Source organism: Pleurodeles waltl, chromosome 10 (assembly GCF_031143425.1).
Source record: "Pleurodeles waltl isolate 20211129_DDA chromosome 10, aPleWal1.hap1.20221129, whole genome shotgun sequence".
NCBI lineage: Eukaryota > Metazoa > Chordata > Amphibia > Caudata > Salamandridae > Pleurodeles > Pleurodeles waltl.
In genome coordinates, this window is record NC_090449.1 from 373796209 (window position 1) to 373868297 (window position 72089).

The following is a 72089-nucleotide window of genomic DNA, read 5'->3' on the forward strand; positions in this document are numbered from 1 at the left end:
GGCACCTAGGGAAACCTACCAAACCTGTGCATTTTTGAAAACTAGAGACCTAGGGGAATCCACGACGGGGTGACTTGTGGGGCTCTGACCAGGTTATGTTACCCAGAATCCTTTGCAAACCACAAAATGTGGCTAAAAAAACACATTTTCCTCACATTTCGGTGACAGAAAGTTCTGGAATCTGAGAGGAGCCACAAATTTCCTTTCATCCAGCATTCCCCCAAGTCTCCCGATAAAAATGATACCTCACTTGGGTGGGTAGGCCTAGCGCCTGCGATAGGCAATGCCCCAAAACACAACGTGGACACATCCCATTTTTTGACAGAAAACAGAGCTGTTTTTTGCAAAGTGCCTACCTGTAGATTTTGGCCTCTAGCTCAGCCGACACCTAGGGAAACATACCAAACCTGTGCATTTTTTAAAACTAGAGACCTAGGGGAATCCAAGATGGGGTGACTTGTGGGGCTCTGACCAGGTTCTGTTGCCCAGAATCCTTTGCAAACCTCAAAATGTGTCTAAAAAAACACGTTTTCCTCACATTTCGGTGACAGAAAGTTCTGGAATCTGAGAGGAGCCACAAATTTCCTTCCACCCAGCGTTCCCCCAAGTCTCCCGATAAAAATTATACCTCACCTGTGTGGGTAGGCCTAGCGCCCGTGACAGGAAATGCCCCAAAACACAACATGGACACATCCCATTTTTTGACAGAAAACAGAGCTGTTTTATGTAAAGTGCCTACCTGTAGATTTTGGCCTCTAGCTCAGCAGGCACCTAGGGAAACCTACCAAACCTGTGCATTTTTGAAAACTAGAGACCTAGGGGAATCCAAGATGGCCTGACTTGTGGGACTCTGACCAGGTTCTGTTACCCAGAATCCTTTGCAAACCTCAAAATTTGGTTAAAAAAACACATTTTCCTCACATTTCGGTGACAGAAAGATCTGGAATCTGAGAGGAGCAGCAAATTATCTTCCACTCAGTGTTCCCCCCAGTCTCCAGATAAAAATGATACCTCACTTGTGTGGGTAGGCCTAGCGCCTGCGACAGGAAGTGCCCCAAAACATAACCTGGACACATCCCATTTTTTGACAGAAAACACCGCTGTTTTTAGCAAAGTGCCTACCTCTGGATTTTGGCCTCTAGCTCAGCCGACACCTAGGGAAACCTACCAAACCTTTGCATTTTTTAAACCTAGAGACCTAGGGGAATCCAAGATGGGGTGACTTGTGGGGATCTGACCAGGTTCTGTTACCCAGAATCCTTTGCAAACCTCAAAATGTGGCAAAAAAAAAACGTTTTCCTCACATTTTGGTGACAGAAAGTTGTGGAATCTGAGAGGAGCCACAAATCTCCTTCCACCCAGCGTTCCCCCAAGTCTCCCGATAAAAATTATACCTCACTTGTGTGGGTAGGCCTAGCGCCCGTGACAGGAAATGCCCCAAAACACAACATGGACACATCCCATTTTTTGACAGAAAACAGAGCTGTTTTTTGCAAAGTGCCTACCTGTAGATTTTGGACTCTAGCTCAGCCGGCACCTAGGGAAACCTACAAAACCTGTGCATTTTCTGAAACCTAGAGACCTAGGGGAATCCAAGATGGGGTGACTTGTGGGGCTCTTACCAGGTTCTGTTACCCAGAATCCTTTGCAAACCTCAAAATGTGGCTAAAAAAACACGTTTTCCTCACATTTCGGTGACAGAAAGTTCTGGAATCTGAGAGGAGCCACAAATTTCCTTCCACCCAGCGTTCCCCCAAGTCTCCCGATAAAAATTATACCTCACTTGTGTGGGTAGGCCTAGCGCCCGTGACAGGAAATGCCCCAAAACACAACATGGACACATCCCATTTTTTGACCGAAAACAGAGCTGTTTTTTGCAAAGTGCCTACCTGTAGATTTTGGCCTCTAGCTCAGCCGGCACCTAGGGAAACCTACCAAACCTGTGCATTTTTGAAAACTAGAGACCTAGGGGAATCCACGACGGGGTGACTTGTGGGGCTCTGACCAGGTTATGTTACCCAGAATCCTTTGCAAACCACAAAATGTGGCTAAAAAAACACATTTTCCTCAAATTTCGGTGACAGAAAGTTCTGGAATCTGAGAGGAGCCACAAATTTCCTTCCACCCAGCGTTCCCCCAAGTCTCCCGATAAAAATGATACCTCACTTGTGTGGGTAGGCCTAGCGCCCGTGACAGGAAATGCCCCAAAACACAACATGGACACATCCCATTTTTTGACAGAAAACAGAGCTGTTTTTTGCAAAGTGCCTACCTGTAGATTTTGGCCTCTAGCTTATCCGGCACCTAGGGAAACCTACCAAACCTGTGCATTTTTGAAAACTAGAGACCTAGGGGAATCCACGACGGGGTGACTTGTGGGGCTCTGACCAGGTTATGTTACCCAGAATCCTTTGCAAACCACAAAATGTGGCTAAAAAAACAAATTTTCCTCACATTTCGGTGACAGAAAGTTCTGGAATCTGAGAGGAGCCACAAATTTCCTTTCATCCAGCATTCCCCCAAGTCTCCCGATAAAAATGATACCTCACTTGGGTGGGTAGGCCTAGCGCCTGCAACAGGCAATGCCCCAAAACACAACGTGGACACATCCCATTTTTTGACAGAAAACAGAGCTGTTTTTTGCAAAGTGCCTACCTGTAGATTTTGGCCTCTAGCTCAGCCGACACCTAGGGAAACATACCAAACCTGTGCATTTTTTAAAACTAGAGACCTAGGGGAATCCAAGATTGGGTGACTTGTGGGGCTCTGACCAGGTTCTGTTGCCCAGAATCCTTTGCAAACCTGAAAATGTGTCTAAAAAAACAAGTTTTCCTCACATTTCGGTGACAGAAAGTTCTGGAATCTGAGAGGAGCCACAAATTTCCTTCCACCCAGCGTTCCCCCAGTCTCCCGATAAAAATTATACCTCACCTGTGTGGGTAGGCCTAGCGCCCGTGACAGGAAATGCCCCAAAACACAACATGGACACATCCCATTTTTTGACAGAAAACAGAGCTGTTTTATGTAAAGTGCCTACCTGTAGATTTTGGCCTCTAGCTCAGCAGGCACCTAGGGAAACCTACCAAACCTGTGCATTTTTGAAAACTAGAGACCTAGGGGAATCCAAGATGGCCTGACTTGTGGGACTCTGACCAGGTTCTGTTACCCAGAATCCTTTGCAAACCTCAAAATTTGGTTAAAAAAACACATTTTCCTCACATTTCGGTGACAGAAAGATCTGGAATCTGAGAGGAGCCGCAAATTCTCTTCCACTCAGTGTTCCCCCCAGTCTCCAGATAAAAATGATACCTCACTTGTGTGGGTAGGCCTAGCGCCTGCGACAGGAAGTGCCCCAAAACATAACCTGGACACATCCCATTTTTTGACAGAAAACACCGCTGTTTTTAGCAAAGTGCCTACCTCTGGATTTTGGCCTCTAGCTCAGCCGACACCTAGGGAAACCTACCAAACCTTTGCATTTTTTAAACCTAGAGACCTAGGGGAATCCAAGATGGGGTGACTTGTGGGGATCTGACCAGGTTCTGTTACCCAGAATCCTTTGCAAACCTCAAAATGTGGCTAAAAAAAAACGTTTTCCTCACATTTTGGTGACAGAAAGTTGTGGAATCTGAGAGGAGCCACAAATCTCCTTCCACCCAGCATTCCCCCAAGTCTCCCGATAAAAATTATACCTCACTTGTGTGGGTAGGCCTAGCGCCCGTGACAGGAAATGCCCCAAAACACAACATGGACACATCCCATTTTTTGACAGAAAACAGAGCTGTTTTTTGCAAAGTGCCTACCTGTAGATTTTGGCCTCTAGCTCAGCCGGCACCTAGGGAAACCTACCAAACCTGTGCATTTTTGAAAACTAGAGACCTAGGGGAATCCAAGACGGGGTGACTTGTGGGGCTCTGACCAGGTTATGTTACCCAGAATCCTTTGCAAACCACAAAATGTGGCTAAAAAAACACATTTTCCTCACATTTCGGTGACAGAAAGTTCTGGAATCTGAGAGAAGCCACAAATTTCCTTTCATCCAGCATTCCCCCAAGTCTCCCGATAAAAATGATACCTCACTTGTGTGGGTAGGCCTAGCGCCTGCGACAGGCAATGCCCCAAAACACAAGGTGGACACATCCCATTTTTTGACAGAAAACAGAGCTGTTTTTTGCAAAGTGCCTACCTGTAGATTTTGGCCTCTAGCTCAGCCGACACCTAGGGAAACATACCAAACCTGTGCATTTTTTAAAACTAGAGACCTAGGGGAATCCAAGATGGGGTGACTTGTGGGGCTCTGACCAGGTTCTGTTGCCCAGAATCCTTTGCAAACCTCAAAATGTGGCTAAAAAAACACGTTTTCCTCACATTTCGGTGACAGAAAGTTCTGGAATCTGAGAGGAGCCACAAATTTCCTTCCACCCAGCGTTCCCCCAAGTCTCCCGATAAAAATTATACCTCACCTGTGTGGGTAGGCCTAGCGCCCGTGACAGGAAATGCCCCAAAACACAACATGGACACATCCCATTTTTTGACAGAAAACAGATCTGTTTTATGTAAAGTGCCTACCTGTAGATTTTGGCCTCTAGCTCAGCAGGCACCTAGGGAAACCTACCAAACCTGTGCATTTTTGAAAACTAGAGACCTAGGGGAATCCAAGATGGCCTGACTTGTGGGACTCTGACCAGGTTCTGTTACCCAGAATCCTTTGCAAACCTCAAAATTTGGTTAAAAAAACACATTTTCCTCACATTTCGGTGACAGAAAGATCTGGAATCTGAGAGGAGCCGCAAATTCTCTTCCACTCAGTGTTCCCCCCAGTCTCCAGATAAAAATGATACCTCACTTGTGTGGGTAGGCCTAGCGCCTGCGACAGGAAGTGCCCCAAAACATAACCTGGACACATCCCATTTTTTGACAGAAAACACCGCTGTTTTTAGCAAAGTGCCTACCTCTGGATTTTGGCCTCTAGCTCAGCCGACACCTAGGGAAACCTACCAAACCTTTGCATTTTTTAAACCTAGAGACCTAGGGGAATCCAAGACGGGGTGACTTGTGGGGCTCTGACCAGGTTATGTTACCCAGAATCCTTTGCAAACCACAAAATGTGGCTAAAAAAACACATTTTCCTCACATTTCGGTGACAGAAAGTTCTGGAATCTGAGAGGAGCCACAAATTTCCTTTCATCCAGCATTCCCCCAAGTCTCCCGATAAAAATGATACCTCACTTGTGTGGGTAGGCCTAGCGCCTGCGACAGGCAATGCCCCAAAACACAACGTGGACACATCCCATTTTTTGACAGAAAATAGAGCTGTTTTTTGCAAAGTGCCTACCTGTAGATTTTGGCCTCTAGCTCAGCCGACACCTAGGGAAACATACCAAACCTGTGCATTTTTGAAAACTAGAGACCTAGGGGAATCCAAGATGGGGTGACTTGTGGGGCTCTGACCAGGTTCTGTTGCCCAGAATTCTTTGCAAACCTCAAAATGTGGCTAAAAAAACACGTTTTCCTCACATTTCGGTGACAGAAAGTTCTGGAATCTGAGAGGAGCCTCAAATTTCCTTCCACCCAGCGTTCCCCCAAGTCTCCCGATAAAAATTATACCTCACCTGTGTGGGTAGGCCTAGCGCCCGTGACAGGAAATGCCCCAAAACACAACATGGACACATCCCATTTTTTGACAGAAAACAGAGCTGTTTTATGTAAAGTGCCTACCTGTAGATTTTGGCCTCTAGCTCAGCCGGCACCTAGGGAAACCTACCAAACCTGTGCATTTTTGAAAACTAGAGACCTAGGGGAATCCAAGACGGGGTGACTTGTGGGGCTCTGACCAGGTTATGTTACCCAGAATCCTTTGCAAACCACAAAATGTGGCTAAAAAAACACATTTTCCTCACATTTCGGTGACAGAAAGTTCTGGAATCTGAGAGGAGCCACAAATTTCCTTTCATCCAGCATTCCCCCAAGTCTCCCGATAAAAATGATACCTCACTTGTGTGGGTAGGCCTAGCGCCTGCGACAGGCAATGCCCCAAAACACAACGTGGACACATCCCATTTTTTGACAGAAAACAGAGCTGTTTTTTGCAAAGTGCCTACCTGTAGATTTTGGCCTCTAGCTCAGCCGACACCTAGGGAAACATACCAAACCTGTGCATTTTTTAAAACTAGAGACCTAGGGGAATCCAAGATGGGGTGACTTGTGGGGCTCTGACCAGGTTCTGTTGCCCAGAATCCTTTGCAAACCTCAAAATGTGGCTAAAAAAACAAGTTTTCCTCACATTTCGGTGACAGAAAGTTCTGGAATCTGAGAGGAGCCACAAATTTCCTTCCACCCAGCGTTCCCCCAAGTCTCCCGATAAAAATGATACCTCACTTGTGTGGGTAGGCCTAGCGCCCGTGACAGGAAATGCCCCAAAACACAACATGGACACATCCCATTTTTTGACAGAAAACAGAACTGTTTTATGTAAAGTGCCTACCTGTAGATTTTGGCCTCTAGCTCAGCAGGCACCTAGGGAAACCTACCAAACCTGTGCATTTTTGAAAACTAGAGACCTAGGGGAATCCAAGACGGGGTGACTTGTGGGGCTCTGACCAGGTTATGTTACCCAGAATCCTTTGCAAACCACAAAATGTGGCTAAAAAAACACATTTTCCTTACATTTCGGTGACAGAAAGTTCTGGAATCTGAGAGGAGCCACAAATTTCCTTTCATCCAGCATTCCCGCAAGTCTCCTGATAAAAATGATACCTCACGTGCGTGGGTAGGCCTAGCACCCGTGACAGGAAATGCCCCAAAACATAACGTGGACACATCTCATTTTTTGACAGAAAACAGAGCTGTTTTTTGCAAAGTGCCTACCCGTAGATTTTGGCCTCTAGCTCAGCCGGCACCTAGGGAAACATACCAAACCTGTGCATTTTTTAAAACTAGAGACCTAGGGGAATCCAAGATGGGGTGACTTGTGGGGCTCTCACCAGGTTCTGTTACCCAGAATCCTTTGCAAACCTCAAAATGTGGCTAAGAAAACACATTTTCCTCACATTTCGGTAACAGAAAGTTCTGGAATCTGAGAGGAGCCACAAATTTCCTTCCACCCAGCGTTCCCCCAAGTCTCCCGATAAAAATGATACCTCACTTGCGTGGGTAGGCCTAGCGCCCGCAACATGAAATGTCCCAAAACATAATGTGGACACATCCCATTTTTTGACAGAAAACAGAGCTGTTTTTTGCAAAGTGCCTACCTGTAGATTTTGGCCTCTATCTCAGCCGGCACCTAGGGAAACCTACCTAACCTGTGCATTTTCTGAAACCTAGAGACCTAGGGGAATCCAAGACGGGGTGACTTGTGGGGCTCTGACCAGGTTCTGTTACCCAGAATCCTTTGCAAACCTCAAAATGTGGCTAAAAAAAACGTTTTCCTCACATTTCGGTGACAGAAAGTTGTGGAATCTGAGAGGAGCCACAAATCTCCTTCCACCCAGCGTTCCCCCAAGTCTCCCGATAAAAATTATACCTCACTTGTGTGGGTAGGCCTAGCGCCCGTGACAGGAAATGCCCCAACACGCAACATGGACACATCCCATTTTTTGACAGAAAACAGAGCTGTTTTTTGCAAAGTGCCTACCTCTGGATTTTGGCCTCTAGCTCAGCCGGCACCTAGGAAAACCTACCAAACCTTTGCATTTTTTAAACCTAGAGACCTAGGGAAATCCAAGATGGGGTGACTTGTGGGGCTCTGACCAGGTTCTGTTACCCAGAATCCTTTGCAAACCTCAAAATGTGGCTAAAAAAAAAGTTTTCCTCACATTTCGGTGACAGAAAGTTGCGGAATCTGAGAGGAGCCACAAATCTCCTACCACCCAGGGTTCCCCCAAGTCTCCAGATAAAAATTATACCTCACTTGTGTGGGTAGGCCTAGCGCCCGTGACAGGAAATGCCCCAAAACACAACATGGACACATCCAATTTTTTGACAGAAAACAAAGCTGTTTTTTGCAAAGTGCCTACCTGTAGATTTTGGCCTCTAGCTCAGCCGGCACGTAGGGAAACCTACCAAACCTTTGCATTTTTTAAACCTAGAGACCTAGGGGAATCCAAGATGGGGTGACTTGTGGGGCTCTGGCCAGGATCTGTTACCCAGAATGCTTTGCAAACCTCAAAATGTGGTTAAAAAAACACGTTTTCCTCACATTTCGGTGACAGAAAGTTCTGGAATCTGAGAGGAGCCACACATTTCCTCCCACCCAGCGTTCCCCCAAGTCTCCCGATAAAAATGATACCTCACGTGCGTGGGTAGGCCTAGCACCCGCGACAGGAAATGCCCCAAAACATAACGTGGACACATCCCATTTTTTGACAGAAAACAGAGCTGTTTTTTGCAAAGTGCCTACCTGTAGATTTTGACCTCTAGCTCTGCCGGCACCTAGGGAAACCTACCAAACCTGTGCATTTCTGAAAACTAGAGACCTAGGGGAATCCAAGACGGGGTGACTTGTGGGGATCTGACCAGGTTATGTTACCCAGAATCCTTTGCAAACCACAAAATGTGGCTAAAAAAACACATTTTCCTCACATTTCAGTGACAGAAAGTTCTGGAATCTGAGAGGAGCCACAAATTTCCTCCCACCCAGCGTTCCCCCAAGTCTCCTGATAAAAATGATACCTCACGTGCGTGGGTAGGCCTAGCACCCGCGACAGGAAATGCCCCAAAACATAACGTGGACACATCCCATTTTTTGACAGAAAACAGAGCTGTTATTTGCAAAGTGCCTACCCGTAGATTTTGGCCTCTAGCTCAGCCGGCACCTAGGGAAACATACCAAACCTGTGCATTTTTTAAAACTAGAGACCTAGGGGAATCCAAGATGGGGTGACTTGTGGGGCTCTCACCAGGTTCTGTTACCCAGAATCCTTTGCAAACCTCAAAATGTGGCTAAGAAAACACATTTTCCTCACATTTCGGTAACAGAAAGTTCTGGAATCTGAGAGGAGCCACAAATTTCCTTCCACCCAGCGTTCCCCCAAGTCTCCCGATAAAAATGATACCTCACTTGCGTGGGTAGGCCTAGCGCCCGCGACATGAAATGTCCCAAAACATAATGTGGACACATCCCATTTTTTGACAGAAAACAGAGCTGTTTTTTGCAAAGTGCCTACCTGTAGATTTTGGCCTCTATCTCAGCCGGCACCTAGGGAAACCTACCAAACCTGTGCATTTTATGAAACCTAGAGACCTAGGGGAATCCAAGACGGGGTGACTTGTGGGGCTCTGACCAGGTTCTGTTACCCAGAATCCTTTGCAAACCTCAAAATGTGGCTAAAAAAAACGTTTTCCTCACATTTCGGTGACAGAAAGTTGTGGAATCTGAGAGGAGCCACAAATCTCCTTCCACCCAGCGTTCCCCCAAGTCTCCCGATAAAAATTATACCTCACTTGTGTGGGTAGGCCTAGCGCCCGTGACAGGAAATGCCCCAACACGCAACATGGACACATCCCATTTTTTGACAGAAAACAGAGCTGTTTTTTGCAAAGTGCCTACCTCTGGATTTTGGCCTCTAGCTCAGCCGGCAACTAGGAAAACCTACCAAACCTTTGCATTTTTTAAACCTAGAGACCTAGGGAAATCCAAGATGGGGTGACTTGTGGGGCTCTGACCAGGTTCTGTTACCCAGAATCCTTTGCAAACCTCAAAATGTGGCTAAAAAAAAGTTTTCCTCACATTTCGGTGACAGAAAGTTGCGGAATCTGAGAGGAGCCACAAATCTCCTACCACCCAGGGTTCCCCCAAGTCTCCAGATAAAAATTATACCTCACTTGTGTGGGTAGGCCTAGCGCCCGTGACAGGAAATGCCCCAAAACACAACATGGACACATCCAATTTTTTGACAGAAAACAAAGCTGCTTTTTGCAAAGTGCCTACCTGTAGATTTTGGCCTCTAGCTCAGCCGGCACGTAGGGAAACCTACCAAACCTTTGCATTTTTTAAACCTAGAGACCTATGGGAATCCAAGATGGGGTGACTTGTGGGGCTCTGGCCAGGATCTGTTACCCAGAATGCTTTGCAAACCTCAAAATGTGGCTAAAAAAACACATTTTCCTCACATTTCGGTGACAGAAAGTTCTGGAATCTGAGAGGAGCCACAAATTTCCTCCCACCCAGCGTTCCCCCAAGTCTCCCGATAAAAATTATACCTCACTTGTGTGGGTAGGCCTAGCGCCCGTGACAGGAAATGCCCCAAAACACAACATGGACACATCCCATTTTTTTACAGAAAACAGAGCTGTTTTTTGCAAAGTGCCTACCTGTAGATTTTGGCCTCTAGCTCAGCCGGCACCTAGGGAAACCTACCAAACCTGTGCATTTTTGAAAACTAGAGACCTAGGGGAATCCAAGACGGGGTGACTTGTGGGGCTCTGACCAGGTTATGTTACCCAGAATCCTTTGCAAACCACAAAATGTGGCTAAAAAAACACATTTTCCTCACATTTCGGTGACAGAAAGTTCTGGAATCTGAGAGAAGCCACAAATTTCCTTTCATCCAGCATTCCCCCAAGTCTCCCGATAAAAATGATACCTCACTTGTGTGGGTAGGCCTAGCGCCTGCGACAGGCAATGCCCCAAAACACAACGTGGACACATCCCATTTTTTGACAGAAAACAGAGCTGTTTTTTGCAAAGTGCCTACCTGTAGATTTTGGCCTCTAGCTCAGCCGACACCTAGGGAAACATACCAAACCTGTGCATTTTTTTAAACTAGAGACCTAGGGAAATCCAAGATGGGGTGACTTGTGGGGCTCTGACCAGGTTCTGTTGCCCAGAATCCTTTGCAAACCTCAAAATGTGGCTAAAAAAACACGTTTTCCTCACATTTCGGTGACAGAAAGTTCTGGAATCTGAGAGGAGCCACAAATTTCCTTCCACCCAGCGTTCCCCCAAGTCTCCCGATAAAAATTATACCTCACCTGTGTGGGTAGGCCTAGCGCCCGTGACAGGAAATGCCCCAAAACACAACATGGACACATCCCATTTTTTGACAGAAAACAGAGCTGTTTTATGTAAAGTGCCTACCTGTAGATTTTGGCCTCTAGCTCAGCAGGCACCTAGGGAAACCTACCAAACCTGTGCATTTTTGAAAACTAGAGACCTAGGGGAATCCAAGATGGCCTGACTTGTGGGACTCTGACCAGGTTCTGTTACCCAGAATCCTTTGCAAACCTCAAAATGTGGCAAAAAAAAAACGTTTTCCTCACATTTTGGTGACAGAAAGTTGTGGAATCTGAGAGGAGCCACAAATCTCCTTCCACCCAGCGTTCCCCCAAGTCTCCCGATAAAAATTATACCTCACTTGTGTGGGTAGGCCTAGCGCCCGTGACAGGAAATGCCCCAAAACACAACATGGACACATCCCATTTTTTGACAGAAAACAGAGCTGTTTTTTGCAAAGTGCCTACCTGTAGATTTTGGCCTCTAGCTCAGCCGGCACCTAGGGAAACCTACAAAACCTGTGCATTTTCTGAAACCTAGAGACCTAGGGGAATCCAAGATGGGGTGACTTGTGGGGCTCTTACCAGGTTCTGTTACCCAGAATCCTTTGCAAACCTCAAAATGTGGCTAAAAAAACACGATTTCCTCACATTTCGGTGACAGAAAGTTCTGGAATCTGAGAGGAGCCACAAATTTCCTTCCACCCAGCGTTCCCCCAAGTCTCCCGATTAAAATTATACCTCACTTGTGTGGGTAGGCCTAGCGCCCGTGACAGGAAATGCCCCAAAACACAACATGGACACATCCCATTTTTTGACAGAAAACAGAGCTGTTTTTTGCAAAGTGCCTACCTGTAGATTTTGGCCTCTAGCTCAGCCGGCACCTAGGGAAACCTACAAAACCTGTGCATTTTTGAAAACTAGAGACCTAGGGGAATCCACGACGGGGTGACTTGTGGGGTTCTGACCAGGTTATGTTACCCAGAATCCTTTGCAAACCACAAAATGTGGCTAAAAAAACACATTTTCCTCAAATTTCGGTGACAGAAAGTTCTGGAATCTGAGAGGAGCCACAAATTTCCTTCCACCCAGCGTTCCCCCAAGTCTCCCGATAAAAATGATACCTCACTTGTGTGGGTAGGCCTAGCGCCCGTGACAGGAAATGCCCCAAAACACAACATGGACACATCCCATTTTTTGACAGAAAACAGAGCTGTTTTTTGCAAAGTGCCTACCTGTAGATTTTGGCCTCTAGCTCAGCCGGCACCTAGGGAAACCTACCAAACCTGTGCATTTTTGAAAACTAGAGACCTAGGGGAATCCACGACGGGGTGACTTGTGGGGCTCTGACCAGATTATGTTACCCAGAATCCTTTGCAAACCACAAAATGTGGCTAAAAAAACACATTTTCCTCACATTTCGGTGACAGAAAGTTCTGGAATCTGAGAGGAGCCACAAATTTCCTTTCATCCAGCATTCCCCCAAGTCTCCCGATAAAAATGATACCTCACTTGGGTGGGTAGGCCTAGCGCCTGCAACAGGCAATGCCCCAAAACACAACGTGGACACATCCCATTTTTTGACAGAAAACAGAGCTGTTTTTTGCAAAGTGCCTACCTGTAGATTTTGGCCTCTAGCTCAGCCGACACCTAGGGAAACATACCAAACCTGTGCATTTTTTAAAACTAGAGACCTAGGGGAATCCAAGATGGGGTGACTTGTGGGGCTCTGACCAGGTTCTGTTGCCCAGAATCCTTTGCAAACCTCAAAATGTGTCTAAAAAAACAAGTTTTCCTCACATTTCGGTGACAGAAAGTTCTGGAATCTGAGAGGAGCCACAAATTTCCTTCCACCCAGCGTTCCCCCAGTCTCCCGATAAAAATTATACCTCACCTGTGTGGGTAGGCCTAGCGCCCGTGACAGGAAATGCCCCAAAACACAACATGGACACATCCCATTTTTTGACAGAAAACAGAGCTGTTTTATGTAAAGTGCCTACCTGTAGATTTTGGCCTCTAGCTCAGCAGGCACCTAGGGAAACCTACCAAACCTGTGCATTTTTGAAAACTAGAGACCTAGGGGAATCAAAGATGGCCTGACTTGTGGGACTCTGACCAGGTTCTGTTACCCAGAATCCTTTGCAAACCTCAAAATGTGGCTAAAAAAACACATGTTCCTCACATTTCGGTGACAGAAAGTTCTGGAATCTGAGAGGAACCACAAATTTCCTTCCACCCAGCGTTCCCCCAAGTCTCCCGATAAAAATTATACCTCACTTGTGTGGGTAGGCCTAGCGCCCGTGACAGGAAATGCCCCAAAACACAACATGGACACATCCCATTTTTTTACAGAAAACAGAGCTGTTTTTTGCAAAGTGCCTACCTGTAGATTTTGGCCTCTAGCTCAGCCGGCACCTAGGGAAACCTACCAAACCTGTGCATTTTTGAAAACTAGAGACCTAGGGGAATCCAAGACGGGGTGACTTGTGGGGCTCTGACCAGGTTATGTTACCCAGAATCCTTTGCAAACCACAAAATGTGGCTAAAAAAACACATTTTCCTCACATTTCGGTGACAGAAAGTTCTGGAATCTGAGAGAAGCCACAAATTTCCTTTCATCCAGCATTCCCCCAAGTCTCCCGATAAAAATGATACCTCACTTGTGTGGGTAGGCCTAGCGCCTGCGACAGGCAATGCCCCAAAACACAACGTGGACACATCCCATTTTTTGACTGAAAACAGAGCTGTTTTTTGCAAAGTGCCTACCTGTAGATTTTGGCCTCTAGCTCAGCCGACACCTAGGGAAACATACCAAACCTGTGCATTTTTTAAAACTAGAGACCTAGGGGAATCCAAGATGGGGTGACTTGTGGGGCTCTGACCAGGTTCTGTTGCCCAGAATCCTTTGCAAACCTCAAAATGTGGCTAAAAAAACACGTTTTCCTCACATTTCGGTGACAGAAAGTTCTGGAATCTGAGAGGAGCCACAAATTTCCTTCCACCCAGCGTTCCCCCAAGTCTCCCGATAAAAATTATACCTCACCTGTGTGGGTAGGCCTAGCGCCCGTGACAGGAAATGCCCCAAAACACAACATGGACACATCCCATTTTTTGACAGAAAACAGAGCTGTTTTATGTAAAGTGCCTACCTGTAGATTTTGGCCTCTAGCTCAGCAGGCACCTAGGGAAACATACCAAACCTGTGCATTTTTGAAAACTAGAGACCTAGGGGAATCCAAGATGGCCTGACTTGTGGGACTCTGACCAGGTTCTGTTACCCAGAATCCTTTGCAAACCTCAAAATGTGGCAAAAAAAAAACGTTTTCCTCACATTTTGGTGACAGAAAGTTGTGGAATCTGAGAGGAGCCACAAATCTCCTTCCACCCAGCGTTCCCCCAAGTCTCCCGATAAAAATTATACCTCACTTGTGTGGGTAGGCCTAGCGCCCGTGACAGGAAATGCCCCAAAACACAACATGGACACATCCCATTTTTTGACAGAAAACAGAGCTGTTTTTTGCAAAGTGCCTACCTGTAGATTTTGGCCTCTAGCTCAGCCGGCACCTAGGGAAACCTACCAAACCTGTGCATTTTCTGAAACCTAGAGACCTAGGGGAATCCAAGATGGGGTGACTTGTGGGGCTCTGACCAGGTTCTGTTACCCAGAATCCTTTGCAAACCTCAAAATGTGGCTAAAAAAACACATGTTCCTCACATTTCGGTGACAGAAAGTTCTGGAATCTGAGAGGAACCACAAATTTCCTTCCACCCAGCGTTCCCCCAAGTCTCCCGATAAAAATCATACCTCACTTGCGTGGGTAGGCCTAGCGCCCGCAACAGGAAATTCCCCAAAACATAACGTAGACACATCCCATTTTTTGACAGAAAACAGAGCTTTTTTTTTGCAAAGTGCCTACCTGTAGATTTTGGCCTCTAGCTCAGCCGGCACCTAGGAAAACCTACCAAACCTTTGCATTTTTTAAACCTAGAGACCTAGGGGAATCCAAGATGGGGTGACTTGTGGGGCTCTGACCAGGTTCTGTTATCTAGAATCCTTTGCAAACCTCAAAATGTGGCTAAAAAAACACGTTTTCCTCAAATTTCGGTGACAGAAAGTTCTGGAATCTGAAAGGAGCCAAGAATTTCCTTCCACCCAGCGTTCCCCCAAGTCTCCCGATAAAAATGATTCCTCACTTGTGCGGGTAGGCCTAGCGCCCGCGGCAGCAAATGCCCCAAAACACAACGTGGACACATCCCATTTTTTTACAGAAAACAGAGCTGTTTTTTGCAAAGTGCTTACCTTTAGATTTTGGCCTTTAGCTCAGCCGGCACCTAGGGAAACCTACCAAACCTTTGCATTTTTTAAAACTAGAGACCTAGGGGAATCCAAGATGGGGTGACTTGTGGGGCTCTGACCAGGTTCTGTTATCCAGAATCCTTTGCAAACCTCAAAATGTGGCAAAAAAAACACATTTTCCTCACATTTCGGTGACAGAAAGTTCTGGAATCTGAAAGGAGCCACGAATTTCCTTCCACCCAGCGTTCCGCCAAGTCTCCCGATAAAAATGATACCTCACTTGTGTGGGTAGGCCTAGCGCCCGCAGCAGGAAATGCCCCAAAACACAACGTGGACACATCCCATTTTTTGACAGAAAACAGAGCTGTTTTTTGCAAAGTGCCTACCTGTAGATTTTGACCTCTAGCTCAGCCGGCACCCAGGGAAACATACCAAACCTGTGCATTTTTGAAAACTAGAGACCTAGGGGAATCCAAGATGGCCTGACTTGTGGGACTCTGACCAGGTTCTGTTACCCAGAATCCTTTGCAAACCTCAAAATGGTGCTAAAACAACACGTTTTCCTCACATTTCGGTGACAGAAAGTTCTGGAATCTGAGAGGAGCCGCAAATTCTCTTCCACACAGTGTTCCCCCCAGTCTCCCGATAAAAATGATACCTCACTTGTGTGGGTAGGCCTAGCGCCTGCGACAGGAAGTGCCCCAAAACATAACCTGGACACATCCCATTTTTTGACAGAAAACACCGCTGTTTTTAGCAAAGTGCCTACCTCTGGATTTTGGCCTCTAGCTCAGCCGACACCTAGGGAAACCTACCAAACCTTTGCATTTTTTAAACCTAGAGACCTAGGGGAATCCAAGATGGGGTGACTTGTGGGGATCTGACCAGGTTCTGTTACCCAGAATCCTTTGCAAACCTCAAAATGTGGCTAAAAAAACAAGTTTTCCTCACATTTCGGTGACAAAAAGTTCTGGAATCTGAAAGGAGCCACGAATTTCCTTCCACCCAGCGTTCCCCCAAGTCTCCCGATAAAAATGATACCTCACTTGCCTGGGTAGGCCTATCGCCCGTGACAGGAAATGCCCCAAAACATAACGTGGACACATCCCATTTTTTGACAGAAAACAGAGCTGTTTTTTGCAAAGTGCCTACCTGTAGATTTTGGCCTCTAGCTCAGCCGGCACCTAGGGAAACATACCAAACCTTTGCATTTTTTAAAACTAGAGACCTAGGGGAATCCAAGATGGCCTGACTTGTGGGGCTCTGACCAGGTTCTGTTACCCAGAATCCTTTGGAAACCTCAAAATGTGGCTAAGAAAACACACTTTCCTCACATTTCGGTGACAGAAAGTTCTGGAATCAAAGAGGAGCCACAAATGTCCTTCCACCCAGCGTTCCCCCAAGTCTCCCGATAAAAATGATACCTCACTTGCATTGGTAGGCCTAGCGCCCGCGACAGGAAATGCCCCAAAACATGACTTGGACACATCCCATTCTTTTTTTACAGAAAACAACGCTTATTTTGGCAAAGTGCCTACCTGTAGATTTTGGACTCTAGCTCAGCCGGCACCTAGGAAAACCTACCAAACCTTTGCATTTTTAAAACCTAGAGACCTATGGGAATCCAAGATGGGGTAACTTGTGGGGCTCTGACCAGGTTCTGTTATCCAGAATCCTTTGCAAACCTCAAAATGTGGCTAAAAAAACACATTTTCCTCACATTTCGGTAACAGAAAGTTCTGGAATCTGAGAGGAGCCACAAATTTCCTTCCACCCAGCGTTCCCCCAAGTCTCCCGATAAAAATGATACCTCACTTGCGTGGGTAGGCCTAGCGCCCGCGACATGAAATGTCCAAAAACATAACGTGGACACATCCCATTTTTTGACAGAAAACAGAGCTGTTTTTTGCAAAGTGCCTACCTGTAGATTTTGGCCTCTAGCTCAGCCGGCACCTAGGGAAACCTACCAAACCTGTGCATTTTCTGAAACCTAGAGACCTAGGGGAATCCAAGATGGGGTGACTTGTGGGGCTCTGACCAGGTTCTGTTATCCAGAATCCTTTGCAAACCTCAAAATGTGGCAAAAAAAACACATTTTTCTCATATTTCGGTAAAAGAAAGTTCTGGAATCTGAGAGGAGCCACAAATTTCCTTCCACCCAGCGTTCCCCCAAGTCTCCCGATAAAAATGATACCTCACTTGCGTGGGTAGGCCTAGCGCCCGTGACATGAAATGTCCCAAAACATAACATAGACACATCCCATTTTTTGACAGAAAACAGAGCTTTTTTTTTGCAAAGTGCCTACCTGTAGATTTTGGCCTCTAGCTCAGCCGGCACCTAGGGAAACCTACCAAACCTTTGCATTTTTTAAGCCTAGAGGCCTAGGGGAATCCAAGATGTGGTGACTTGTGGGGCTCTGACCAGGTTCTGTTATCTAGAATCCCTTGCAAACTTCAAAATGTGGCTAAAAAAACACGTTTTCCTCACATTTCGGTGACAGAAAGTTCTGGAATCTGAGAGGAGCCACAAATTTCCTTCCACCCAGCGTTCCCCCAAGTCTCCCGATAAAAATGATACCTCACTTGTGCGGGTAGGCCTAGCGCACGCGCCAGGAAATGCCCCAAAACACAACGTGGACACATCCCATTTTTTGACAGAAAACAGAGCTGTTTTTTGCAAAGTGCATACCTGTAGATTTTGCCCTCTAGCTCAGCCGGCACCTAGGGAAACCTACAAAACCTGTGCATTTTCTGAAACCTAGAGACCTAGGGGAATCCAAGATGGGGTGACTTGTGGGGCTCTTACCAGGTTCTGTTACCCAGAATACTTTGCAAACCTCAAAATGTGGCTAAAAAAACACGTTTTCCTCACATTTCGGTGACAGAAAGTTCTGGAATCTGAGAGGAGCCACAAATTTCCTTCCACCCAGCGTTCCCCCAAGTCTCCCGATAAAAATTATACCTCACTTGTGTGGGTAGGCCTAGCGGCCGTGACAGGAAATGCCCCAAAACACAACATGGACACATCCCATTTTTTGACAGAAAACAGAGCTGTTTTTTGCAAAGTGCCTACCTGTAGATTTTGGCCTCTAGCTCAGCCGGCACCTAGGGAAACCTACCAAACCTGTGCATTTTTGAAAACTAGAGACCTAGGGGAATCCACGACGGGGTGACTTGTGGGGCTCTGACCAGGTTATGTTACCCAGAATCCTTTGCAAACCACAAAATGTGGCTAAAAAAACAAATTTTCCTCACATTTCGGTGACAGAAAGTTCTGGAATCTGAGAGGAGCCACAAATTTCCTTTCATCCAGCATTCCCCCAAGTCTCCCGATAAAAATGATACCTCACTTGGGTGGGTAGGCCTAGCGCCTGCGACAGGCAATGCCCCAAAACACAACGTGGACACATCCCATTTTTTGACAGAAAACAGAGCTGTTTTTTGCAAAGTGCCTTCCTGTAGATTTTGGCCTCTAGCTCAGCCGACACCTAGGGAAACATACCAAACCTGTGCATTTTTTAAAACTAGAGACCTAGGGGAATCCAAGATGGGGTGACTTGTGGGGCTCTGACCAGGTTCTGTTGCCCAGAATCCTTTGCAAACCTCAAAATGTGGCTAAAAAAACACGTTTTCCTCACATTTCGGTGACAGAAAGTTCTGGAATCTGAGAGGAGCCACAAATTTCCTTCCACCCAGCGTTCCCCCAAGTCTCCCGATAAAAATTATACCTCACCTGTGTGGGTAGGCCTAGCGCCCGTGACAGGAAATGCCCCAAAACACAACATGGACACATCCCATTTTTTGACAGAAAACAGAGCTGTTTTATGTAAAGTGCCTACCTGTAGATTTTGGCCTCTAGCTCAGCAGGCACCTAGGGAAACCTACCAAACCTGTGCATTTTTGAAAACTAGAGACCTAGGGGAATCCAAGATGGCCTGACTTGAGGGACTCTGACCAGGTTCTGTTACCCAGAATCCTTTGCAAACCTCAAAATGTGGCAAAAAAAAAACGTTTTCCTCACATTTTGGTGACAGAAAGTTGTGGAATCTGAGAGGAGCCACAAATCTCCTTCCACCCAGCGTTCCCCCAAGTCTCCCGATAAAAATTATACCTCACTTGTGTGGGTAGGCCTAGCGCCCGTGACAGGAAATGCCCCAAAACACAACATGGACACATCCCATTTTTTGACAGAAAACAGAGCTGTTTTTTGCAAAGTGCCTACCTGTAGATTTTGGCCTCTAGCTCAGCCGGCACCTAGGGAAACCTACCAAACCTGTGCATTTTCTGAAACCTAGAGACCTAGGGGAATCCAAGATGGGGTGACTTGTGGGGCTCTGACCAGGTTCTGTTACCCAGAATCCTTTGCAAACCTCAAAATGTGGCTAAAAAAACACATGTTCCTCACATTTCGGTGACAGAAAGTTCTGGAATCTGAGAGGAACCACAAATTTCCTTCCACCCAGCGTTCCCCCAAGTCTCCCGATAAAAATTATACCTCACTTGTGTGGGTAGGCCTAGCGCCCGTGACAGGAAATGCCCCAAAACACAACATGGACACATCCCATTTTTTTACAGAAAACAGAGCTGTTTTTTGCAAAGTGCCTACCTGTAGATTTTGGCCTCTAGCTCAGCCGGCACCTAGGGAAACCTACCAAACCTGTGCATTTTTGAAAACTAGAGACCTAGGGGAATCCAAGACGGGGTGACTTGTGGGGCTCTGACCAGGTTATGTTACCCAGAATCCTTTGCAAACCACAAAATGTGGCTAAAAAAACACATTTTCCTCACATTTCGGTGACAGAAAGTTCTGGAATCTGAGAGAAGCCACAAATTTCCTTTCATCCAGCATTCCCCCAAGTCTCCCGATAAAAATGATACCTCACTTGTGTGGGTAGGCCTAGCGCCTGCGACAGGCAATGCCCCAAAACACAACGTGGACACATCCCATTTTTTGACAGAAAACAGAGCTGTTTTTTGCAAAGTGCCTACCTGTAGATTTTGGCCTCTAGCTCAGCCGACACCTAGGGAAACATACCAAACCTGTGCATTTTTTAAAACTAGAGACCTAGGGGAATCCAAGATGGGGTGACTTGTGGGGCTCTGACCAGGTTCTGTTGCCCAGAATCCTTTGCAAACCTCAAAATGTGGCTAAAAAAACACGTTTTCCTCACATTTCGGTGACAGAAAGTTCTGGAATCTGAGAGGAGCCACAAATTTCCTTCCACCCAGCGTTCCCCCAAGTCTCCCGATAAAAATTATACCTCACCTGTGTGGGTAGGCCTAGCGCCCGTGACAGGAAATGCCCCAAAACACAACATGGACACATCCCATTTTTTGACAGAAAACAGAGCTGTTTTATGTAAAGTGCCTACCTGTAGATTTTGGCCTCTAGCTCAGCAGGCACCTAGGGAAACCTACCAAACCTGTGCATTTTTGAAAACTAGAGACCTAGGGGAATCCAAGATGGCCTGACTTGTGGGACTCTGACCAGGTTCTGTTACCCAGAATCCTTTGCAAACCTCAAAATGTGGCAAAAAAAAAAACGTTTTCCTCACATTTTGGTGACAGAAAGTTGTGGAATCTGAGAGGAGCCACAAATCTCCTTCCACCCAGCGTTCCCCCAAGTCTCCCGATAAAAATTATACCTCACTTGTGTGGGTAGGCCTAGCGCCCGTGACAGGAAATGCCCCAAAACACAACATGGACACATCCCATTTTTTGACAGAAAACAGAGCTGTTTTTTGCAAAGTGCCTACCTGTAGATTTTGGCCTCTAGCTCAGCCGGCACCTAGGGAAACCTACCAAACCTGTGCATTTTCTGAAACCTAGAGACCTAGGGGAATCCAAGATGGGGTGACTTGTGGGGCTCTGACCAGGTTCTGTTACCCAGAATCCTTTGCAAACCTCAAAATGTGGCTAAAAAAACACATGTTCCTCACATTTCGGTGACAGAAAGTTCTGGAATCTGAGAGGAACCACAAATTTCCTTCCACCCAGCGTTCCCCCAAGTCTCCCGATAAAAATCATACCTCACTTGCGTGGGTAGGCCTAGCGCCCGCAACAGGAAATTCCCCAAAACATAACGTAGACACATCCCATTTTTTGACAGAAAACAGAGCTTTTTTTTTGCAAAGTGCCTACCTGTAGATTTTGGCCTCTAGCTCAGCCGGCACCTAGGAAAACCTACCAAACCTTTGCATTTTTTAAACCTAGAGACCTAGGGGAATCCAAGATGGGGTGACTTGTGGGGCTCTGACCAGGTTCTGTTATCTAGAATCCTTTGCAAACCTCAAAATGTGGCTAAAAAAACACGTTTTCCTCAAATTTCGGTGACAGAAAGTTCTGGAATCTGAAAGGAGCCAAGAATTTCCTTCCACCCAGCGTTCCCCCAAGTCTCCCGATAAAAATGATTCCTCACTTGTGCGGGTAGGCCTAGCGCCCGCGGCAGCAAATGCCCCAAAACACAACGTGGACACATCCCATTTTTTTACAGAAAACAGAGCTGTTTTTTGCAAAGTGCTTACCTTTAGATTTTGGCCTTTAGCTCAGCCGGCACCTAGGGAAACCTACCAAACCTTTGCATTTTTTAAAACTAGAGACCTAGGGGAATCCAAGATGGGGTGACTTGTGGGGCTCTGACCAGGTTCTGTTATCCAGAATCCTTTGCAAACCTCAAAATGTGGCAAAAAAAACACATTTTCCTCACATTTCGGTGACAGAAAGTTCTGGAATCTGAAAGGAGCCACGAATTTCCTTCCACCCAGCGTTCCGCCAAGTCTCCCGATAAAAATGATACCTCACTTGTGTGGGTAGGCCTAGCGCCCGCAGCAGGAAATGCCCCAAAACACAACGTGGACACATCCCATTTTTTGACAGAAAACAGAGCTGTTTTTTGCAAAGTGCCTACCTGTAGATTTTGACCTCTAGCTCAGCCGGCACCCAGGGAAACATACCAAACCTGTGCATTTTTGAAAACTAGAGACCTAGGGGAATCCAAGATGGCCTGACTTGTGGGACTCTGACCAGGTTCTGTTACCCAGAATCCTTTGCAAACCTCAAAATGGTGCTAAAACAACACGTTTTCCTCACATTTCGGTGACAGAAAGTTCTGGAATCTGAGAGGAGCCGCAAATTCTCTTCCACACAGTGTTCCCCCCAGTCTCCCGATAAAAATGATACCTCACTTGTGTGGGTAGGCCTAGCGCCTGCGACAGGAAGTGCCCCAAAACATAACCTGGACACATCCCATTTTTTGACAGAAAACACCGCTGTTTTTAGCAAAGTGCCTACCTCTGGATTTTGGCCTCTAGCTCAGCCGACACCTAGGGAAACCTACCAAACCTTTGCATTTTTTAAACCTAGAGACCTAGGGGAATCCAAGATGGGGTGACTTGTGGGGATCTGACCAGGTTCTGTTACCCAGAATCCTTTGCAAACCTCAAAATGTGGCTAAAAAAAACAAGTTTTCCTCACATTTCGGTGACAAAAAGTTCTGGAATCTGAAAGGAGCCACGAATTTCCTTCCACCCAGCGTTCCCCCAAGTCTCCCGATAAAAATGATACCTCACTTGCCTGGGTAGGCCTATCGCCCGTGACAGGAAATGCCCCAAAACATAACGTGGACACATCCCATTTTTTGACAGAAAACAGAGCTGTTTTTTGCAAAGTGCCTACCTGTAGATTTTGGCCTCTAGCTCAGCCGGCACCTAGGGAAACATACCAAACCTTTGCATTTTTTAAAACTAGAGACCTAGGGGAATCCAAGATGGCCTGACTTGTGGGGCTCTGACCAGGTTCTGTTACCCAGAATCCTTTGGAAACCTCAAAATGTGGCTAAGAAAACACACTTTCCTCACATTTCGGTGACAGAAAGTTCTGGAATCAAAGAGGAGCCACAAATGTCCTTCCACCCAGCGTTCCCCCAAGTCTCCCGATAAAAATGATACCTCACTTGCATTGGTAGGCCTAGCGCCCGCGACAGGAAATGCCCCAAAACATGACTTGGACACATCCCATTCTTTTTTTACAGAAAACAACGCTTATTTTGGCAAAGTGCCTACCTGTAGATTTTGGACTCTAGCTCAGCCGGCACCTAGGAAAACCTACCAAACCTTTGCATTTTTAAAACCTAGAGACCTATGGGAATCCAAGATGGGGTAACTTGTGGGGCTCTGACCAGGTTCTGTTATCCAGAATCCTTTGCAAACCTCAAAATGTGGCTAAAAAAACACATTTTCCTCACATTTCGGTAACAGAAAGTTCTGGAATCTGAGAGGAGCCACAAATTTCCTTCCACCCAGCGTTCCCCCAAGTCTCCCGATAAAAATGATACCTCACTTGCGTGGGTAGGCCTAGCGCCCGCGACATGAAATGTCCAAAAACATAACGTGGACACATCCCATTTTTTGACAGAAAACAGAGCTGTTTTTTGCAAAGTGCCTACCTGTAGATTTTGGCCTCTAGCTCAGCCGGCACCTAGGGAAACCTACCAAACCTGTGCATTTTCTGAAACCTAGAGACCTAGGGGAATCCAAGATGGGGTGACTTGTGGGGCTCTGACCAGGTTCTGTTATCCAGAATCCTTTGCAAACCTCAAAATGTGGCAAAAAAAACACATTTTTCTCATATTTCGGTAAAAGAAAGTTCTGGAATCTGAGAGGAGCCACAAATTTCCTTCCACCCAGCGTTCCCCCAAGTCTCCCGATAAAAATGATACCTCACTTGCGTGGGTAGGCCTAGCGCCCGTGACATGAAATGTCCCAAAACATAACATAGACACATCCCATTTTTTGACAGAAAACAGAGCTTTTTTTTTGCAAAGTGCCTACCTGTAGATTTTGGCCTCTAGCTCAGCCGGCACCTAGGGAAACCTACCAAACCTTTGCATTTTTTAAGCCTAGAGGCCTAGGGGAATCCAAGATGTGGTGACTTGTGGGGCTCTGACCAGGTTCTGTTATCTAGAATCCCTTGCAAACTTCAAAATGTGGCTAAAAAAACACGTTTTCCTCACATTTCGGTGACAGAAAGTTCTGGAATCTGAGAGGAGCCACAAATTTCCTTCCACCCAGCGTTCCCCCAAGTCTCCCGATAAAAATGATACCTCACTTGTGCGGGTAGGCCTAGCGCACGCGCCAGGAAATGCCCCAAAACACAACGTGGACACATCCCATTTTTTGACAGAAAACAGAGCTGTTTTTTGCAAAGTGCATACCTGTAGATTTTGCCCTCTAGCTCAGCCGGCACCTAGGGAAACCTACAAAACCTGTGCATTTTCTGAAACCTAGAGACCTAGGGGAATCCAAGATGGGGTGACTTGTGGGGCTCTTACCAGGTTCTGTTACCCAGAATACTTTGCAAACCTCAAAATGTGGCTAAAAAAACACGTTTTCCTCACATTTCGGTGACAGAAAGTTCTGGAATCTGAGAGGAGCCACAAATTTCCTTCCACCCAGCGTTCCCCCAAGTCTCCCGATAAAAATTATACCTCACTTGTGTGGGTAGGCCTAGCGGCCGTGACAGGAAATGCCCCAAAACACAACATGGACACATCCCATTTTTTGACAGAAAACAGAGCTGTTTTTTGCAAAGTGCCTACCTGTAGATTTTGGCCTCTAGCTCAGCCGGCACCTAGGGAAACCTACCAAACCTGTGCATTTTTGAAAACTAGAGACCTAGGGGAATCCACGACGGGGTGACTTGTGGGGCTCTGACCAGGTTATGTTACCCAGAATCCTTTGCAAACCACAAAATGTGGCTAAAAAAACAAATTTTCCTCACATTTCGGTGACAGAAAGTTCTGGAATCTGAGAGGAGCCACAAATTTCCTTTCATCCAGCATTCCCCCAAGTCTCCCGATAAAAATGATACCTCACTTGGGTGGGTAGGCCTAGCGCCTGCGACAGGCAATGCCCCAAAACACAACGTGGACACATCCCATTTTTTGACAGAAAACAGAGCTGTTTTTTGCAAAGTGCCTTCCTGTAGATTTTGGCCTCTAGCTCAGCCGACACCTAGGGAAACATACCAAACCTGTGCATTTTTTAAAACTAGAGACCTAGGGGAATCCAAGATGGGGTGACTTGTGGGGCTCTGACCAGGTTCTGTTGCCCAGAATCCTTTGCAAACCTCAAAATGTGGCTAAAAAAACACGTTTTCCTCACATTTCGGTGACAGAAAGTTCTGGAATCTGAGAGGAGCCACAAATTTCCTTCCACCCAGCGTTCCCCCAAGTCTCCCGATAAAAATTATACCTCACCTGTGTGGGTAGGCCTAGCGCCCGTGACAGGAAATGCCCCAAAACACAACATGGACACATCCCATTTTTTGACAGAAAACAGAGCTGTTTTATGTAAAGTGCCTACCTGTAGATTTTGGCCTCTAGCTCAGCAGGCACCTAGGGAAACCTACCAAACCTGTGCATTTTTGAAAACTAGAGACCTAGGGGAATCCAAGATGGCCTGACTTGAGGGACTCTGACCAGGTTCTGTTACCCAGAATCCTTTGCAAACCTCAAAATGTGGCAAAAAAAAAACGTTTTCCTCACATTTTGGTGACAGAAAGTTGTGGAATCTGAGAGGAGCCACAAATCTCCTTCCACCCAGCGTTCCCCCAAGTCTCCCGATAAAAATTATACCTCACTTGTGTGGGTAGGCCTAGCGCCCGTGACAGGAAATGCCCCAAAACACAACATGGACACATCCCATTTTTTGACAGAAAACAGAGCTGTTTTTTGCAAAGTGCCTACCTGTAGATTTTGGCCTCTAGCTCAGCCGGCACCTAGGGAAACCTACAAAACCTGTGCATTTTCTGAAACCTAGAGACCTAGGGGAATCCAAGATGGGGTGACTTGTGGGGCTCTTACCAGGTTCTGTTACCCAGAATCCTTTGCAAACCTCAAAATGTGGCTAAAAAAACACGATTTCCTCACATTTCGGTGACAGAAAGTTCTGGAATCTGAGAGGAGCCACAAATTTCCTTCCACCCAGCGTTCCCCCAAGTCTCCCGATAAAAATTATACCTCACTTGTGTGGGTAGGCCTAGCGCCCGTGACAGGAAATGCCCCAAAACACAACATGGACACATCCCATTTTTTGACAGAAAACAGAGCTGTTTTTTGCAAAGTGCCTACCTGTAGATTTTGGCCTCTAGCTCAGCCGGCACCTAGGGAAACCTACAAAACCTGTGCATTTTTGAAAACTAGAGACCTAGGGGAATCCACGACGGGGTGACTTGTGGGGCTCTGACCAGGTTATGTTACCCAGAATCCTTTGCAAACCACAAAATGTGGCTAAAAAAACACATTTTCCTCAAATTTCGGTGACAGAAATTTCTGGAATCTGAGAGGAGCCACAAATTTCCTTCCACCCAGCGTTCCCCCAAGTCTCCCGATAAAAATGATACCTCACTTGTGTGGGTAGGCCTAGCGCCCGTGACAGGAAATGCCCCAAAACACAACATGGACACATCCCATTTTTTGACAGAAAACAGAGCTGTTTTTTGCAAAGTGCCTACCTGTAGATTTTGGCCTCTAGCTCAGCCGGCACCTAGGGAAACCTACCAAACCTGTGCATTTTTGAAAACTAGAGACCTAGGGGAATCCACGACGGGGTGACTTGTGGGGCTCTGACCAGGTTATGTTACCCAGAATCCTTTGCAAACCACAAAATGTGGCTAAAAAAACACATTTTCCTCACATTTCGGTGACAGAAAGTTCTGGAATCTGAGAGGAGCCACAAATTTCCTTTCATCCAGCATTCCCCCAAGTCTCCCGATAAAAATGATACCTCACTTGGGTGGGTAGGCCTAGCGCCTGCAACAGGCAATGCCCCAAAACACAACGTGGACACATCCCATTTTTTGACAGAAAACAGAGCTGTTTTTTGCAAAGTGCCTACCTGTAGATTTTGGCCTCTAGCTCAGCCGACACCTAGGGAAACATACCAAACCTGTGCATTTTTTAAAACTAGAGACCTAGGGGAATCCAAGATGGGGTGACTTGTGGGGCTCTGACCAGGTTCTGTTGCCCAGAATCCTTTGCAAACCTCAAAATGTGTCTAAAAAAACAAGTTTTCCTCACATTTCGGTGACAGAAAGTTCTGGAATCTGAGAGGAGCCACAAATTTCCTTCCACCCAGCGTTCCCCCAGTCTCCCGATAAAAATTATACCTCACCTGTGTGGGTAGGCCTAGCGCCCGTGACAGGAAATGCCCCAAAACACAACATGGACACATCCCATTTTTTGACAGAAAACAGAGCTGTTTTATGTAAAGTGCCTACCTGTAGATTTTGGCCTCTAGCTCAGCAGGCACCTAGGGAAACCTACCAAACCTGTGCATTTTTGAAAACTAGAGACCTAGGGGAATCCAAGATGGCCTGACTTGTGGGACTCTGACCAGGTTCTGTTACCCAGAATCCTTTGCAAACCTCAAAATTTGGTTAAAAAAACACATTTTCCTCACATTTCGGTGACAGAAAGATCTGGAATCTGAGAGGAGCCGCAAATTCTCTTCCACTCAGTGTTCCCCCCAGTCTCCAGATAAAAATGATACCTCACTTGTGTGGGTAGGCCTAGCGCCTGCGACAGGAAGTGCCCCAAAACATAACCTGGACACATCCCATTTTTTGACAGAAAACACCGCTGTTTTTAGCAAAGTGCCTACCTCTGGATTTTGGCCTCTAGCTCAGCCGACACCTAGGGAAACCTACCAAACCTTTGCATTTTTTAAACCTAGAGACCTAGGGGAATCCAAGATGGGGTGACTTGTGGGGATCTGACCAGGTTCTGTTACCCAGAATCCTTTGCAAACCTCAAAATGTGGCAAAAAAAAAAGTTTTCCTCACATTTTGGTGACAGAAAGTTGTGGAATCTGAGAGGAGCCACAAATCTCCTTCCACCCAGCGTTCCCCCAAGTCTCCCGATAAAAATTATACCTCACTTGTGTGGGTAGGCCTAGCGCCCGTGACAGAAAATGCCCCAAAACACAACATGGACACATCCCATTTTTTGACAGAAAACAGAGCTGTTTTTTGCAAAGTGCTACCTGTAGATTTTGGCCTCTAGCTCAGCCGGCACCTAGGGAAACCTACCAAACCTGTGCATTTTTGAAAACTAGAGACCTAGGGGAATCCAAGACGGGGTGACTTGTGGGGCTCTGACCAGGTTATGTTACCCAGAATCCTTTGCAAACCACAAAATGTGGCTAAAAAAACACATTTTCCTCACATTTCGGTGACAGAAAGTTCTGGAATCTGAGAGAAGCCACAAATTTCCTTTCATCCAGCATTCCCCCAAGTCTCCCGATAAAAATGATACCTCACTTGTGTGGGTAGGCCTAGCGCCTGCGACAGGCAATGCCCCAAAACACAACGTGGACACATCCCATTTTTTGACAGAAAACAGAGCTGTTTTTTGCAAAGTGCCTACCTGTAGATTTTGGCCTCTAGCTCAGCCGACACCTAGGGAAACATACCAAACCTGTGCATTTTTTAAAACTAGAGACCTAGGGGAATCCAAGATGGGGTGACTTGTGGGGCTCTGACCAGGTTCTGTTGCCCAGAATCCTTTGCAAACCTCAAAATGTGGCTAAAAAAACACGTTTTCCTCACATTTCGGTGACAGAAAGTTCTGGAATCTGAGAGGAGCCACAAATTTCCTTCCACCCAGCGTTCCCCCAAGTCTCCCGATAAAAATTATACCTCACCTGTGTGGGTAGGCCTAGCGCCCGTGACAGGAAATGCCCCAAAACACAACATGGACACATCCCATTTTTTGACAGAAAACAGAGCTGTTTTATGTAAAGTGCCTACCTGTAGATTTTGGCCTCTAGCTCAGCAGGCACCTAGGGAAACCTACCAAACCTGTGCATTTTTGAAAACTAGAGACCTAGGGGAATCCAAGATGGCCTGACTTGTGGGACTCTGACCAGGTTCTGTTACCCAGAATCCTTTGCAAACCTCAAAATTTGGTTAAAAAAACACATTTTCCTCACATTTCGATGACAGAAAGATCTGGAATCTGAGAGGAGCCGCAAATTCTCTTCCACTCAGTGTTCCCCACAGTCTCCAGATAAAAATGATACCTCACTTGTGTGGGTAGGCCTAGCGCCTGCGACAGGAAGTGCCCCAAAACATAACCTGGACACATCCCATTTTTTGACAGAAAACACCGCTGTTTTTAGCAAAGTGCCTACCTCTGGATTTTGGCCTCTAGCTCAGCCGACACCTAGGGAAACCTACCAAACCTTTGCATTTTTTAAACCTAGAGACCTAGGGGAATCCAAGACGGGGTGACTTGTGGGGCTCTGACCAGGTTATGTTACCCAGAATCCTTTGCAAACCACAAAATGTGGCTAAAAAAACACATTTTCCTCACATTTCGGTGACAGAAAGTTCTGGAATCTGAGAGCAGCCACAAATTTCCTTTCATCCAGCATTCCCCCAAGTCTCCCGATAAAAATGATACCTCACTTGTGTGGGTAGGCCTAGCGCCTGCGACAGGCAATGCCCCAAAACACAACGTGGACACATCCCATTTTTTGACAGAAAATAGAGCTGTTTTTTGCAAAGTGCCTACCTGTAGATTTTGGCCTCTAGCTCAGCCGACACCTAGGGAAACATACCAAACCTGTGCATTTTTGAAAACTAGAGACCTAGGGGAATCCAAGATGGGGTGACTTGTGGGGCTCTGACCAGGTTCTGTTGCCCAGAATCCTTTGCAAACCTCAAAATGTGGCTAAAAAAACACGTTTTCCTCACATTTCGGTGACAGAAAGTTCTGGAATCTGAGAGGAGCCACAAATTTCCTTCCACCCAGCGTTCCCCCAAGTCTCCCGATAAAAATTATACCTCACCTGTGTGGGTAGGCCTAGCGCCCGTGACAGGAAATGCCCCAAAACACAACATGGACACATCCCATTTTTTGACAGAAAACAGAGCTGTTTTTTGCAAAGTGCCTACCTGTAGATTTTGGCCTCTAGCTCAGCCGGCACCTAGGGAAACCTACCAAACCTGTGCATTTTTGAAAACTAGAGACCTAGGGGAATCCAAGACGGGGTGACTTGTGGGGCTCTGACCAGGTTATGTTACCCAGAATCCTTTGCAAACCACAAAATGTGGCTAAAAAAACACATTTTCCTCACATTTCGGTGACAGAAAGTTCTGGAATCTGAGAGGAGCCACAAATTTCCTTTCATCCAGCATTCCCCCAAGTCTCCCGATAAAAATGATACCTCACTTGTGTGGGTAGGCCTAGCGCCTGCGACAGGCAATGCCCCAAAACACAACGTGGACACATCCCATTTTTTGACAGAAAACAGAGCTGTTTTTTGCAAAGTGCCTACCTGTAGATTTTGGCCTCTAGCTCAGCCGACACCTAGGGAAACATACCAAACCTGTGCATTTTTGAAAACTAGAGACCTAGGGGAATCCAAGATGGGGTGACTTGTGGGGCTCTGACCAGGTTCTGTTGCCCAGAATCCTTTGCAAACCTCAAAATGTGGCTAAAAAAACACGTTTTCCTCACATTTCGGTGACAGAAAGTTCTGGAATCTGAGAGGAGCCACAAATTTCCTTCCACCCAGCGTTCCCCCAAGTCTCCCGATAAAAATTATACCTCACCTGTGTGGGTAGGCCTAGCGCCCGTGACAGGAAATGCCCCAAAACACAACATGGACACATCCCATTTTTTGACAGAAAACAGAGCTGTTTTATGTAAAGTGCCTACCTGTAGATTTTGGCCTCTAGCTCAGCAGGCACCTAGGGAAACCTACCAAACCTGTGCATTTTTGAAAACTAGAGACCTAGGGGAATCCAAGATGGCCTGACTTGTGGGACTCTGACCAGGTTCTGTTACCCAGAATCCTTTGCAAACCTCAAAATGTGGCAAAAAAAAAACGTTTTCCTCACATTTTGGTGACAGAAAGTTGTGGAATCTGAGAGGAGCCACAAATCTCCTTCCACCCAGCGTTCCCCCAAGTCTCCCGATAAAAATTATACCTCACTTGTGTGGGTAGGCCTAGCGCCCGTGACAGGAAATGCCCCAAAACACAACATGGACACATCCCATTTTTTGACAGAAAACAGAGCTGTTTTTTGCAAAGTGCCTACCTGTAGATTTTGGCCTCTAGCTCAGCCGGCACCTAGGGAAACCTACAAAACCTGTGCATTTTCTGAAACCTAGAGACCTAGGGGAATCCAAGATGGGGTGACTTGTGGGGCTCTTACCAGGTTCTGTTACCCAGAATCCTTTGCAAACCTCAAAATGTGGCTAAAAAAACACGATTTCCTCACATTTCGGTGACAGAAAGTTCTGGAATCTGAGAGGAGCCACAAATTTCCTTCCACCCAGCGTTCCCCCAAGTCTCCCGATAAAAATTATACCTCACTTGTGTGGGTAGGCCTAGCGCCCGTGACAGGAAATGCCCCAAAACACAACATGGACACATCCCATTTTTTGACAGAAAACAGAGCTGTTTTTTGCAAAGTGCCTACCTGTAGATTTTGGCCTCTAGCTCAGCCGGCACCTAGGGAAACCTACAAAACCTGTGCATTTTTGAAAACTAGAGACCTAGGGGAATCCACGACGGGGTGACTTGTGGGGCTCTGACCAGGTTATGTTACCCAGAATCCTTTGCAAACCACAAAATGAGGCTAAAAAAACACATTTTCCTCAAATTTCGGTGACAGAAAGTTCTGGAATCTGAGAGGAGCCACAAATTTCCTTCCACCCAGCGTTCCCCCAAGTCTCCCGATAAAAATGATACCTCACTTGTGTGGGTAGGCCTAGCGCCCGTGACAGGAAATGCCCCAAAACACAACATGGACACATCCCATTTTTTGACAGAAAACAGAGCTGTTTTTTGCAAAGTGCCTACCTGTAGATTTTGGCCTCTAGCTCAGCCGGCACCTAGGGAAACCTACCAAACCTGTGCATTTTTGAAAACTAGAGACCTAGGGGAATCCACGACGGGGTGACTTGTGGGGCTCTGACCAGGTTATGTTACCCAGAATCCTTTGCAAACCACAAAATGTGGCCAAAAAAAACACATTTTCCTCACATTTCGGTGACAGAAAGTTCTGGAATCTGAGAGGAGCCACAAATTTCCTTTCATCCAGCATTCCCCCAAGTCTCCCGATAAAAATGATACCTCACTTGGGTGGGTAGGCCTAGCGCCTGCAACAGGCAATGCCCCAAAACACAACGTGGACACATCCCATTTTTTGACAGAAAACAGAGCTGTTTTTTGCAAAGTGCCTACCTGTAGATTTTGGCATCTAGCTCAGCCGACACCTAGGGAAACATACCAAACCTGTGCATTTTTTAAAACTAGAGACCTAGGGGAATCCAAGATGGGGTGACTTGTGGGGCTCTGACCAGGTTCTGTTGCCCAGAATCCTTTGCAAACCTCAAAATGTGTCTAAAAAAACAAGTTTTCCTCACATTTCGGTGACAGAAAGTTCTGGAATCTGAGAGGAGCCACAAATTTCCTTCCACCCAGTGTTCCACCAGTCTCCCGATAAAAATTATACCTCACCTGTGTGGGTAGGCCTAGCGCCCGTGACAGGAAATGCCCCAAAACACAACATGGACACATCCCATTTTTTGACAGAAAACAGAGCTGTTTTATGTAAAGTGCCTACCTGTAGATTTTGGCCTCTAGCTCAGCAGGCACCTAGGGAAACCTACCAAACCTGTGCATTTTTGAAAACTAGAGACCTAGGGGAATCCAAGATGGCCTGACTTGTGGGACTCTGACCAGGTTCTGTTACCCAGAATCCTTTGCAAACCTCAAAATTTGGTTAAAAAAACACATTTTCCTCACATTTCGGTGACAGAAAGATCTGGAATCTGAGAGGAGCCGCAAATTCTCTTCCACTCAGTGTTCCCCCCAGTCTCCAGATAAAAATGATACCTCACTTGTGTGGGTAGGCCTAGCGCCTGCGACAGGAAGTGCCCCAAAACATAACCTGGACACATCCCATTTTTTGACAGAAAACACCGCTGTTTTTAGCAAAGTGCCTACCTCTGGATTTTGGCCTCTAGCTCAGCCGACACCTAGGGAAACCTACCAAACCTTTGCATTTTTTAAACCTAGAGACCTAGGGGAATCCAAGATGGGGTGACTTGTGGGGATCTGACCAGGTTCTGTTACCCAGAATCCTTTGCAAACCTCAAAATGTGGCTAAAAAAAAACGTTTTCCTCACATTTTGGTGACAGAAAGTTGTGGAATCTGAGAGGAGCCACAAATCTCCTTCCACCCAGCGTTCCCCCAAGTCTCCCGATAAAAATTATACCTCACTTGTGTGGGTAGGCCTAGCGCCCGTGACAGGAAATGCCCCAAAACACAACATGGACACATCCCATTTTTTGACAGAAAACAGAGCTGTTTTTTGCAAAGTGCTACCTGTAGATTTTGGCCTCTAGCTCAGCCGGCACCTAGGGAAACCTACCAAACCTGTGCATTTTTGAAAACTAGAGACCTAGGGGAATCCAAGACGGGGTGACTTGTGGGGCTCTGACCAGGTTATGTTACCCAGAATCCTTTGCAAACCACAAAATGTGGCTAAAAAAACACATTTTCCTCACATTTCGGTGACAGAAAGTTCTGGAATCTGAGAGAAGCCACAAATTACCTTTCATCCAGCATTCCCCCAAGTCTCCCGATAAAAATGATACCTCACTTGTGTGGGTAGGCCTAGCGCCTGCGACAGGCAATGCCCCAAAACACAACGTGGACACATCCCATTTTTTGACAGAAAACAGAGCTGTTTTTTGCAAAGTGCCTACCTGTAGATTTTGGCCTCTAGCTCAGCCGACACCTAGGGAAACATAGCAAACCTGTGCATTTTTTAAAACTAGAGACCTAGGGGAATCCAAGATGGGGTGACTTGTGGGGCTCTGACCAGGTTCTGTTGCCCAGAATCCTTTGCAAACCTCAAAATGTGGCTAAAAAAACACGTTTTCCTCACATTTCGGTGACAGAAAGTTCTGGAATCTGAGAGGAGCCACAAATTTCCTTCCACCCAGCGTTCCCCCAAGTCTCCCGATAAAAATTATACCTCACCTGTGTGGGTAGGCCTAGCGCCCGTGACAGGAAATGCCCCAAAACACAACATGGACACATCCCATTTTTTGACAGAAAACAGAGCTGTTTTATGTAAAGTGCCTACCTGTAGATTTTGGCCTCTAGCTCAGCAGGCACCTAGGGAAACCTACCAAACCTGTGCATTTTTGAAAACTAGAGACCTAGGGGAATCCAAGACGGGGTGACTTGTGGGGCTCTGACCAGGTTATGTTACCCAGAATCCTTTGCAAACCACAAAATGTGGCTAAAAAAACACATTTTCCTCACATTTCGGTGACAGAAAGTTCTGGAATCTGAGAGGAGCCACAAATTTCCTTTCATCCAGCATTCCCCCAAGTCTCCCGATAAAAATGATACCTCACTTGTGTGGGTAGGCCTAGCGCCTGCGACAGGCAATGCCCCAAAACACAACGTGGACACATCCCATTTTTTGACAGAAAACAGAGCTGTTTTTTGCAAAGTGCCTACCTGTAGATTTTGGCCTCTAGCTCAGCCGACACCTAGGGAAACATACCAAACCTGTGCATTTTTGAAAACTAGAGACCTAGGGGAATCCAAGATGGGGTGACTTGTGGGGCTCTGACCAGGTTCTGTTGCCCAGAATCCTTTGCAAACCTCAAAATGTGGCTAAAAAAACACGTTTTCCTCACATTTCGGTGACAGAAAGTTCTGGAATCTGAGAGGAGCCACAAATTTCCTTCCACCCAGCGTTCCCCCAAGTCTCCCGATAAAAATTATACCTCACCTGTGTGGGTAGGCCTAGCGCCCGTGACAGGAAATGCCCCAAAACACAACATGGACACATCCCATTTTTTGACAGAAAACAGAGCTGTTTTTTGCAAAGTGCCTACCTGTAGATTTTGGCCTCTAGCTCAGCCGGCACCTAGGGAAACCTACCAAACCTGTGCATTTTTGAAAACTAGAGACCTAGGGGAATCCAAGACGGGGTGACTTGTGGGGCTCTGACCAGGTTATGTTACCCAGAATCCTTTGCAATCCACAAAATGTGGCTAAAAAAACACATTTTCCTCACATTTCGGTGACAGAAAGTTCTGGAATCTGAGAGGAGCCACAAATTTCCTTTCATCCAGCATTCCCCCAAGTCTCCCGATAAAAATGATACCTCACTTGTGTGGGTAGGCCTAGCGCCTGCGACAGGCAATGCCCCAAAACACAACGTGGACACATCCCATTTTTTGACAGAAAACAGAGCTGTTTTTTGCAAAGTGCCTACCTGTAGATTTTGGCCTCTAGCTCAGCCGACACCTAGGGAAACATACCAAACCTGTGCATTTTTTAAAACTAGAGACCTAGGGGAATCCAAGATGGGGTGACTTGTGGGGCTCTGACCAGGTTCTGTTACCCAGAATCCTTTGCAAACCACAAAATGTGGCTAAAAAAACACATTTTCCTCACATTTCGGTGACAGAAAGTTCTGGAATCTGAGAGGAGCCACAAATTTCCTTTCATCCAGCATTCCCCCAAGTCTCCCGATAAAAATGATACCTCACTTGTGTGGGTAGGCCTAGCGCCTGCGACAGGCAATGCCCCAAAACACAACGTGGACACATCCCATTTTTTGACAGAAAACAGAGCTGTTTTTTGCAAAGTGCCTACCTGTAGATTTTGGCCTCTAGCTCAGCCGACACCTAGGGAAACATACCAAACCTGTGCATTTTTGAAAACTAGAGACCTAGGGGAATCCAAGATGGGGTGACTTGTGGGGCTCTGACCAGGTTCTGTTGCCCAGAATCCTTTGCAAACCTCAAAATGTGGCTAAAAAAACACGTTTTCCTCACATTTCGGTGACAGAAAGTTCTGGAATCTGAGAGGAGCCACAAATTTCCTTCCACCCAGCGTTCCCCCAAGTCTCCCGATAAAAATTATACCTCACCTGTGTGGGTAGGCCTAGCGCCCGTGACAGGAAATGCCCCAAAACACAACATGGACACATCCCATTTTTTGACAGAAAACAGAGCTGTTTTTTGCAAAGTGCCTACCTGTAGATTTTGGCCTCTAGCTCAGCCGGCACCTAGGGAAACCTACCAAACCTGTGCATTTTTGAAAACTAGAGACCTAGGGGAATCCAAGACGGGGTGACTTGTGGGGCTCTGACCAGGTTATGTTACCCAGAATCCTTTGCAATCCACAAAATGTGGCTAAAAAAACACATTTTCCTCACATTTCGGTGACAGAAAGTTCTGGAATCTGAGAGGAGCCACAAATTTCCTTTCATCCAGCATTCCCCCAAGTCTCCCGATAAAAATGATACCTCACTTGTGTGGGTAGGCCTAGCGCCTTCGACAGGCAATGCCCCAAAACACAACGTGGACACATCCCATTTTTTGACAGAAAACAGAGCTGTTTTTTGCAAAGTGCCTACCTGTAGATTTTGGCCTCTAGCTCAGCCGACACCTAGGGAAACATACCAAACCTGTGCATTTTTTAAAACTAGAGACCTAGGGGAATCCAAGATGGGGTGACTTGTGGGGCTCTGACCAGGTTCTGTTGCCCAGAATCCTTTGCAAACCTCAAAATGTGGCTAAAAAAACACGTTTTCCTCACATTTCGGTGACAGAAAGTTCTGGAATCTGAGAGGAGCCTCAAATTTCCTTCCACCCAGCGTTCCCCCAAGTCTCCCGATAAAAATTATACCTCACCTGTGTGGGTAGGCCTAGCGCCCGTGACAGGAAATGCCCCAAAACACAACATGGACACATCCCATTTTTTGACAGAAAACAGAGCTGTTTTATGTAAAGTGCCTACCTGTAGATTTTGGCCTCTAGCTCAGCAGGCACCTAGGGAAACCTACCAAACCTGTGCATTTTTGAAAACTAGAGACCTAGGGGAATCCAAGACGGGGTGACTTGTGGGGCTCTGACCAGGTTATGTTACCCAGAATCCTTTGCAAACCACAAAATGTGGCTTAAAAAACACATTTTCCTTACATTTCGGTGACAGAAAGTTCTGGAATCTGAGAGGAGCCACAAATTTCCTTTCATCCAGCATTCCCCCAAGTCTCCCGATAAAAATGATACCTCACGTGCGTGGGTAGGCCTAGCACCTGTGACAGGAAATGCCCCAAAACATAACGTGGACACATCCCATTTTTTGACAGAAAACAGAGCTGTTTTTTGCAAAGTGCCTACCCGTAGATTTTGGCCTCTAGCTCAGCCGGCACCTAGGGAAACATACCAAACCTGTGCATTTTTTAAAACTAGAGACCTAGGGGAATCCAAGATGGGGTGACTTGTGGGGCTCTCACCAGGTTCTGTTACCCAGAATCCTTTGCAAACCTCAAAATGTGGCTAAGAAAACACATTTTCCTCACATTTCGGTAACAGAAAGTTCTGGAATCTGAGAGGAGCCACAAATTTCCTTCCACCCAGCGTTCCCCCAAGTCTCCCGATAAAAATGATACCTCACTTGCGTGGGTAGGCCTAGCGCCCGCGACATGAAATGTCCCAAAACATAATGTGGACACATCCCATTTTTTGACAGAAAACAGAGCTGTTTTTTGCAAAGTGCCTACCTGTAGATTTTGGCCTCTATCTCAGCCGGCACCTAGGGAAACCTACCTAACCTGTGCATTTTCTGAAACCTAGAGACCTAGGGGAATCCAAGACGGGGTGACTTGTAGGGCTCTGACCAGGTTCTGTTACCCAGAATCCTTTGCAAACCTCAAAATGTGGCTAAAAAAAACGTTTTCCTCACATTTCGGTAACAGAAAGTTGTGGAATCTGAGAGGAGCCACAAATCTCCTTCCACCCAGCGTTCCCCCAAGTCTCCCGATAAAAATTATACCTCACTTGTGTGGGTAGGCCTAGCGCCCGTGACAGGAAATGCCCCAACACGCAACATGGACACATCCCATTTTTTGACAGAAAACAGAGCTGTTTTTTGCAAAGTGCCTACCTCTGGATTTTGGCCTCTAGCTCAGCCGGCACCTAGAAAAACCTACCAAACCTTTGCATTTTTTAAACCTAGAGACCTAGGGAAATCCAAGATGGGGTGACTTGTAGGGCTCTGACCAGGTTCTGTTACCCAGAATCCTTTGCAAACCTCAAAATGTGGCTAAAAAAAAAGTTTTCCTCACATTTCGGTGACAGAATGTTGCGGAATCTGAGAGGAGCCACAAATCTCCTACCACCCAGGGTTCCCCCAAGTCTCCAGATAAAAATTATACCTCACTTGTGTGGGTAGGCCTAGCGCCCGTGACAGGAAATGCCCCAAAACACAACATGGACACATCCAATTTTTTGACAGAAAACAAAGCTGTTTTTTGCAAAGTGCCTACCTGTAGATTTTGGCCTCTAGCTCAGCCGGCACGTAGGGAAACCTACCAGACCTTTGCATTTTTTAAACCTAGAGACCTAGGGGAATCCAAGATGGGGTGACTTGTGGGGCTCTGGCCAGGATCTGTTACCCAGAATGCTTTGCAAACCTCAAAATGTGGCTAAAAAAACACGTTTTCCTCACATTTCGGTGACAGAAAGTTCTGGAATCTGAGAGGAGCCACACATTTCCTCCCACCCAGCGTTCCCCCAAGTCTCCCGATAAAAATGATACCTCACGTGCGTGGGTAGGCCTAGCACCCGCGACAGGAAATGCCCCAAAACATAACGTGGACACATCCCATTTTTTGACAGAAAACAGAGCTGTTTTTTGCAAAGTGCCTACCTGTAGATTTTGACCTCTAGCTCTGCCGGCACCTAGGGAAACCTACCAAACCTGTGCATTTCTGAAAACTAGAGACCTAGGGGAATCCAAGACGGGGTGACTTGTGGGGATCTGACCAGGTTATGTTACCCAGAATCCTTTGCAAACCACAAAATGTGGCTAAAAAAACACATTTTCCTCTCATTTCGGTGACAGAAAGTTCTGGAATCTGAGAGGAGCCACAAATTTCCTCCCACCCAGCGTTCCCCCAAGTCTCCTGATAAAAATGATACCTCACGTGCGTGGGTAGGCCTAGCACCCGCGACAGGAAATGCCCCAAAACATAACGTGGACACATCCCATTTTTTGACAGAAAACAGAGCTGTTTTTTGCAAAGTGCCTACCCGTAGATTTTGGCCTCTAGCTCAGCCGGCACCTAGGGAAACATACCAAACCTGTGCATTTTTTAAAACTAGAGACCTAGGGGAATCCAAGATGGGGTGACTTGTGGGGCTCTCACCAGGTTCTGTTACCCAGAATCCTTTGCAAACCTCAAAATGTGGCTAAGAAAACACATTTTCCTCACATTTCGGTAACAGAAAGTTCTGGAATCTGAGAGGAGCCACAAATTTCCTTCCACCCAGCGTTCCCCCAAGTCTCCCGATAAAAATGATACCTCACTTGCGTGGGTAGGCCTAGCGCCCGCGACATGAAATGTCCCAAAACATAATGTGGACACATCCCATTTTTTGACAGAAAACAGAGCTGTTTTTTGCAAAGTGCCTACCTGTAGATTTTGGCCTCTATCTCAGCCGGCACCTAGGGAAACCTACCAAACCTGTGCATTTTATGAAACCTAGAGACCTAGGGGAATCCAAGACGGGGTGACTTGTGGGGCTCTGACCAGGTTCTGTTACCCAGAATCCTTTGCAAACCTCAAAATGTGGCTAAAAAAAACGTTTTCCTCACATTTCGGTGACAGAAAGTTGTGGAATCTGAGAGGAGCCACAAATCTCCTTCCACCCAGCGTTCCCCCAAGTCTCCCGATAAAAATTATACCTCACTTGTGTGGGTAGGCCTAGCGCCCGTGACAGGAAATGCCCCAACACGCAACATGGACACATCCCATTTTTTGACAGAAAACAGAGCTGTTTTTTGCAAAGTGCCTACCTCTGGATTTTGGCCTCTAGCTCAGCCGGCACCTAGGAAAACCTACCAAACCTTTGCATTTTTTAAACCTAGAGACCTAGGGAAATCCAAGATGGGGTGACTTGTGGGGCTCTGACCAGGTTCTGTTACCCAGAATCCTTTGCAAACCTCAAAATGTGGCTAAAAAAAAAGTTTTCCTCACATTTCGGTGACAGAAAGTTGCGGAATCTGAGAGGAGCCACAAATCTCCTACCACCCAGGGTTCCCCCAAGTCTCCAGATAAAAATTATACCTCACTTGTGTGGGTAGGCCTAGCGCCCGTGACAGGAAATGCCCCAAAACACAACATGGACACATCCAATTTTTTGACAGAAAACAAAGCTGCTTTTTGCAAAGTGCCTACCTGTAGATTTTGGCCTCTAGCTCAGCCGGCACGTAGGGAAACCTACCAAACCTTTGCATTTTTTAAACCTAGAGACCTAGGGGAATCCAAGATGGGGTGACTTGTGGGGCTCTGGCCAGGATCTGTTACCCAGAATGCTTTGCAAACCTCAAAATGTGGCTAAAAAAACACGTTTTCCTCACATTTCGGTGACAGAAAGTTCTGGAATCTGAGAGGAGCCACAAATTTCCTCCCACCCAGCGTTCCCCCAAGTCTCCCGATAAAAATGATACCTCACGTGCGTGGGTAGGCCTAGCACCCGCGACAGGAAATGCCCCAAAACGTAACGTGGACACATCCCATTTTTTGACAGAAAACAGAGCTGTTTTTTGCAAAGTGCCTACCTGTAGATTTTGACCTCTAGCTCTGCCGGCACCTAGGGAAACCTACCAAACCTGTGCATTTCTGAAAACTAGAGACCTAGGGGAATCCAAGACGAGGTGACTTGTGGGGATCTGACCAGGTTATGTTACCCAGAATCCTTTGCAAACCACAAAATGTGGCTAAAAAAACACATTTTCCTCACATTTCGGTGACAGAAAGTTCTGGAATCTGAGAGGAGCCACCAATTTCCTCCCACCCAGCGTTCCCCCAAGTCTCCTGATAAAAATGATACCTCACGTGCGTGGGTAGGCCTAGCACCCGCGACAGGAAATGCCCCAAAACATAACGTGGACACATCCCATTTTTTGACAGAAAACAGAGCTGTTTTTTGCAAAGTGCCTACCTGTAGATTTTGACCTCTATCTCAGCCGGCACCTAGGGAAACCTACCAAACCTGTGCATTTTCTGAAACCTAGAGACCTAGGGGAATCCAAGATGGGGTGACTTGTGGGGCTCTGACCAGGTTCTGTTACCCAGAATCCTTTGCAAACCTCAAAATGTGGCTAAAAAAACACATGTTCCTCACATTTCGGTGACAGAAAGTTCTGGAATCTGAGAGAAGCCACAAATTTCCTTCCACCCAGCGTTCCCCCAAGTCTCCCGATAAAAATCATACCTCACTTGCGTGGGTAGGCCTAGCGCCCGCAACAGGAAATTCCCCAAAACATAACGTAGACACATCCCATTTTTTGACAGAAAACAGAGCTTTTTTTTTGCAAAGTGCCTACCTGTAGATTTTTGCCTCTAGCTCAGCCGGCACCTAGGAAAACCTACCAAACCTTTGCATTTTTTAAACCTAGAGACCTAGGGGAATCCAAGATGGGGTGACTTGTGGGGCTCTGACCAGGTTCTGTTATCTAGAATCCTTTGCAAACCTCAAAATGTGGCTAAAAAAACACGTTTTCCTCAAATTTCGGTGACAGAAAGTTCTGGAATCTGAAAGGAGCCAAGAATTTCCTTCCACCCAGCGTTCCCCCAAGTCTCCCGATAAAAATGATTCCTCACTTGTGCGGGTAGGCCTAGCGCCCGCGGCAGCAAATGCCCCAAAACACAACGTGGACACATCCCATTTTTTTACAGAAAACAGAGCTGTTTTTTGCAAAGTGCTTACCTTTAGATTTTGGCCTTTAGCTCAGCCGGCACCTAGGGAAACCTACCAAACCTTTGCATTTTTTAAACCTAGAGACCTAGGGGAATCCAAGATGGGGTGACTTGTGGGGCTCTGACCAGGTTCTGTTATCCAGAATCCTTTGCAAACCTCAAAATGTGGCAAAAAAAACACATTTTCCTCACATTTCGGTGACAGAAAGTTCTGGAATCTGAAAGGAGCCACAAATTTCCTTCCACCCAGCGTTCCCCCAAGTCTCCCGATAAAAATGATACCTCACTTGTGTGGGTAGGCCTAGCGCCCGCAGCAGGAAATGCCCCAAAATACAACGTGGACACATCCCATTTTTTGACAGAAAACAGAGCTGTTTTTTGCAAAGTGCCTACCTGTAGATTTTGACCTCTAGCTCAGCCGGCACCCAGGGAAACATACCAAACCTGTGCATTTTTGAAAACTAGAGACCTAGGGGAATCCAAGATGGCCTGACTTGTGGGACTCTGACCAGGTTCTGTTACCCAGAATCCTTTGCAAACCTCAAAATGGTGCTAAAACAACACGTTTTCCTCACATTTCGGTGACAGAAAGTTCTGGAATCTGAGAGGAGCCGCAAATTCTCTTCCACTCAGTGTTCCCCACAGTCTCCCGATAAAAATGATACCTCACTTGTGTGGGTAGGCCTAGCGCCTGCGACAGGAAGTGCCCCAAAACATAACCTGGACACATCCCATTTTTTGACAGAAAACACCGCTGTTTTTAGCAAAGTGCCTACCTCTGGATTTTGGCCTCTAGCTCAGCCGACACCTAGGGAAACCTACCAAACCTTTGCATTTTTTAAACCTAGAGACCTAGGGGAATCCAAGATGGGGTGACTTGTGGGGATCCGACCAGGTTCTGTTACCCAGAATCCTTTGCAAACCTCAAAATGTGGCTAAAAAAACAAGTTTTCGTCACATTTCGGTGACAAAAAGTTCTGGAATCTGAAAGGAGCCACGAATTTCCTTCCACCCAGCGTTCCCCCAAGTCTCCCGATAAAAATGATACCTCACTTGCCTGGGTAGGCCTATCGCCCGTGACAGGAAATGCCCCAAAACATAACGTGGACACATCCCATTTTTTGACAGAAAACAGAGCTGTTTTTTGCAAAGTGCCTACCTGTAGATTTTGGCCTCTAGCTCAGCCGGCACCTAGGAAAACATACCAAACCTTTGCATTTTTTAAAACTAGAGACCTAGGGGAATCCAAGATGGCCTGACTTGTGGGGCTCTGACCAGGTTCTGTTACCCAGAATCCTTTGGAAACCTCAAAATGTGGCTAAGAAAACACATTTTCCTCACATTTCGGTGACAGAAAGTTCTGGAATCAAAGAGGAGCCACAAATGTCCTTCCACCCAGCGTTCCCCCAAGTCTCCCGATAAAAATGATACCTCACTTGCATTGGTAGGCCTAGCGCCCGCGACAGGAAATGCCCCAAAACATGACTTGGACACATCCCATTCTTTTTTTACAGAAAACAACGCTTATTTTGGCAAAGTGCCTACCTGTAGATTTTGGACTCTAGCTCAGCCGGCACCTAGGAAAACCTACCAAACCTTTGCATTTTTAAAACCTAGAGACCTATGGGAATCCAAGATGGGGTAACTTGTGGGGCTCTGACCAGGTTCTGTTATCCAGAATCCTTTGTAAACCTCAAAATGTGGCTAAAAAAACAAATTTTCCTCACATTTCGGTAACAGAAAGTTCTGGAATCTGAGAGGAGCCACAAATTTCCTTCCACCCAGCGTTCCCCCAAGTCTCCCGATAAAAATGATACCTCACTTGCGTGGGTAGGCCTAGCGCCCGCGACATGAAATGTCCAAAAACATAACGTGGACACATACCATTTTTTGACAGAAAACAGAGCTGTTTTTTGCAAAGTGCCTACCTGTAGATTTTGGCCTCTAGCTCAGCCGGCACCTAGGGAAACCTACCAAACCTGTGCATTTTCTGAAACCTAGAGACCTAGGGGAATCCAAGATGGGGTGACTTGTGGGGCTCTGACCAGGTTCTGTTATCCAGAATCCTTTGCAAACCTCAAAATGTGGCAAAAAAAACACATTTTCCTCATATTTCGGTAACAGAAAGTTCTGGAATCTGAGAGGAGCCACAAATTTCCTTCCACCCAGCGTTCCCCCAAGTCTCCCGATAAAAATGATACCTCACTTGTGTGGGTAGGCCTAGCGGCCGTGACAGGAAATGCCCCAAAACACAACATGGACACATCCCATTTTTTGACAGAAAACAGAGCTGTTTTTTGCAAAGTGCCTACCTGTAGATTTTGGCCTCTAGCTCAGCCGGCACCTAGGGAAACCTACCAAACCTGTGCATTTTTGAAAACTAGAGACCTAGGGGAATCCACGACGGGGTGACTTGTGGGGCTCTGACCAGGTTATGTTACCCAGAATCCTTTGCAAACCACAAAATGTGGCTAAAAAAACAAATTTTCCTCACATTTCGGTGACAGAAAGTTCTGGAATCTGAGAGGAGCCACAAATTTCCTTTCATCCAGCATTCCCACAAGTCTCCCGATAAAAATGATACCTCACTTGGGTGGGTAGGCCTAGCGCCTGCGACAGGCAATGCCCCAAAACACAACGTGGACACATCCCATTTTTTGACAGAAAACAGAGCTGTTTTTAGCAAAGTGCCTACCTCTGGATTTTGGCCTCTAGCTCAGCCGACACCTAGGGAAACCTACCAAACCTTTGCATTTTTTAAACCTAGAGACCTAGGGGAATCCAAGATGGCCTGACTTGTGGGACTCTGACCAGGTTCTGTTACCCAGAATCCTTTGCAAACCTCAAAATGTGGCAAAATAAAAACGTTTTCCTCACATTTTGGTGACAGAAAGTTGTGGAATCTGAGAGGAGCCACAAATCTCCTTCCACCCAGCGTTCCCCCAAGTCTCCCGATAAAAATTATACCTCACTTGTGTGGGTAGGCCTAGCGCCCGTGACAGGAAATGCCCCAAAACACAACATGGACACATCCCATTTTTTGACAGAAAACAGAGCTGTTTTTTGCAAAGTGCCTACCTGTAGATTTTGGCCTCTAGCTCAGCCGGCACCTAGGGAAACATACCAAACCTTTGCATTTTTTAAAACTAGAGACCTAGGGGAATCCAAGATGGCCTGACTTGTGGGGCTCTGACCAGGTTCTGTTACCCAGAATCCTTTGGAAACCTCAAAATGTGGCTAAGAAAACACATTTTCCTCACATTTCGGTGACAGAAAGTTCTGGAATCAAAGAGGAGCCACAAATGTCCTTCCACCCAGCGTTCCCCCAAGTCTCCCGATAAAAATGATACCTCACTTGCATTGGTAGGCCTAGCGCCCGCGACAGGAAATGCCCCAAAACATGACTTGGACACATCCCATTCTTTTTTTACAGAAAACAACGCTTATTTTGGCAAAGTGCCTACCTGTAGATTTTGGACTCTAGCTCAGCCGGCACCTAGGAAAACCTACCAAACCTTTGCATTTTTAAAACCTAGAGACCTATGGGAATCCAAGATGGGGTAACTTGTGGGGCTCTGACCAGGTTCTGTTATCCAGAATCCTTTGCAAACCTCAAAATGTGGCTAAAAAAAAACATTTTCCTCACATTTCGGTAACAGAAAGTTCTGGAATCTGAGAGGAGCCACAAATGTCCTTCCACCCAGCGTTCCCCCAAGTCTCCCGATAAAAATGATACCTCACTTGCATTGGTAGGCCTAGCGCCCGCGACAGGAAATGCCCCAAAACATGACTTGGACACATCCCATTCTTTTTTTACAGAAAACAACGCTTATTTTGGCAAAGTGCCTACCTGTAGATTTTGGACTCTAGCTCAGCCGGCACCTAGGAAAACCTACCAAACCTTTGCATTTTTAAAACCTAGAGACCTATGGGAATCCAAGATGGGGTAACTTGTGGGGCTCTGACCAGGTTCTGTTATCCAGAATCCTTTGCAAACCTCAAAATGTGGCTAAAAAAACACATTTTCCTCACATTTCGGTAACAGAAAGTTCTGGAATCTGAGAGGAGCCACAAATTTCCTTCCACCCAGCGTTCCCCCAAGTCTCCCGATAAAAATGATACCTCACTTGCGTGGGTAGGCCTAGCGCCCGCGACATGAAATGTCCAAAAACATAACGTGGACACATCCCATTTTTTGACAGAAAACAGAGCTGTTTTTTGCAAAGTGCCTACCTGTAGATTTTGGCCTCTAGCTCAGCCGGCACCTAGGGAAACCTACCAAACCTGTGCATTTTCTGAAACCTAGAGATCTAGGGGAATCCAAGATGGGGTGACTTGTGGGGCTCTGACCAGGTTCTGTTATCCAGAATCCTTTGCAAACCTCAAAATGTGGCAAAAAAAACACATTTTCCTCATATTTCGGTAAAAGAAAGTTCTGGAATCTGAGAGGAGCCACAAATTTCCTTCCACCCAGCGTTCCCCCAAGTCTCCCGATAAAACTGATACCTCACTTGCGTGGGTAGGCCTAGCGCCCGTGACATGAAATGTCCCAAAACATAACATAGACACAACCCATTTTTTGACAGAAAACAGAGCTTTTTTTTTTGCAAAGTGCCTACCTGTAGATTTTGGCCTCTAGCTCAGCCGGCACCTAGGGAAACCTACCAAACCTGTGCATTTTCTGAAACCTAGAGACCTAGGGGAATCCAAGATGGGGTGACTTGTGGGGCTCTGACCAGGTTCTGTTATCCAGAATCCTTTGCAAACCTCAAAATGTGGCAAAAAAAACACATTTTCCTCATATTTCGGTAAAAGAAAGTTCTGGAATCTGAGAGGAGCCACAAATTTCCTTCCACCCAGCGTTCCCCCAAGTCTCCCGATAAAAATGATACCTCACTTGCGTGGGTAGGCCTAGCGCCCGTGACATGAAATGTCCCAAAACATAACATAGACACATCCCATTTTTTGACAGAAAACAGAGCTTTTTTTTTGCAAAGTGCCTACCTGTAGATTTTGGCCTCTAGCTCAGCCGGCACCTAGGGAAACCTACCAAACCTTTGCATTTTTTAAGCCTAGAGACCTAGGGGAATCCAAGATGGGGTGACTTGTGGGGCTCTTACCAGGTTCTGTTACCCAGAATCCTTTGCAAACCTCAAAATGTGGCTAAAAAAACACGTTTTCCTCACATTTCGGTGACAGAAAGTTCTGGAATCTGAGAGGAGCCACAAATTTCCTTCCACCCAGCGTTCCCCCAAGTCTCCCGATAAAAATTATACCTCACTTGTGTGGGTAGGCCTAGCGGCCGTGACAGGAAATGCCCCAAAACACAACATGGACACATCCCATTTTTTGACAGAAAACAGAGCTGTTTTTTGCAAAGTGCCTACCTGTAGATTTTGGCCTCTAGCTCAGCCGGCACCTAGGGAAACCTACCAAACCTGTGCATTTTTGAAAACTAGAGACCTAGGGGAATCCACGACGGGGTGACTTGTGGGGCTCTGACCAGGTTATGTTACCCAGAATCCTTTGCAAACCACAAAATGTGGCTAAAAAAACAAATTTTCCTCACATTTCGGTGACAGAAAGTTCTGGAATCTGAGAGGAGCCACAAATTTCCTTTCATCCAGCATTCCCACAAGTCTCCCGATAAAAATGATACCTCACTTGGGTGGGTAGGCCTAGCGCCTGCGACAGGCAATGCCCCAAAACACAACGTGGACACATCCCATTTTTTGACAGAAAACAGAGCTGTTTTTTGCAAAGTGCCTACCTGTAGATTTTGGCCTCTAGCTCAGCCGACACCTAGGGAAACATACCAAACCTGTGCATTTTTTAAAACTAGAGACCTAGGGGAATCCAAGATGGGGTGACTTGTGGGGCTCTGACCAGGTTCTGTTGCCCAGAATCCTTTGCAAACCTCAAAATGTGGCTAAAAAAACACGTTTTCCTCACATTTCGGTGACAGAAAGTTCTGGAATCTGAGAGGAGCCACAAATTTCCTTCCACCCAGCGTTCCCCCAAGTCTCCCGATAAAAATTATACCTCACCTGTGTGGGTAGGCCTAGCGCCCGTGACAGGAAATGCCCCAAAACACAACATGGACACATCCCATTTTTTGACAGAAAACAGAGCTGTTTTATGTAAAGTGCCTACCTGTAGATTTTGGCCTCTAGCTCAGCAGGCACCTAGGGAAACCTACCAAACCTGTGCATTTTTGAAAACTAGAGACCTAGGGGAATCCAAGATGGCCTGACTTGTGGGACTCTGACCAGGTTCTGTTACCCAGAATCCTTTGCAAACCTCAAAATGTGGCAAAAAAAAAACGTTTTCCTCACATTTTGGTGACAGAAAGTTGTGGAATCTGAGAGGAGCCACAAATCTCCTTCCACCCAGCGTTCCCCCAAGTCTCCCGATAAAAATTATACCTCACTTGTGTGGGTAGGCCTAGCGCCCGTGACAGGAAATGCCCCAAAACACAACATGGACACATCCCATTTTTTGACAGAAAACAGAGCTGTTTTTTGCAAAGTGCCTACCTGTAGATTTTGGCCTCTAGCTCAGCCGGCACCTAGGGAAACCTACAAAACCTGTGCATTTTCTGAAACCTAGAGACCTAGGGGAATCCAAGATGGGGTGACTTGTGGGGCTCTTACCAGGTTCTGTTACCCAGAATCCTTTGCAAACCTCAAAATGTGGCTAAAAAAACACGATTTCCTCACATTTCGGTGACAGAAAGTTCTGGAATCTGAGAGGAGCCACAAATTTCCTTCCACCCAGCGTTCCCCCAAGTCTCCCGATAAAAATTATACCTCACTTGTGTGGGTAGGCCTAGCGCCCGTGACAGGAAATGCCCCAAAACACAACATGGACACATCCCATTTTTTGACAGAAAACAGAGCTGTTTTTTGCAAAGTGCCTACCTGTAGATTTTGGCCTCTAGCTCAGCCGGCACCTAGGGAAACCTACAAAACCTGTGCATTTTTGAAAACTAGAGACCTAGGGGAATCCACGACGGGGTGACTTGTGGGGCTCTGACCAGGTTATGTTACCCAGAATCCTTTGCAAACCACAAAATGTGGCTAAAAAAACACATTTTCCTCAAATTTCGGTGACAGAAAGTTCTGGAATCTGAGAGGAGCCACAAATTTCCTTCCACCCAGCGTTCCCCCAAGTCTCCCGATAAAAATGATACCTCACTTGTGTGGGTAGGCCTAGCGCCCGTGACAGGAAATGCCCCAAAACACAACATGGACACATCCCATTTTTTGACAGAAAACAGAGCTGTTTTTTGCAAAGTGCCTACCTGTAGATTTTGGCCTCTAGCTCAGCCGGCACCTAGGGAAACCTACCAAACCTGTGCATTTTTGAAAACTAGAGACCTAGGGGAATCCACGACGGGGTGACTTGTGGGGCTCTGACCAGGTTATGTTACCCAGAATCCTTTGCAAACCACAAAATGTGGCTAAAAAAACACATTTTCCTCACATTTCGGTGACAGAAAGTTCTGGAATCTGAGAGGAGCCACAAATTTCCTTTCATCCAGCATTCCCCCAAGTCTCCCGATAAAAATGATACCTCACTTGGGTGGGTAGGCCTAGCGCCTGCAACAGGCAATGCCCCAAAACACAACGTGGACACATCCCATTTTTTGACAGAAAACAGAGCTGTTTTTTGCAAAGTGCCTACCTGTAGATTTTGGCCTCTAGGTCAGCCGACACCTAGGGAAACATACCAAACATGTGCATTTTTTAAAACTAGAGACCTAGGGGAATCCAAGATGGCCTGACTTGTTCGACTCTGACCAGGTTCTGTTACCCAGAATCCTTTGCAAACCTCAAAATGTGTCTAAAAAAACAAGTTTTCCTTACATTTCGGTGACAGAAAGTTCTAGAATCTGAGAGGAGCCACAAATTTCCTTCCACCCAGCGTTCCCCCAGTCTCCCGATAAAAATTATACCTCACCTGTGTGGGTAGGCCTAGCGCCCGTGACAGGAAATGCCCCAAAACACAACATGGACACATCCCATTTTTTGACAGAAAACAGAGCTGTTTTATGTAAAGTGCCTACCTGTAGATTTTGGCCTCTAGCTCAGCAGGCACCTAGGGAAACCTACCAAACCTGTGCATTTTTGAAAACTAGAGACCTAGGGGAATCCAAGATGGCCTGACTTGTAGGACTCTGACCAGGTTCTGTTACCCAGAATCCTTTGCAAACCTCAAAATTTGGTTAAAAAAACACATTTTCCTCACATTTCGGTGACAGAAAGATCTGGAATCTGAGAGGAGCCGCAAATTCTCTTCCACTCAGTGTTCCCCCCAGTCTCCAGATAAAAATGATACCTCACTTGTGTGGGTAGGCCTAGCGCCTGCGACAGGAAGTGCCCCAAAACATAACCTGGACACATCCCATTTTTTGACAGAAAACACCGCTGTTTTTAGCAAAGTGCCTACCTCTGGATTTTGGCCTCTAGCTCAGCCGACACCTAGGGAAACCTACCAAACCTTTGCATTTTTTAAACCTAGAGACCTAGGGGAATCCAAGATGGGGTGACTTGTGGGGATCTGACCAGGTTCTGTTACCCAGAATCCTTTGCAAACCTCAAAATGTGGCTAAAAAAAAACGTTTTCCTCACATTTTGGTGACAGAAAGTTGTGGAATCTGAGAGGAGCCACAAATCTCCTTCCACCCAGCGTTCCCCCAAGTCTCCCGATAAAAATTATACCTCACTTGTGTGGGTAGGCCTAGCGCCCGTGACAGGAAATGCCCCAAAACACAACATGGACACATCCCATTTTTTGACAGAAAACAGAGCTGTTTTTTGCAAAGTGCCTACCTGTAGATTTTGGCCTCTAGCTCAGCCGGCACCTAGGGAAACCTACCAAACCTGTGCATTTTTGAAAACTAGAGACCTAGGGGAATCCAAGACGGGGTGACTTGTGGGGCTCTGACCAGGTTATGTTACCCAGAATCCTTTGCAAACCACAAAATGTGGCTAAAAAAACACATTTTCCTCACATTTCGGTGACAGAAAGTTCTGGAATCTGAGAGAAGCCACAAATTTCCTTTCATCCAGCATTCCCCCAAGTCTCCCGATAAAAATGATACCTCACTTGTGTGGGTAGGCCTAGCGCCTGCGACAGGCAATGCCCCAAAACACAACGTGGACACATCCCATTTTTTGACAGAAAACAGAGCTGTTTTTTGCAAAGTGCCTACCTGTAGATTTTGGCCTCTAGCTCAGCCGACACCTAGGGAAACATACCAAACCTGTGCATTTTTTAAAACTAGAGACCTAGGGGAATCCAAGATGGGGTGACTTGTGGGGCTCTGACCAGGTTCTGTTGCCCAGAATCCTTTGCAAACCTCAAAATGTGGCTAAAAAAACACGTTTTCCTCACATTTCGGTGACAGAAAGTTCTGGAATCTGAGAGGAGCCACAAATTTCCTTCCACCCAGCGTTCCCCCAAGTCTCCCGATAAAAATTATACCTCACCTGTGTGGGTAGGCCTAGCGCCCGTGACAGGAAATGCCCCAAAACACAACCTGGACACATCCCATTTTTTGACAGAAAACAGAGCTGTTTTATGTAAAGTGCCTACCTGTAGATTTTGGCCTCTAGCTCAGCAGGCACCTAGGGAAACCTACCAAACCTGTGCATTTTTGAAAACTAGAGACCTAGGGGAATCCAAGATGGCCTGACTTGTGGGACTCTGACCAGGTTCTGTTACCCAGAATCCTTTGCAAACCTCAAAATTTGGTTAAAAAAACACATTTTCCTCACATTTCGGTGACAGAAAGATCTGGAATCTGAGAGGAGCCGCAAATTCTCTTCCACTCAGTGTTCCCCCCAGTCTCCAGATAAAAATGATACCTCACTTGTGTGGGTAGGCCTAGCGCCTGCGACAGGAAGTGCCCCAAAACATAACCTGGACACATCCCATTTTTTGACAGAAAACACCGCTGTTTTTAGCAAAGTGCCTACCTCTGGATTTTGGCCTCTAGCTCAGCCGACACCTAGGGAAACCTACCAAACCTTTGCATTTTTTAAACCTAGAGACCTAGGGGAATCCAAGACGGGGTGACTTGTGGGGCTCTGACCAGGTTATGTTACCCAGAATCCTTTGCAAACCACAAAATGTGGCTAAAAAAACACATTTTCCTCACATTTCGGTGACAGAAAGTTCTGGAATCTGAGAGGAGCCACAAATTTCCTTTCATCCAGCATTCACCCAAGTCTCCCGATAAAAATGATACCTCACTTGTGTGGGTAGGCCTAGCGCCTGCGACAGGCAATGCCCCAAAACACAACGTGGACACATCCCATTTTTTGACAGAAAATAGAGCTGTTTTTTGCAAAGTGCCTACCTGTAGATTTTGGCCTCTAGCTCAGCCGACACCTAGGGAAACATACCAAACCTGTGCATTTTTGAAAACTAGAGACCTAGGGGAATCCAAGATGGGGTGACTTGTGGGGCTCTGACCAGGTTCTGTTGCCCAGAATCCTTTGCAAACCTCAAAATGTGGCTAAAAAAACACGTTTTCCTCACATTTCGGTGACAGAAAGTTCTGGAATCTGAGAGGAGCCTCAAATTTCCTTCCACTCAGTGTTCCCCCCAGTCTCCAGATAAAAATGATACCTCACTTGTGTGGGTAGGCCTAGCGCCTGCGACAGGAAGTGCCCCAAAACATAACCTGGACACATCCCATTTTTTGACAGAAAACACAGCTGTTTTTAGCAAAGTGCCTACCTGTAGATTTTGGCCTCTAGCTCAGCCGGCACCTAGGGAAACCTACCAAACCTGTGCATTTTTTAAACCTAGAGACCTAGGGGAATCCAAGATGGGGTGACTTGTGGGGCTCTGACCAGGTTATGTTACCCAGAATCCTTTGCAAACCACAAAATGTGGCTAAAAAAACACATTTTCCTCACATTTCGGTGACCGAAAGTTCTGGAATCTGAGAGGAGCCACAAATTTCCTTTCATCCAGCATTCCCCCAAGTCTCCCGATAAAAATGATACCTCACTTGTGTGGGTAGGCCTAGCGCCTGCGACAGGCAATGCCCCAAAACACAACGTGGACACATCCCATTTTTTGACAGAAAACAGAGCTGTTTTTTGCAAAGTGCCTACCTGTAGATTTTGGCCTCTAGCTCAGCCGACACCTAGGGAAACATACCAAACCTGTGCATTTTTGAAAACTAGAGACCTAGGGGAATCCAAGATGGGGTGACTTGTGGGGCTCTGACCAGGTTCTGTTGCCCAGAATCCTTTGCAAACCTCAAAATGTGGCTAAAAAAACACGTTTTCCTCACATTTCGGTGACAGAAAGTTCTGGAATCTGAGAGGAGCCTCAAATTTCCTTCCACCCAGCGTTCCCCCAAGTCTCCCGATAAACATTATACCTCACCTGTGTGGGTAGGCCTAGCGCCCGTGACAGGAAATGCCCCAAAACACAACATGGACACATCCCATTTTTTGACAGAAAACAGAGCTGTTTTATGTAAAGTGCCTACCTGTAGATTTTGGCCTCTAGCTCAGCAGGCACCTAGGGAAACCTACCAAACCTGTGCATTTTTGAAAACTAGAGACCTAGGGGAATCCAAGACGGGGTGACTTGTGGGGCTCTGACCAGGTTATGTTACCCAGAATCCTTTGCAAACCACAAAATGTGGCTAAAAAAACACATTTTCCTCACATTTCGGTGACAGAAAGTTCTGGAATCTGAGAGGAGCCACAAATTTCCTTTCATCCAGCATTCCCCCAAGTCTCCCGATAAAAATGATACCTCACGTGCGTGGGTAGGCCTAGCACCCGTGACAGGAAATGCCCCAAAACATAACGTGGACACATCCCATTTTTTGACAGAAAACAGAGCTGTTTTTTGCAAAGTGCCTACCCGTAGATTTTGGCCTCTAGCTCAGCCGGCACCTAGGGAAACATACCAAACCTGTGCATTTTTTAAAACTAGAGACCTAGGGGAATCCAAGATGGGGTGACTTGTGGGGCTCTCACCAGGTTCTGTTACCCAGAATCCTTTGCAAACCTCAAAATGTGGCTAAGAAAACACATTTTCCTCACATTTCGGTAACAGAAAGTTCTGGAATCTGAGAGGAGCCACAAATTTCCTTCCACCCAGCGTTCCCCCAAGTCTCCCGATAAAAATGATACCTCACTTGCGTGGGTAGGCCTAGCGCCCGCGACATGAAATGTCCCAAAACATAATGTGGACACATCCCATTTTTTGACAGAAAACAGAGCTGTTTTTTGCAAAGTGCCTACCTGTAGATTTTGGCCTCTATCTCAGCCGGCACCTAGGGAAACCTACCTAACCTGTGCATTTTCTGAAACCTAGAGACCTAGGGGAATCCAAGACGGGGTGACTTGTGGGGCTCTGACCAGGTTCTGTTACCCAGAATCCTTTGCAAACCTCAAAATGTGGCTAAAAAAAACGTTTTCCTCACATTTCGGTGACAGAAAGTTGTGGAATCTGAGAGGAGCCACAAATCTCCTTCCACCCAGCGTTCCCCTAAGTCTCCCGATAAAAATTATACCTCACTTGTGTGGGTAGGCCTAGCGCCCGTGACAGGAAATGCCCCAACACGCAACATGGACACATCCCATTTTTTGACAGAAAACAGAGCTGTTTTTTGCAAAGTGCCTACTTCTGGATTTTGGCCTCTAGCTCAGCCGGCACCTAGGAAAACCTACCAAACCTTTGCATTTTTTAAACCTAGAGACCTAGGGAAATCCAAGATGGGGTGACTTGTGGGGCTCTGACCAGGTTCTGTTACCCAGAATCCTTTGCAAACCTCAAAATGTAGCTAAAAAAAAAGTTTTCCTCACATTTCGGTGACAGAAAGTTGCGGAATCTGAGAGGAGCCACAAATCTCCTACCACCCAGGGTTCCCCCAAGTCTCCAGATAAAAATTATACCTCACTTGTGTGGGTAGGCCTAGCGCCCGTGACAGGAAATGCCCCAAAACACAACATGGACACATCCAATTTTTTGACAGAAAACAAAGCTGTTTTTTGCAAAGTGCCTACCTGTAGATTTTGGCCTCTAGCTCAGCCGGCACGTAGTGAAACCTACCAGACCTTTGCATTTTTTAAACCTAGAGACCTAGGGGAATCCAAGATGGGGTGACTTGTGGGGCTCTGGCCAGGATCTGTTACCCAGAATGCTTTGCAAACCTCAAAATGTGGCTAAAAAAACACGTTTTCCTCACATTTCGGTGACAGAAAGTTCTGGAATCTGTGAGGAGCCACACATTTCCTCCCACCCAGCGTTCCCCCAAGTCTCCCGATAAAAATGATACCTCACGTGCGTGGGTAGGCCTAGCACCCGCGACAGGAAATGCCCCAAAACATAACGTGGACACATCCCATTTTTTGACAGAAAACAGAGCTGTTTTTTGCAAAGTGCCTACCTGTAGATTTTGACCTCTAGCTCTGCCGGCACCTAGGGAAACCTACCAAACCTGTGCATTTCTGAAAACTAGAGACCTAGGGGAATCCAAGACGGGGTGACTTGTGGGGATCTGACCAGGTTATGTTACCCAGAATCCTTTGCAAACCACAAAATGTGGCTAAAAAAACACATTTTCCTCACATTTCGGTGACAGAAAGTTCTGGAATCTGAGAGGAGCCACAAATTTCCTCCCACCCAGCGTTCCCCCAAGTCTCCTGATAAAAATGATACCTCACGTGCGTGGGTAGGCCTAGCACCCGCGACAGGAAATGCCCCAAAACATAACGTGGACACATCCCATTTTTTGACAGAAAACAGAGCTGTTTTTTGCAAAGTGCCTACCCGTAGATTTTGGCCTCTAGCTCAGCCGGCACCTAGGGAAACATACCAAACCTGTGCATTTTTTAAAACTAGAGACCTAGGGGAATCCAAGATGGGGTGACTTGTGGGGCTCTCACCAGGTTCTGTTACCCAGAATCCTTTGCAAACCTCAAAATGTGGCTAAAAAAACACATTTTCCTCACATTTCGGTAACAGAAAGTTCTGGAATCTGAGAGGAGCCACAAATTTCCTTCCACCCAGCGTTCCCCCAAGTCTCCCGATAAAAATGATACCTCACTTGCGTGGGTAGGCCTAGCGCCCGCGACATGAAATGTCCCAAAACATAATGTGGACACATCCCATTTTTTGACAGAAAACAAAGCTGTTTTTTGCAAAGTGCCTACCTGTAGATTTTGGCCTCTAGCTCAGCCGGCACGTAGTGAAACCTACCAGACCTTTGCATTTTTTAAACCTAGAGACCTAGGGGAATCCAAGATGGGGTGACTTGTGGGGCTCTGGCCAGGATCTGTTACCCAGAATGCTTTGCAAACCTCAAAATGTGGCTAAAAAAACACGTTTTCCTCACATTTCGGTGACAGAAAGTTCTGGAATCTGTGAGGAGCCACACATTTCCTCCCACCCAGCGTTCCCCCAAGTCTCCCGATAAAAATGATACCTCACGTGCGTGGGTAGGCCTAGCACCCGCGACAGGAAATGCCCCAAAACATAACGTGGACACATCCCATTTTTTGACAGAAAACAGAGCTGTTTTTTGCAAAGTGCCTACCTGTAGATTTTGACCTCTAGCTCTGCCGGCACCTAGGGAAACCTACCAAACCTGTGCATTTCTGAAAACTAGAGACCTAGGGGAATCCAAGACGGGGTGACTTGTGGGGATCTGACCAGGTTATGTTACCCAGAATCCTTTGCAAACCACAAAATGTGGCTAAAAAAACACATTTTCCTCACATTTCGGTGACAGAAAGTTCTGGAATCTGAGAGGAGCCACAAATTTCCTCCCACCCAGCGTTCCCCCAAGTCTCCTGATAAAAATGATACCTCACGTGCGTGGGTAGGCCTAGCACCCGCGACAGGAAATGCCCCAAAACATAACGTGGACACATCCCATTTTTTGACAGAAAACAGAGCTGTTTTTTGCAAAGTGCCTACCCGTAGATTTTGGCCTCTAGCTCAGCCGGCACCTAGGGAAACATACCAAACCTGTGCATTTTTTAAAACTAGAGACCTAGGGGAATCCAAGATGGGGTGACTTGTGGGGCTCTCACCAGGTTCTGTTACCCAGAATCCTTTGCAAACCTCAAAATGTGGCTAAAAAAACACATTTTCCTCACATTTCGGTAACAGAAAGTTCTGGAATCTGAGAGGAGCCACAAATTTCCTTCCACCCAGCGTTCCCCCAAGTCTCCCGATAAAAATGATACCTCACTTGCGTGGGTAGGCCTAGCGCCCGCGACATGAAATGTCCCAAAACATAATGTGGACACATCCCATTTTTTGACAGAAAACAGAGCTGTTTTCTGCAAAGTGCCTACCTGTAGATTTTGGCCTCTATCTCAGCCGGCACCTAGGGAAACCTACCAAACCTGTGCATTTTATGAAACCTAGAGACCTAGGGGAATCCAAGACGGGGTGACTTGTGGGGCTCTGACCAGGTTCTGTTACCCAGAATCCTTTGCAAACCTCAAAATGTGGCTAAAAAAAACGTTTTCCTCACATTTCGGTGACAGAAAGTTGTGGAATCTGAGAGGAGCCACAAATCTCCTTCCACCCAGCGTTCCCCCAAGTCTCCCGATAAAAATTATACCTCACTTGTGTGGGTAGGCCTAGCACCCGTGACAGGAAATGCCCCAACACGCAACATGGACACATCCCATTTTTTGACAGAAAACAGAGCTGTTTTTTGCAAAGTGCCTACCTCTAGATTTTGGCCTCTAGCTCAGCCGGCACCTAGGAAAACCTACCAAACCTTTGCATTTTTTAAACCTAGAGACCTAGGGAAATCCAAGATGGGGTGACTTGTGGGGCTCTGACCAGGTTCTGTTACCCAGAATCCTTTGCAAACCTCAAAATGTAGCTAAAAAAAAAGTTTTCCTCACATTTCGGTGACAGAAAGTTGCGGAATCTGAGAGGAGCCACAAATCTCCTACCACCCAGGGTTCCCCCAAGTCTCCAGATAAAAATTATACCTCACTTGTGTGGGTAGGCCTAGCGCCCGTGACAGGAAATGCCCCAAAACACAACATGGACACATCCAATTTTTTGACAGAAAACAAAGCTGCTTTTTGCAAAGTGCCTACCTGTAGTTTTTGGCCTCTAGCTCAGCCGGCACGTAGGGAAACCTACCAAACCTTTGCATTTTTTAAACCTAGAGACCTAGGGGAATCCAAGATGGGGTGACTTGTGGGGCTCTGGCCAGGATCTGTTACCCAGAATGCTTTGCAAACCTCAAAATGTGGCTAAAAAAACACGTTTTCCTCACATTTCGGTGACAGAAAGTTCTGGAATCTGAGAGGAGCCACAAATTTCCTCCCACCCAGCGTTCCCCCAAGTCTCCCGATAAAAATGATACCTCACGTGCGTGGGTAGGCCTAGCACCCGCGACAGGAAATGCCCCAAAACATAACGTGGACACATCCCATTTTTTGACAGAAAACAGAGCTGTTTTTTGCAAAGTGCCTACCTGTAGATTTTGACCTCTAGCTCTGCCGGCACCTAGGGAAACCTACCAAACCTGTGCATTTCTGAAAACTAGAGACCTAGGGGAATCCAAGACGGGGTGACTTGTGGGGATCTGACCAGGTTATGTTACCCAGAGTCCTTTGCAAACCACAAAATGTGGCTAAAAAAACACATTTTCCTCACATTTCGGTGACAGAAAGTTCTGGAATCTGAGAGGAGCCACCAATTTCCTCCCACCCAGCGTTCCCCCAAGTCTCCTGATAAAAATGATACCTCACGTGCGTGGGTAGGCCTAGCACCCGCGACAGGAAATGCCCCAAAACATAACGTGGACACATCCCATTTTTTGACAGAAAACAGAGCTGTTTTTTGCAAAGTGCCTACCTGTAGATTTTGACCTCTATCTCAGCCGGCACCTAGGGAAACCTACCAAACCTGTGCATTTTCTGAAACCTAGAGACCTAGGGGAATCCAAGATGGGGTGACTTGTGGGGCTCTGACCAGGTTCTGTTACCCAGAATCCTTTGCAAACCTCAAAATGTGGCTAAAAAAACACATGTTCCTCACATTTCGGTGACAGAAAGTTCTGGAATCTGAGAGGAGCCACAAATTTCCTTCCACCCAGCGTTCCCCCAAGTCTCCCGATAAAAATCATACCTCACTTGCGTGGGTAGGCCTAGCGCCCGCAACAGGAAATTCCCCAAAACATAACGTAGACACATCCCATTTTTTGACAGAAAACAGAGCTTTTTTTTTGCAAAGTGCCTACCTGTAGATTTTGGCCTCTAGCTCAGCCGGCACCTAGGAAAACCTACCAAACCTGTGCATTTTCTGAAACCTAGAGACCTAGGGGAATCCAAGATGGGGTGACTTGTGGGGCTCTGACCAGGTTCTGTTATCTAGAATCCTTTGCAAACCTCAAAATGTGGCTAAAAAAACACGTTTTCCTCAAATTTCGGTGACAGAAAGTTCTGGAATCTGAAAGGAGCCAAGAATTTCCTTCCACCCAGCGTTCCCCCAAGTCTCCCGATAAAAATGATTCCTCACTTGTGCGGGTAGGCCTAGCGCCCGCGGCAGCAAATGCCCCAAAACACAACGTGGACACATCCCATTTTTTGACAGAAAACAGAGCTGTTTTTTGCAAAGTGCTTACCTTTAGATTTTGGCCTTTAGCTCAGCCGGCACCTAGGGAAACCTACCAAACCTTTGCATTTTTTAAACCTAGAGACCTAGGGGAATCCAAGATGGGGTGACTTGTGGGGCTCTGACCAGGTTCTGTTATCCAGAATCCTTTGCAAACCTCAAAATGTGGCAAAAAAAACACATTTTCCTCACATTTCGGTGACAGAAAGTTCTGGAATCTGAAAGGAGCCACAAATTTCCTTCCACCCAGCGTTCCCCCAAGTCTCCCGATAAAAATGATACCTCACTTGTGTGGGTAGGCCTAGTGCCCGCAGCAGGAAATGCCCCAAAACACAACGTGGACACATCCCATTTTTTGACAGAAAACAGAGCTGTTTTTTGCAAAGTGCCTACCTGTAGATTTTGACCTCTAGCTCAGCCGGCACCCAGGGAAACATACCAAACCTGTGCATTTTTGAAAACTAGAGACCTAGGGGAATCCAAGATGGCCTGACTTGTGGGACTCTGACCAGGTTCTGTTACCCAGAATCCTTTGCAAACCTCAAAATGGTGCTAAAACAACACGTTTTCCTCACATTTCGGAGACAGAAAGTTCTGGAATCTGAGAGAAGCCGCAAATTCTCTTCCACTCAGTGTTCCCCACAGTCTCCCGATAAAAATAATACCTCACTTGTGTGGGTAGGCCTAGCGCCTGCGACAGGAAGTGCCCCAAAACATAACCTGGACACATCCCATTTTTTGACAGAAAACACCGCTGTTTTTAGCAAAGTGCCTACCTCTGGATTTTGGCCTCTAGCTCAGCCGACACCTAGGGAAACCTACCAAACCTTTGCATTTTTTAAACCTAGAGACCTAGGGGAATCCAAGATGGGGTGACTTGTGGGGATCCGACCAGGTTCTGTTACCCAGAATCCTTTGCAAACCTCAAAATGTGGCTAAAAAAACAAGTTTTCCTCACATTTCGGTGACAAAAAGTTCTGGAATCTGAAAGGAGCCACGAATTTCCTTCCACCCAGCGTTCCCCCAAGTCTCCCGATAAAAATGATACCTCACTTGCCTGGGTAGGCCTATCGCCCGTGACAGGAAATGCCCCAAAACATAACGTGGACACATCCCATTTTTTGACAGAAAACAGAGCTGTTTTTTGCAAAGTGCCTACCTGTAGATTTTGGCCTCTAGCTCAGCCGGCACCTAGGGAAACATACCAAACCTTTGCATTTTTTAAAACTAGAGACCTAGGGGAATCCAAGATGGCCTGACTTGTGGGGCTCTGACCAGGTTCTGTTACCCAGAATCCTTTGGAAACCTCAAAATGTGGCTAAGAAAACACATTTTCCTCACATTTCGGTGACAGAAAGTTCTGGAATCAAAGAGGAGCCACAAATGTCCTTCCACCCAGCGTTCCCCCAAGTCTCCCGATAAAAATGATACCTCACTTGCATTGGTAGGCCTAGCGCCCGCGACAGGAAATGCCCCAAAACATGACTTGGACACATCCCATTCTTTTTTTACAGAAAACAACGCTTATTTTGGCAAAGTGCCTACCTGTAGATTTTGGACTCTAGCTCAGCCGGCACCTAGGAAAACCTACCAAACCTTTGCATTTTTAAAACCTAGAGACCTATGGGAATCCAAGATGGGGTAACTTGTGGGGCTCTGACCAGGTTCTGTTATCCAGAATCCTTTGCAAACCTCAAAATGTGGCTAAAAAAACACATTTTCCTCACATTTCGGTAACAGAAAGTTCTGGAATCTGAGAGGAGCCACAAATTTCCTTCCACCCAGCGTTCCCCCAAGTCTCCCGATAAAAATGATACCTCACTTGCGTGGGTAGGCCTAGCGCCCGCGACATGAAATGTCCAAAAACATAACGTGGACACATCCCATTTTTTGACAGAAAACAGAGCTGTTTTTTGCAAAGTGCCTACCTGTAGATTTTGGCCTCTAGCTCAGCCGGCACCTAGGGAAACCTACCAAACCTGTGCATTTTCTGAAACCTAGAGACCTAGGGGAATCCAAGATGGGGTGACTTGTGGGGCTCTGACCAGGTTCTGTTATCCAGAATCCTTTGCAAACCTCAAAATGTGGCAAAAAAAACACATTTTTCTCATATTTCGGTAACAGAAAGTTCTGGAATCTGAGAGGAGCCACAAATTTCCTTCCACCCAGCGTTCCCCCAAGTCTCCCGATAAAAATGATACCTCACTTGCGTGGGTAGGCCTAGCGCCCGTGACATGAAATGTCCCAAAACATAACATAGACACATCCCATTTTTTGACAGAAAACAGAGCTTTTTTTTTGCAAAGTGCCTACCTGTAGATTTTGGCCTCTAGCTCAGCCGGCACCTAGGGAAACCTACCAAACCTTTGCATTTTTTAAGCCTAGAGACCTAGGGGAATCCAAGATGTGGTGACTTGTGGGGCTCTGACCAGGTTCTGTTATCTAGAATCCCTTGCAAACTTCAAAATGTGGCTAAAAAAACATGTTTTCCTCACATTTCGGTGACAGAAAGTTCTGGAATCTGAGAGGAGCCACAAATTTCCTTCCACCCAGCGTTCCCCCAAGTCTCCCGATAAAAATGATACCTCACTTGTGCGGGTAGGCCTAGCGCACGCGCCAGGAAATGCCCCAAAACACAACGTGGACACATCCCATTTTTTGACAGAAAACAGAGCTGTTTTTTGCAAAGTGCATACCTGTAGATTTTGGCCTCTAGCTCAGCCGGCACCTAGGGAAACCTACAAAACCTGTGCATTTTCTGAAACCTAGAGACCTAGGGGAATCCAAGATGGGGTGACTTGTGGGGCTCTTACCAGGTTCTGTTACCCAGAATCCTTTGCAAACCTCAAAATGTGGCTAAAAAAACACGTTTTCCTCACATTTCGGTGACAGAAAGTTCTGGAATCTGAGAGGAGCCACAAATTTCCTTCCACCCAGCGTTCCCCCAAGTCTCCCGATAAAAATTATACCTCACTTGTGTGGGTAGGCCTAGCGCCCGTGACAGGAAATGCCCCAAAATACAACATGGACACATCCCATTTTTTGACAGAAAACAGAGCTGTTTTTTGCAAAGTGCCTACCTGTAGATTTTGGCCTCTAGTTCAGCCGGCACCTAGGGAAACCTACCAAACCTGTGCATTTTTGAAAACTAGAGACCTAGGGGAATCCACGACGGGGTGACTTGTGGGGCTCTGACCAGGTTATGTTACCCAGAATCCTTTGCAAACCACAAAATGTGGCTAAAAAAACAAATTTTCCTCACATTTCGGTGACAGAAAGTTCTGGAATCTGAGAGGAGCCACAAATTTCCTTTCATCCAGCATTCCCCCAAGTCTCCCGATAAAAATGATACCTCACTTGGGTGGGTAGGCCTAGCGCCTGCGACAGGCAATGCCCCAAAACACAACGTGGACACATCCCATTTTTTGACAGAAAACAGAGCTGTTTTTTGCAAAGTGCCTACCTGTAGATTTTGGCCTCTAGCTCAGCCGACACCTAGGGAAACATACCAAACCTGTGCATTTTTTAAAACTAGAGACCTAGGGGAATCCACGATGGGGTGACTTGTGGGGCTCTGACCAGGTTCTGTTGCCCAGAATCCTTTGCAAACCTCAAAATGTGGCTAAAAAAACACGTTTTCCTCACATTTCGGTGACAGAAAGTTCTGGAATCTGAGAGGAGCCACAAATTTCCTTCCACCCAGCGTTCCCCCAAGTCTCCCGATAAAAATTATACCTCACCTGTGTGGGTAGGCCTAGCGCCCGTGACAGGAAATGCCCCAAAACACAACATGGACACATCCCATTTTTTGACAGAAAACAGAGCTGTTTTATGTAAAATGCCTACCTGTAGATTTTGGCCTCTAGCTCAGCAGGCACCTAGGGAAACCTACCAAACCTGTGCATTTTTGAAAACTAGAGACCTAGGGGAATCCAAGATGGCCTGACTTGTGGGACTCTGACCAGGTTCTGTTACCCAGAATCCTTTGCAAACCTCAAAATTTGGTTAAAAAAACACATTTTCCTCACATTTCGGTGACAGAAAGATCTGGAATCTGAGAGGAGCCGCAAATTCTCTTCCACTCAGTGTTCCCCCCAGTCTCCAGATAAAAATGATACCTCACTTGTGTGGGTAGGCCTAGCGCCTGCGACAGGAAGTGCCCCAAAACATAACCTGGACACATCCCATTTTTTGACAGAAAACACCGCTGTTTTTAGCAAAGTGCCTACCTCTGGATTTTGGCCTCTAGCTCAGCCGACACCTAGGGAAACCTACCAAACCTTTGCATTTTTTAAAGCTAGAGACCTAGGGGAATCCAAGATGGGGTGACTTGTGGGGATCTGACCAGGTTCTGTTACCCAGAATCCTTTGCAAACCTCAAAATGTGGCTAAAAAAAAACGTTTTCCTCACATTTTGGTGACAGAAAGTTGTGGAATCTGAGAGGAGCCACAAATCTCCTTCCACCCAGCGTTCCCCCAAGTCTCCCGATAAAAATTATACCTCACTTGTGTGGGTAGGCCTAGCGCCCGTGACAGGAAATGCCCCAAAACACAACATGGACACATCCCATTTTTTGACAGAAAACAGAGCTGTTTTTTGCAAAGTGCCTACCTGTAGATTTTGGCCTCTAGCTCAGCCGGCACCTAGGGAAACCTACAAAACCTGTGCATTTTCTGAAACCTAGAGACCTAGGGGAATCCAAGATGGGGTGACTTGTGGGGCTCTTACCAGGTTCTGTTACCCAGAATCCTTTGCAAACCTCAAAATGTGGCTAAAAAAACACGTTTTCCTCACATTTCGGTGACAGAAAGTTCTGGAATCTGAGAGGAGCCACAAATTTCCTTCCACCCAGCGTTCCCCCAAGTCTCCCGATAAAAATTATACCTCACTTGTGTGGGTAGGCCTAGCGCCCGTGACAGGAAATGCCCCAAAACACAACATGGACACATCCCATTTTTTGACAGAAAACAGAGCTGTTTTTTGCAAAGTGCCTACCTGTAGATTTTGGCCTCTAGCTCAGCCGGCACCTAGGGAAACCTACCAAACCTGTGCATTTTTGAAAACTAGAGACCTAGGGGAATCCACGACGGGGTGACTTGTGGGGCTCTGACCAGGTTATGTTACCCAGAATCCTTTGCAAACCACAAAATGTGGCTAAAAAAACACATTTTCCTCAAATTTCGGTGACAGAAAGTTCTGGAATCTGAGAGGAGCCACAAATTTCCTTTCATCCAGCATTCCCCCAAGTCTCCCGATAAAAATGATACCTCACTTGGGTGGGAAGGCCTAGCGCCTGCAACAGGCAATGCCCCAAAACACAACGTGGACACATCCCATTTTTTGACAGAAAACAGAGCTGTTTTTTGCAAAGTGCCTACCTGTAGATTTTGGCCTCTAGCTCAGCCGACACCTAGGGAAACATACCAAACCTGTGCATTTTTTAAAACTAGAGACCTAGGGGAATCCAAGATGGGGTGACTTGTGGGGCTCTGACCAGGTTCTGTTGCCCAGAATCCTTTGCAAACCTCAAAATGTGGCTAAAAAAACAAGTTTTCCTCACATTTCAGTGACAGAAAGTTCTGGAATCTGAGAGGAGCCACAAATTTCCTTCCACCCAGCGTTCCCCCAGTCTCCCGATAAAAATTATACCTCACCTGTGTGGGTAGGCCTAGCGCCCGTGACAGGAAATGCCCCAAAACACAACATGGACACATCCCATTTTTTGACAGAAAACAGAGCTGTTTTATGTAAAGTGCCTACCTGTAGATTTTGGCCTCTAGCTCAGCAGGCACCTAGGGAAACCTACCAAACCTGTGCATTTTTGAAAACTAGAGACCTAGGGGAATCCAAGATGGCCTGACTTGTGGGACTCTGACCAGGTTCTGTTACCCAGAATCCTTTGCAAACCTCAAAATTTGGTTAAAAAAACACATTTTCCTCACATTTCGGTGACAGAAAGATCTGGAATCTGAGAGGAGCCGCAAATTCTCTTCCACTCAGTGTTCCCCCCAGTCTCCAGATAAAAATGATACCTCACTTGTGTGGGTAGGCCTAGCGCCTGCAACAGGAAGTGCCCCAAAACATAACCTGGACACATCCCATTTTTTGACAGAAAACACCGCTGTTTTTAGCAAAGTGCCTACCTCTGGATTTTGGCCTCTAGCTCAGCCGACACCTAGGGAAACCTACCAAACCTTTGCATTTTCTAAACCTAGAGACCGAGGGGAATCCAAGATGGGGTGACTTGTGGGGATCTGACCAGGTTCTGTTACCCAGAATCCTTTGCAAACCTCAAAATGTGGCAAAAAAAAAACGTTTTCCTCACATTTCGGTGACAGAAAGTTCTGGAATCTGAGAGGAGCCACAAATTTCCTTCCACCCAGCGTTCCCCCAAGTCTCCCGATAAAAATTATACCTCACCTGTGTGGGTAGGCCTAGCGCCCCTGACAGGAAATGCCCCAAAACACAACATGGACACATCCCATTTTTTGACAGAAAACAGAGCTGTTTTATGTAAAGTGCCTACCTGTAGATTTTGGCCTCTAGCTCAGCAGGCACCTAGGGAAACCTACCAAACCTGTGCATTTGTTAAAACTAGAGACCTAGGGGAATCCAAGACGGGGTGACTTGTGGGGCTCTGACCAGGTTATGTTACCCAGAATCCTTTGCAAACCACAAAATGTGGCTAAAAAACACACATTTTCCTCACATTTCGTTGACAGAAAGTTCTGGAATCTGAGAGGAGCCACAAATGTCCTTCCACGCAGCGTTCCCCCAAGTCTCCCGATAAAAATTATACCTCACCTGTGTGGGTAGGCCTAGCGCCCGTGACAGGAAATGCCCCAAAACACCACATGGACACATCCCATTTTTTGACAGAAAACAGAGCTGTTTTATGTAAAGTGCCTACCTGTAGATTTTGGCCTCTAGCTCAGCAGGCACCTAGGGAAACCTACCAAACCTGTGCATTTTTCTAAAACTAGAGACCTAGGGGAATCCAAGATGGCCTGACTTGTGGGACTCTGACCAGGTTCTGTTACCCAGAATCCTTTGCAAACCTCAAAATTTGGTTAAAAAAACACATTTTCCTCACATTTCGGTGACAGAAAGATCTGGAATCTGAGAGGAGCCGCAAATTCTCTTCCACTCAGTGTTCCCCCCAGTCTCCAGATAAAAATGATACCTCACTTGTGTGGGTAGGCCTAGCGCCTGCGACAGGAAGTGCCCCAAAACATAACCTGGACACATCCCATTTTTTGACAGAAAACACCGCTGTTTTTAGCAAAGTGCCTACCTCTGGATTTTGGCCTCTAGCTCAGCCGGCACCTAGGGAAACCTACAAAACCTGTGCATTTTCTGAAACCTAGAGACCTAGGGGAATCCAAGATGGGGTGACTTGTGGGGCTCTTACCAGGTTCTGTTACCCAGAATCCTTTGCAAACCTCAAAATGTGGCTAAAAAAACACGTTTTCCTCACATTTCGGTGACAGAAAGTTCTGGAATCTGAGAGGAGCCACAAATTTCCTTCCACCCAGCGTTCCCCCAAGTCTCCCGATAAAAATTATACCTCACTTGTGTGGGTAGGCCTAGCGCCCGTGACAGGAAATGCCCCAAAACACAACATGGACACATCCCATTTTTTGACAGAAAACAGAGCTGTTTTTTGCAAAGTGCCTACCTCTGGATTTTGGCCTCTAGCTCAGCCGACACCTAGGGAAACCTACCAAACCTTTGCATTTTCTAAACCTAGAGACCTAGGGGAATCCAAGATGGGGTGATTTGTGGGGATCTGACCAGGTTCTGTTACCCAGAATCCTTTGCAAACCTCAAAATGTGGCAAAAAAAAAACGTTTTCCTCACATTTCGGTGACAGAAAGTTTTGGAATCTGAGAGGAGCCACAAATTTCCTTCCACCCAGCGTTCCCCCAAGTTTCCCTATAAAAATTATACCTCACCTGTGTGGGTAGGCCTAGCGCCCCTGACAGGAAATGCCCCAAAACACAACATGGACACATCCCATTTTTTGACAGAAAACAGAGCTGTTTTATGTAAAGTGCCTACCTGTAGATTTTGGCCTCTAGCTCAGCAGGCACCTAGGGAAACCTACCAAACCTGTGCATTTGTTAAAACTAGAGACCTAGGGGAATCCAAGACGGGGTGACTTGTGGGGCTCTGACCAGGTTATGTTACCCAGAATCCTTTGCAAACCACAAAATGTGGCTAAAAAAAACACATTTTCCTCACATTTCGTTGACAGAAAGTTCTGGAATCTGAGAGGAGCCACAAATGTCCTTCCACGCAGCGTTCCCCCAAGTCTCCCGATAAAAATTATACCTCACCTGTGTGGGTAGGCCTAGCGCCCGTGACAGGAAATGCCCCAAAACACCACATGGACACATCCCATTTTTTGACAGAAAACAGAGCTGTTTTATGTAAAGTGCCTACCTGTAGATTTTGGCCTCTAGCTCAGCAGGCACCTAGGGAAACCTACCAAACCTGTGCATTTTTCTAAAACTAGAGACCTAGGGGAATCCAAGATGGCCTGACTTGTGGGACTCTGACCAGGTTCTGTTACCCAGAATCCTTTGCAAACCTCAAAATTTGGTTTAAAAAACACATTTTCCTCACATTTCGGTGACAGAAAGATCTGGAATCTGAGAGGAGCCGCAAATTCTCTTCCACTCAGTGTTCCCCCCAGTCTCCAGATAAAAATGATACCTCACTTGTGTGGGTAGGCCTAGCGCCTGCGACAGGAAGTGCCCCAAAACATAACCTGGACACATCCCATTTTTTGACAGAAAACACCGCTGTTTTTAGCAAAGTGCCTACCTCTGGATTTTGGCCTCTAGCTCAGCCGGCACCTAGGGAAACCTACAAAACCTGTGCATTTTCTGAAACCTAGAGACCTAGGGGAATCCAAGATGGGGTGACTTGTGGGGCTCTTACCAGGTTCTGTTACCCAGAATCCTTTGCAAACCTCAAAATGTGGTTAAAAAAACACGTTTTCCTCACATTTCGGTGACAGAAAGTTCTGGAATCTGAGAGGAGCCACAAATTTCCTTCCACCCAGCGTTCCCCCAAGTCTCCCGATAAAAATTATACCTCACTTGTGTGGGTAGGCCTAGCGCCCGTGACAGGAAATGCCCCAAAACACAACATGGACACATCCCATTTTTTGACAGAAAACAGAGCTGTTTTTTGCAAAGTGCCTACCTGTAGATTTTGGCCTCTAGCTCAGCCGGCACCTAGGGAAACCTACCAAACCTGTGCATTTTTGAAAACTAGAGACCTAGGGGAATCCACGACGGGGTGACTTGTGGGGCTCTGACCAGGTTATGTTACCCAGAATCCTTTGCAAACCACAAAATGTGGCTAAAAAAACACATTTTCCTCAAATTTCGGTGACAGAAAGTTCTGGAATCTGAGAGAAGCCACAAATTTCCTTTCATCCAGCATTCCCCCAAGTCTCCCGATAAAAATGATACCTCACTTGTGTGGGTAGGCCTAGCGCCTGCGACAGGCAATGCCCCAAAACACAACGTGGACACATCCCATTTTTTGACAGAAAACAGAGCTGTTTTTTGCAAAGTGCCTACCTGTAGATTTTGGCCTCTAGCTCAGCCGACAGCTAGGGAAACATACCAAACCTGTGCATTTTTGAAAACTAGAGACCTAGGGGAATCCAAGATGGGGTGACTTGTGGGGCTCTGACCAGGTTCTGTTGCCCAGAATCCTTTGCAAACCTCAAAATGTGGCTAAAAAAACACGTTTTCCTCACATTTCGGTGACAGAAAGTTCTGGAATCTGAGAGGAGCCACAAATTTCCTTCCACCCAGCGTTCCCCCAAGTCTCCCGATAAAAATTATACCTCACCTGTGTGGGTAGGCCTAGCGCCCGTGACAGGAAATGCCCCAAAACACAACATGGACACATCCCATTTTTTTACAGAAAACAGAGCTGTTTTATGTAAAGTGCCTACCTGTAGATTTTGGCCTCTAGCTCAGCAGGCACCTAGGGAAACCTACCAAACCTGTGCATTTTTGAAAACTAGAGACCTAGGGGAATCCAAGATGGCCTGACTTGTGGGACTCTGACCAGGTTCTGTTACCCAGAATCCTTTGCAAACCTCAAAATTTGGTTAAAAAAACACATTTTCCTCACATTTCGGTGACAGAAAGATCTGGAATCTGAGAGGAGCCGCAAATTCTCTTCCACTCAGTGTTCCCCCCAGTCTCCAGATAAAAATGATACCTCACTTGTGTGGGTAGGCCTAGCGCCTGCGACAGGAAGTGCCCCAAAACATAACCTGGACACATCCCATTTTTTGACAGAAAACACCGCTGTTTTTAGCAAAGTGCCTACCTCTGGATTTTGGCCTCTAGCTCAGCCGACACCTAGGGAAACCTACCAAACCTTTGCATTTTTTAAACCTAGAGACCTAGGGGAATCCAAGATGGGGTGACTTGGGGGATCTGACCAGGTTCTGTTACCCAGAATCCTTCGCAAACCTCAAAATGTGGCAAAAAAAAAACGTTTTCCTCACATTTCGGTGACAGAAAGTTCTGGAATCTGAGAGGAGCCACAAATTTCCTTCCACCCAGCGTTCCCCCAAGTCTCCCGATACAAATTATACCTCACCTGTGTGGGTAGGCCTAGCGCCCGTGACAGGAAAAGCCCCAAAACACAACATGGACACATCCCATTTTTTGACAGAAAACAGAGCTGTTTTATGTAAAGTGCCTACCTGCAGATTTTGGCCTCTAGCTCAGCAGGCACCTAGGGAAACCTACCAAACCTGTGCATTTGTTAAAACTAGAGACCTAGGGGAATCCAAGACGGGGTGACTTGTGGGGCTCTGACCAGGTTATGTTACCCAGAATCCTTTGCAAACCACAAAATGTGGCTAAAAAAACCACATTTTCCTCACATTTCGGTGACAGAAAGTTCTGGAATCTGAGAGGAGCCACAAATGTCCTTCCACGCAGCGTTCCCCCAAGTCTCCCGATAAAAATTATACCTCACCTGTGTGGGTAGGCCTAGCGCCCGTGACAGGAAATGCCCCAAAACACCACATGGACACATCCCATTTTTTGACAGAAAACAGAGCTTTTTTATGTAAAGTGCCTACCTGTAGATTTTGGCCTCTAGCTCAGCAGTCACCTAGGGAAACCTACCAAACCTGTGCATTTTTCTAAAACTAGAGACCTAGGGGAATCCAAGATGGCCTGACTTGTGGGACTCTGACCAGGTTCTGTTACCCAGAATCCTTTGCAAACCTCAAAATTTGGTTAAAAAAACACATTTTCCTCACATTTCGGTGACAGAAAGATCTGGAATCTGAGAGGAGCCGCAAATTCTCTTCCACTCAGTGTTCCCCCCAGTCTCCAGATAAAAATGATACCTCACTTGTGTGGGTAGGCCTAGCACCTGCGACAGGAAGTGCCCCAAAACATAACCTGGACACATCCCATTTTTTGACAGAAAACACCGCTGTTTTTAGCAAAGTGCCTACCTCTGGATTTTGGCCTCTAGCTCAGCCGACACCCAGGGAAACCTACCAAACCTTTGCATTTTTTAAACCTAGAGACCTAGGGGAATCCAAGATGGGGTGACTTGTGGGGATCTGACCAGGTTCTGTTACCCAGAATCCTTTGCAAACCTCAAAATGTGGCTAAAAAATCATTTTCCTCACATTTTGGTGACAGAAAGTTGCGGAATCTGAGAGGAGCCACAAATCTCCTTCCACCCAGCGTTCCCCCAAGTCTCCCGATAAAAATTATACCTCACTTGTGTGGGTAGGCCTAGCGCCCGTGACAGGAAATGCCCCAAAACACAACATGGACACATCCCATTTTTTGACAGAAAACAGAGCTGTTTTTTGCAAAGTGCCTACCTGTAGATTTTGGCCTCTAGCTCAGCCGGCACCTAGGGAAACCTACCAAACCTGTGCATTTTGAAAACTAGAGACCTAGGGGAATCCAAGACGGGGTGACTTGTGGGGCTCTGACCAGGTTATGTTACCCAGAATCCTTTGCAAACCACAAAATGTGGCTAAAAAAACATATTTTCCTCACATTTCGGTGACAGAAAGTTCTGGAATCTGAGAGGAGCCACAAATTTCCTTTCATCCAGCATTCCCCCAAGTCTCCCGATAAAAATGATACCTCACTTGTGTGGGTAGGCCTAGCGCCTGCGACAGGCAATGCCCCAAAACACAACGTGGACACATCCCATTTTTTGACAGAAAACAGAGCTGTTTTTTGCAAAGTGCCTACCTGTAGATTTTGGCCTCTAGCTCAGCCGACACATAGGGAAACATACCAAACCTGTGCATTTTTTAAAACTAG